The 72,089-nt window shown below is 36.0% G+C and overlaps 1 protein-coding gene, 1 long non-coding RNA gene and 1 other non-coding gene across 15 annotated transcripts; 1 reads left to right on the top strand and 2 right to left on the bottom strand.

Annotated features, from left to right (window-relative positions):
• Positions 1–17,452: 17,452 nt before the first annotated feature.
• Positions 17,453–24,341, bottom strand: LOC109806883 (uncharacterized). Of its 13 annotated transcripts, none has more exons than XR_014427725.1 (7): positions 23,897–24,341; positions 22,929–23,054; positions 21,123–21,217; positions 20,115–20,179; positions 19,020–19,075; positions 18,819–18,944; positions 17,453–17,826 (listed from the first exon to the last, which is right to left on the bottom strand). It is a non-coding gene; the product is annotated as an uncharacterized LOC109806883 (long non-coding RNA). The 13 variants fall into 13 exon arrangements; XR_014427729.1 differs by having other exon boundaries at positions 18,819–18,927; positions 23,897–24,273; XR_014427733.1 differs by lacking the exon at positions 17,453–17,826 and having other exon boundaries at positions 18,510–18,927; positions 22,929–23,044; positions 23,897–23,915; positions 24,014–24,275.
• Positions 24,342–42,492: 18,151 nt separating this feature from the next.
• On the bottom strand, positions 42,493–42,599 carry LOC145950202 (small nucleolar RNA R71). The gene has a single exon (XR_014428309.1). It is a non-coding gene; the product is annotated as a small nucleolar RNA R71 (small nucleolar RNA).
• A 21,104-nt stretch (positions 42,600–63,703) lies between these two features.
• On the top strand, positions 63,704–65,622 carry LOC114915164 (TORTIFOLIA1-like protein 3). Its single transcript, XM_083059472.1, has 4 exons — positions 63,704–64,458; positions 64,648–64,743; positions 65,042–65,195; positions 65,313–65,622. Exons 1-3 carry the CDS (start codon positions 64,048–64,050, stop codon positions 65,066–65,068), a joined length of 534 nt encoding a protein of 177 aa, XP_082915598.1. The 5' UTR covers positions 63,704–64,047; the 3' UTR covers positions 65,069–65,195; positions 65,313–65,622.
• Positions 65,623–72,089: the final 6,467 nt, after the last annotated feature.

The raw sequence follows: 72,089 nt of genomic DNA, 5'->3' as shown, positions 1-72,089 counted from the left end.
TAGGAAATCCAAAATGATTAACACTAGTATTTTCATTAGTATTTGTTGTTTTAAAGCTATTTAATAATTTTGATAAGATAATTCACAATAACCAAAGAGGAAAGACATTGGCATATTCAAGACCCTAGGTTAGTAGTGGTGGCAATTTTTTTAAAAGTAAAAATTCTTAATCATCATCATATATAAAAAAAATGAAATATAAATAACTAAAAGAATTATCAATGAGTTCAATATATAAAAGTAGAGCGTGCAAAATAGAAAATTTGTAAGCATATACTAATAATTTAGTTAAAGTGAGGGGATGCATCAGTTCACCCTTACTATAATTTAAGTTTGTCACTAAAAGAAAGATCCAGAATAGTTATAACTAAAACCTTAAATCTATAACTAAATAAGAAGAAATTTAAAAATAGTTATCTTTTATTTTCATTGCAAACAAATATTTTATAAAATCTTAAATACAATATTATATCATCAAGTTAGTTTATTGATTAATATAAAAGAGAAAAAAAAGTCGTGCTAAAACGTAACATAGTATATAGAAATTTATTATATTCAATTTATATAAACCTTTTTATAAAGCTATTTATTTATACTTATTAATATTAAATAATAAAATAACATTTTCATCTCCAAGAAACCCAATGTGTGTGCAACACATAATTATTATAAGAAATGTTACATACAGTGATAAACAAAATGATAAAAATCTTAGGAGAGACTAGATTACATACTTCTCCTTCAAGCTTCTATGTGTAAAAACCTAATTTTGTTCGGGATACCCAAACCAAGAATAAAAGTCTACTAGAGCGAGACAAACGGCCCTTGAGGGATCCAATGCATTGGGTAGCATTTTTGTTAGGATAATATCTCTTGTTATAGACCTAATTTTGAGGATCCGATTTGAAATTAAAGATCCATTTATTGAGAAGCTATCATCAAATTTTCAACATGATCCAACGGTTAACGAATTCTCTAGAAGCCTCGCACTACAGTTAGAAAAAGTAGCATGTATAGCCCCTAAGGGCCCAATAAAGCTCCTAAACGGGCCAAGATGGCTTCGGATGGCCCATAAAACTCAAAAACATTGATCCAGGGTGCAGAATGGTCGTTCCCAATATTGGAACGACCACTACAAGAAAAATGCTGATTTCCGACGGAAATTTCTGACGGATTTTGCTTTTTCCGACGGATTTCTGACGGATTTCAATCCGTCGGAAAAAGTGGCGTCGAAAAAAAAAATCCGTCAGAAATAATTTTTTCGACAGAATTTTCTGACAGAAAATTCTGTCGAAAATTTCTGACAGAAAAATCTGTCGAAAATTTCTGACAGAAAAATCCGTCGGAAATTGCTGTCAAATTTTCCGACGAAAAAATCCGTCGGAAATTATAATTTTTTTTTAATTTTAATAAATTTATTAATGTAACAACTCTCATATTTGGCCTCTCAAGAGTTCTATTTCACAATATTTCACTGTTTAGCGTGTTTTATTCTTACTTGTGCAATTTCTGGGAGACTTCCCAGAAGGTCACCCATCCCAATACTACTCCAAGTCAAGCACGCTTAACTGTGAAGTTCTGACGAGGAAGCTACCGAAATGTCTATGTATGTTGTCAGTATAACTTGTACAAATTAATTCATTTAAGTCATCCTCAAATATACAATCTCATATTTATACTATAATAATAATATATAATAGTTTTATATTACGAATAATAATAATAATAATAATAATATATTTAATTATTCTTTATTTATATGTACTTACATTTATAATTAACATCTACTTATTTTTATTTAAAATTATAATTTAAATTATTTAATTTTATAATTTATAATGATAATATAATTTATAAAATTATAAATATTTATTTATTACATACTTATAAATTAAATTTTAATATTTTAAATAAATTATTAATTAATTTAATATATTTATTTACCTTAAATCAAACATATAAAATTTAAAAAATGTATTTATCCTTATTTTTTTTTTCTAATTATCAACTATTAATAAAATACTAACTTAAAATCTTATCTAATTATATATAATATTTTCATATCAAATTTAAAACCAGATATTAGTTATACAAAAATATTAAGATCATATAAAAAATTGTCAATAAGATTTTAGTTAAATAATTTAAAATAATTAATATTTCAATTATATTGTTAAGTAGCAAATAATTTATTCCGAAAGTAATTAATTTTTATATTAATTATTAGTAAAATTTAATAACTTTTAATTTAACAATTAATTGGATCGATGAAATTCAACACACCATGAGTTATTGAGCGGAATAACTTTACCAAGAGTTATTTTGTAAGTTATCTTAAATCAAACATATAAAATTCAAATAATGTATTTATCCATGTTTTATTTTTTAATTATCAACCATTAATAAAATACTAACTTAAAATCTTATCTAATTATATCATAATATTTTCATATCAAATTTAAAACCAGTTCTTACATTTTCGACAAATATAAATTTGTCTGAAATATTCTATCAATAATATAACTTTTCTTACAAAAATTTTCTCATCAAAAATATAAATTTTTCGACAGATTTAATTTTGTTTTATAAAAAATCATCTTCGATTAATATAACATTTTGTATATATGATTTAAGAGTAAAAGATTTTCAATTTAACGGTTGAATTTACAAAATTCACATTTAATATAAAGTTATTGAGCGGTGTAACACTTAGTAAAATTTATACCATTGTAATTATATGATAGCAAACTTAGGAGAAGTGATGGATGATCTTCTCCACGGATTTGCTTAGGCCGGATCTTCTTCAATGGAGGCTTGATTCTTCAACTCAAGAACACTTAGAAGCTTAAGAACTCACGGATGAACTCAACCTAGAATTAGGAGGGAAGCATCCAAGCTCAAGCATCAATGGAGAGCACACTTCAAAGAGGAGGATTCTAAGGTGAAATCCTAAGGTTTTGAAGATGAACTCTAAGGAGACTTTGAGAGGGAAACTCGGCACTATGGCTCACAAATTTCATTAATCATTCAAAGTGAGTACAAAAGATGAGAGGAGGGAAACATATAGCATCCGAATTTGAGGAGAACACTTGGCGCCACATGATTGGTCACATGTTGGCGCCAAGATTTGAATTCAAATTCAAATTTGAATTCAAACCTTGTGTCACATGCTCATGACCGGTCATGTAGAGCTAAATGATAGATTAGGTTGAATTTAGAGTGAATTTAGGGTTGCATTTCGGTGTCACACTTGTGCAACCAAGGTGGTGCCAAAAGTGTGACCTAAATGCAACTTAAATTCATCCTAAATTTGACCTAATTTGTCCTAATTCAAATGAACTATTAAACCTCCTTAAACCCTATACTAATGACCAAAATACAATGGTCTAATGAATACAATCAATAGGAAATATTACAAGGAAAATAATGAGCCCAATATTGGGTACCAAAAGCCCAAAGGCCCATGAAACCCAAAACTAGGCCCAACTAGCCTAAACCCTAATCTATGGTCAAAATACAAGACCAACATGAAAATAGATTCCTAAACTAAGAAAGTACAATTAAACATGGTGTATAATCAATTAAGCCCAAGTAAGAAGCACCCTAGGCCCACCAAGCCCATTGGGCCCACTAAGCTCTAAAGCAGTCAAATCTTCAAGTAACCTCCTGGCCATAGCTCTAGTGGTTGGGCCTTTAGCCCATGCTCTTCCATCATTCCCTCCCTCTTGAGAAGGATTCGTCCTCGAATCTGAAGACTCTTCCTCATCATCACTAGCACCTACAAAAGGTTTAAGATCACTGACATTAAAAGTGGTGCTGACTCCATAGTCAGAGGGTAAATCAAGTCTATAGGCGTTATCATTGATACGCTGTAAGACCTGAAAGGGACCATCTCCTCTAGGACTGAGTTTAGACTTCCTTTGATTTGGAAAACGTTCTTTTCTTAAATGAAGCCAAACCCAATCACCTTCCTCGAAGATCATAGACTTTTTGCCTTTACTTCCTTGTTTTGCATATTTCTCATTTTGATTTTGAATATGAATTTTAATCCTTTCATGAAGTTTCTTAACAAAATCAGCCCTTGAAGCCCCTTCCTTATGAATGAAATGTTCAACATTAGGAAGAGGTATCAAGTCCAAAGGAGTTAAAGGATTAAACCCATAAACAGCCTCAAAGGAGAAATATTGGTAGTTTTATGAACTACCCTATTGTAGGCAAATTCAATATGAGGTAAAAACTCATCCCAAGATTTGTGATTACCCTTTAGGACTGCCCTAAGCATAGTAGATAGAGATCTTTTCACTACCTCAGTTTGGCCATCTGTTTGAGGATGACAAGTAGTTGAAAAGAGGAGTTTAGTTCCTAGTCTTGACCATAAGACACGCCAAAAATGGCTTAGAAACTTTGTATCTCTATCTGAAACTATAGTTTTAGGAAGCCCATGAAGTTTAACCACATCTCTAAAGAAGAGTTTTGCAATGTTGCTTGCATCATCTACTTTGTGGCATGGAATAAAATGAGCCATTTTACTAAAACGGTCCACTACCACAAAAATAGAATCCATTCCCCTTTGGGTTCTAGGTAAACCTAGCACAAAATCCATGCTAATATCCACCCAAGGAGAAGAAGCAACAGGCAAAGGTGTGTAGGTTCCATGAGGCATTACTTTAGACTTAGCTTGTAAACAAGCTAAACATCTAAAACAATGCCTTTGGACATCTTTTCGCATATGGGGCCAATAAAATTTTTCTTTTAGCAAACTAAGGGTTTTATCAACACCAAAGTGCCCCATAAGCCCACCTTCATGACTCTCTTTAATTAATAGTTTCCTAATGGATCCTTGGGGTATACACAATCTTCCTTCTTTGTATAAATACCCCTCAGCCATATAGAAACCATCAAAAGCTTTTTGTTGACATTTTTTATAATTAACACCAAATTCAAGATCTTCTTCATACAATTCCCTAATATTATCAAATCCAAGAATTTGAGTCCCTAGGGACACAAGCAAGGTATGTCTCCTAGATAAAGCATCAGCTACAACATTGGATTTTCCTTTCTTGAATTTAATAATATATGGAAATTGTTCAAGAAACTCTAACCATTTGGCATGTCTCTTATTTAATTTACCTTGACCTCTTAAATATTTAAGTGACTCATGGTCACTATGGATGACAAACTCTTTGGACACAAGATAGTGCTCCCAAGTTTGTAAAGCTCTAACCAATGCATACAACTCCTTATCATAGGTAGGGTAATTGAGGGAGGCACCTTTTAGTTTTTCACTAAAATATGCAATGGGGTGTCCTCCTTGCAATAACACAGCTCCTATGCCAACTCCTGATGCATCACATTCTGGCTCAAAAGTCTTTTCAAAATTAGGTAGAGCTAAAATTGGTGCATTAGTAAGTTGATCTTTAAGTAATTGAAATGCTTGGTCATGTTTGGAAGTCCATTCAAATAAAATATCTTTTTTGACAAGCTCATTCAAGGGTGAAGCAATGCTAGAGAAGTTAGGTACAAATCTTCTATAAAAACTTGCTAAACCATGAAAACTCCTAACTTCACTAACATTTTTAGGCTTGGGCCACTCTTGAATGGCTTTAATTTTCTCGGGATCCACTTGAACCCCATTTTTGCTTACAATGAACCCTAGGAAAACCACATGATCCACACAAAAAGTACATTTTTCAAGATTTGCGAATAATTGGTTTTCCCTAAGGATCATCATAACTTCTCTAAGATGTCCTAAATGATCATCTTGAGGCCTACTATAGATTAATATATCATCAAAATAAACAACAACAAATTTGCCTATACATTCTCTCAAGACATGATTCATAAGCCTCATGAAGGTACTTGGTGCATTAGTTAAACCAAAAGGCATAACTAACCACTCATACAATCCAAATTTGGTTTTAAAAGCAGTTTTCCACTCATCACCCTTTTTAATTCTTATTTGGTGATAACCACTTTTAAGATCAATTTTAGAAAATATGGAAGCACCATGTAACTCATCAAGCATATCATCAAGTCTAGGGATTGGGTGCCTGTACTTGATTGTGATATTGTTAATGGCCCTACAATCACAACACATTCTCCATTTTCCATCTTTCTTGGGCACTAACAATACAGGCACAACACAGGGACTCAAACTCTTTTGTACCCAACCCTTATTCAATAATTCATGGACTTGATTCTCGATCTCCTTAGTTTCTTGAGGATTTGTCCTATAGGCTGGTCTATTGGGTAGACTAGCCCCAGGCACAAAATCAATTTGATGTTCTATACCCCTAAAAGGAGGAAGGCCTTGTGGACCTTCACTAGGGAATATATCATCAAATTCTTTTAATAAATGAGAAACTTGAGGAGATAAAGAACTAAGTTCAATGCTTAAATTATGACACTGAAGCATACCTTTACAAAGAAGAATGTAAGAAGGTTTTTCAACAATCAAAGTTTCTTTTAAAAGTTCTTGTTGAATTCCTTCTTTTGGAAAAGATTTCTCTTCATCCTTCTTTGAAAACTTATCCTTCTTTTCCTTCTTTTCTTTTTTTTTATTCAAGTTTTTTTTTTCTTCTTCTCTTTTCTTTTTCATTTGTACTTGATCCTCTATCACTTGTGAAGGAGACAAAGGATGAAGTACAAATTTCTTTTCTTTATGAGTGAAAGTAATTTCATTGGTAAGGCCATTGTGCATGGTTTTCTTGTCAAATTGCCATGGCCTTCCCAACAAAATATGGCAAGCTTCCATTGGAACTATGTCACAAACCACTTGGTCTTCATAGTTACCAATAGAGAACTTGACTTTCACTTGTTGATTAACATTAATATCCCCATCTTCATTAATCCAATGAAGTTGATATGGTTTCGGATGAGGAATAATAGTAAGACCAAGCTTCTCCACCAACCTTGTGCTACAACAGTTGCAACAAGACCCACTATCTACAATGAGAGAACAAGCATTGTTTAAAACTTTACACCTTGTGTGAAAAATGTTCTCCCTTTGTGAAAGATGGGACTCTTGAGGTTGGCTTCCTAGAAGCCTTCTAATCATGAGAAGTTGACCATCACAAGGATATGCACTTTCAATGGAATGGTCTTCCTCACTTGATTCACTATCACTTGAAGTAGTGGAACTAGATTCATCAACACTACTATAAATGTCTTGCCCCTTCAAAATCATCACCTTTTTAGTTGGGCATTGAGAGGCTATGTGTCCTCTCCCAAGACACTTAAAGCATTTGATATCACTAGTTTTGCTACTAGAAGTGACAATATTTTTATTTTTCTCATTTTCTTTTTCTTTTTCTTTTTCTTTGCCAAATTTCTTAGAGGAATCAAAGTGACCCTCCCTCTTGTAGTCTTTCTTAACATAAGAGCTAGATTGAGTTTTACCTTTAAAAGAGGATTTTCTCAAATTTTGTTGTTCCACCCTTATACAAAGTTGGACCAAATCATCAAGGTCCCTATAAGGGAGTAACTCAACTCTATCTCTTATGTCAAAATTAAGACCACTTAGAAATCTAGCAATGGTCAATCTTTCTTCTTCCCTTATCCCAGCCCTCATGAGATATAACTCCATCTTTTGCCTATACTCCTCAACACTCATACCCTTTTGTTGGAGTCTTTGGAGCTTATCCATAAGCTCCCTACTATAATAGGAAGGTATATGCCTTCTTCTCATAGCACTCCTTAACTCATTCCAATAAGTGATGGGAGGATCATTATGAAGTCTTCTCTCTCTTTCCAAGGATGTCCACCAATACATGGCTTGTCCTTGAAAAGCTAGAGTGGCTAAGGGAACTTTTCTTTCCTCACCTACTTTATGACAAGTGAAGATTTGCTCCACTTTCATCTCCCAATCTAAGTAGGTGTCCACATTATCTTTTCCATGAAAGTAAGGGAGATCAACCCTTGATTCCCTCACTTTGTGTTCTTTAATGACTCTCCTAGGTGTTGGTTGATAGTAAGCATCCATATGCATACTACCATCATTATCTTGGCTTTGAGAATCATTGGAGCTCTTGGTTGAGCTCCTAGAAGAACCTTTTGGACTTTTATTTTTATTTAATCTTTTTAAAAGTTTTTCTTCCCTTTGCTTAATCTTTTGGATTTCTTGTTCCAAAGCCATGATTTGTACTTCTTTTTCAAGTTTCTCTTTTTGTTTTTGAAGCATCTCATCATTTTTCCAAAGTTTTAGTGCTTCAACCTCCTTGACAATTCTTTCAAAACTTTTAGGAGTATCAAAGTCACTACTACCTTGAGAATGATGACTCATGGTTAAGCAAAAAGAAATTTATATGCTATGCAAAAAGTTATAAAATGTTTTTGGTATTTCTAGGAATGAAAATAGCACTTGGAAGTCTAAGTGTACAAGTTGCACTATCAAGGGAGGTGAGCTACAAAGAGCCACTTAATAACCAAGCCTTTTCAAGTGAAAATCACTAAACTCCTTTGTGGTATTTCCAATTCCCCAAAACTTTTCACAAAAATTTTTGTATGCTTTTTTTTTACAACTTTGTTTGTTGTTGACACTTAACTAAGCGTAAGCAAATAAGACTACACAATTCTAGACGTTTATAGGCAACAAAGTAAAGCAATTAAGTACAAGAAAACTTAAAAGAAGCAAGTTAAGCAACTAGTCGGATATCCTAAGTGGAAGCTTGAAACATATGAAATTTCCAAGCCACTTCCACTAGTACTACACGTGAGAGTCTATCAAGGATGTAGATATACCTGACCAGCTTCTTAATACTCCCTCCAAGCTTTACAAATTGGTTTAAAAATACAAGAGAATTGACAAAAATTAAACTAGCCTAAAAAGCAATAAAGTGGCGGCTTTGGTGACCAATTAGTGGCGGTTTTGTGTTCAACTTTTCTAACACTTAACCAAGTGTTTAATCCGCCACTAATCCTTCAATATGCTGCTCCTGAACCTGCAAAAGAAACACAACAAAGAGGTTAAGGTGGCTGCCTCACAAGGTTGAAGGAATTGGTCACTCAAGTGAAGGAGATTTAGGAGGATTTTGGTCACTAAATTAGGTCAAATTTGGTGATTATAGTGTCCAAAATTTTTCCTACTCTTTGTTGAGCAATGCTTGATCCTTGAGCAAGGATTTAAGGCCACTTCCAGCACAGGAAATTATTGAAAGAAAACTAGACAAGCAATAAAAGCACAATTTGAAAAGCTTATACCAAAATTAAGAGTAATAGATGTATATGACAAGACTCAAAGAGGTTCAACAAGTAAAACTGAAAAATTAAGACTCCAAAATGAAGCTAGCACTCAGTTAGAATGAATCCTAGATAGGTACTAGAGTAGATGAAGAAAACAAAAAAAATTTGAAAGCAATTGGACAAGTATAGCAAAAGTAGTAGCCAAAACAATAACAAGGAACCAAATAAATTTTCACCAATGTACACCTCTCGGCTTTTGTATTTTAAATTGTATTATATATATATTTTTTTAATTCTTTCTTTTTCCAGTATCAAATTAAGATTCCAGAGAGTGTTTTTGCCTTTTATTTCAAATTTTTCTAAGGTTCCAACCTATAGAAACCGAGAATACAAATCAGCCAAAAATTAGGTCAAATTTCAAGTGAGAATGATAAACTAGTGCACTAGTTTTAGGTTTTGGTTTGGATTCTTTTTGAACTATTTTTTTTTTGATCTTTTGAACACTTTAGGCTCTGTTTTATCTCTGTTTTCAGCCTCTAATTTTTTTAAATTTGAATCCACAAGAAGAGTGCACTAGAAGTAGGTTTACACTTGAAATTTTTGAGTCACAAAATTTTTATAAGATTTTCAATGGAATGTGATTTGAAAACTTAAGAACATAATAGAAACCTAACTCTAAAGAAACTTGCTAGGACTAATAGAAAATTATGAACACAATAAGGTAAAGAAAAAGCACATATAGGTAGGCACAAAATGAGCAATGACCGAGACCAATATGTAGACACAAAAATCAAAATAAAACTAGGTTAAACATGCTATTCAAGGAATTGGCAACATGTAAGGATTAAACACAAACTTCTAAGACAAAACATAGATTCAAAACCAAAATCTAAATGCAATGCATGAGGTCCAATCACGGACACATACAAGAATGGAGAGACTCAAAATAAACTCAAAATTAGCACAAAGCAAATAGTTCCTAAACAAGTTGATTGAGGAAGAAAATCAAGAACAATCAACCATGGATCTATGAACACAAAATATGAATTAAAACATATAGATCCGAAGAGAAACTCAAACAAGACAAGGAGAAATACAAGAACACAAGCACGGACACAAAAACAAGATGAAGAACTTATCTCCTTGAAGACCTTGCTCTTGATACCAAAAATGATAGCAAACTTAGGAGAAGTGATGGATGATCTTCTCCACGGATTTGCTTAGGCCGGATCTTCTTCAATGGAGGCTTGATTCTTCAACTCAAGAACACTTAGAAGCTTAAGAACTCACGGATGAACTCAACCTAGAATTAGGAGGGAAGCATCCAAGCTCAAGCATCAATGGAGAGCACACTTCAAAGAGGAGGATTCTAAGGTGAAATCCTAAGGTTTTGAAGATGAACTCTAAGGAGACTTTGAGAGGGAAACTCGGCACTATGGCTCACAAATTTCATTAATCATTCAAAGTGAGTACAAAAGATGAGAGGAGGGAAACATATAGCATCCGAATTTGAGGAGAACACTTGGCGCCACATGATTGGTCACATGTTGGCGCCAAGATTTGAATTCAAATTCAAATTTGAATTCAAACCTTGTGTCACATGCTCATGACCGGTCATGTAGAGCTAAATGATAGATTAGGTTGAATTTAGAGTGAATTTAGGGTTGCATTTCGGTGTCACACTTGTGCAACCAAGGTGGTGCCAAAAGTGTGACCTAAATGCAACTTAAATTCATCCTAAATTTGACCTAATTTGTCCTAATTCAAATGAACTATTAAACCTCCTTAAACCCTATACTAATGACCAAAATACAATGGTCTAATGAATACAATCAATAGGAAATATTACAAGGAAAATAATGAGCCCAATATTGGGTACCAAAAGCCCAAAGGCCCATGAAACCCAAAACTAGGCCCAACTAGCCTAAACCCTAATCTATGGTCAAAATACAAGACCAACATGAAAATAGATTCCTAAACTAAGAAAGTACAATTAAACATGGTGTATAATCAATTAAGCCCAAGTAAGAAGCACCCTAGGCCCACCAAGCCCATTGGGCCCACTAAGCTCTGAAGCAGTCAAATCTTCAAGTAACCTCCTGGCCATAGCTCTAGTGGTTGGGCCTTTAGCCCATGCTCTTCCATCATTATAGCTCCCCTCATGTATATATATATATATATATATATATATATATATATATATATATATATATATGTGTGTGTGTGTGTGTGTGTGTGTGTGTGTCTATATATATATATATATGATTTAAGAGTAAAAATTTTTCAATTTAACGGTTGAATTTACAAAATTCACATTTAATATAAAGTTATTGAGCGGTGTAACACTTAGTAAAATTTATACCATTGTAATTATAACCCCCCTCATATATATATATATATATATATATATTAAATGCGACTTTTACAATGTATTACACCGCTCAATAACTTTATATTAAATGTGAATTTGGTAAATCCAACTGTTAGATTGAAAGTTCATATCTCTTATAGATTATATATACAAAACTTTATATTAATCCAAGATGATTTGATACTTCATTTTTATAAAACAAAATTGATGTAATATATTCATTTCAAAATACACTAAAATATGAACACTTGGATTATCTTCCAGTTGTTGTTCAATTTTAACAAAATTTGATATACACGTATAAAGTGATATGAACTTTCAATTTAACGGTTGGATTTACAAAATTCACATTTAATATAAAGTTATAGAGCGGCATAATACTTAGTAAAAGTTACACCGGTATAATTATAACCCCTTATATTATATATATATATATATATATATATATATATATATACACACACATACATATATATACAGCGACAACTGCACGTTTGGAATAGTGAGGCACTTGCCCTCACTACTATTTGACATATACATAATTTTTTATCTAAAAAAATAATATATTTTAAAAAATAAAAATTATATTCTAATAAAATGAATATATAGATTCAGAAAAAATGTTTATTTATTTGATATCTATCAAATTTTTGAAGGAAATTAATTCTCATGTGATAAAAAAAATTTCTTAATAATGAATTAATTTTTAAAAAAAGTTTAATTATAATATATATATGTATATATATATATGTCTTAATATTCACATATATAATGTAATATATTAAAACAAATAATTTTTTGATAAAATAAAATTTGTAGCATGCATGTTTTTCTTTTGTGTTTTTTATTTATTGTATACGTTGATTGAAAAAATCAAAATAGTAAAATTGTATACAGTGATTAAAAAAATCAAAATAAGAAAAATCATAAGATTCTCTTATAAACAGCTTGCTTTGAAAGTTCTAAATTCTTCTCTCTTATTTTTATTTATTTATTTTATTTATTATTTTATTTATAATTCTTATATGCCAATAAATAATCATGTAGATAATAGGTATTTTTTGTTATTTAAATAATATTAAATAAAAGGGGATAAGATATTTAAAATATTATTTATTATTATGTTATTTTCATTATAAGGTACCAATTTAAGGTGTTGTAGGGGTATCTATTACATTCCTTACATGTAACCGACTCCTGAATCCAATTTTGGCTACGAAGACCTTTATTTTAATTTCAAAATCTTTTCTTTTTCCAATATTTTGAGTAAAATACCGGTGGTGACTCCTTCAAACTTTTTCAAAAATCGTTGGTTAGGAATTAGTCTAGTGTCCGGGCATTCCTTAACCAATGAGATTTTCAAAACGGAAGTCCAAACCATTTGTTCGCAAGATCAGAATTTTTTGGGTTCTGACACTATGAATGGATCTTCATTTCTTGGACTGCTTCAAGCTTCTTTAATGGGTTCCATGCATGGTAGAAGCCATTTTCACCATCGAAGATGATGTAAAGAGTCTTATTGATGGCGTCACACTTTTGAATAATGATAAGCCTCTTCATTTTCTTACCACACTCAAGAGAGGATAAGAGAAAAAAAAAATTCAAAGAGATAAATAAGATTTGACATAGAGAATTTGGAGAGGAATTTTTTCCAAATCATGCATAATAGTCAAAGTTAGTATAAAAAGGGTACAAGGGTACAAAGATACAATATATACAGTTTAGTTGGCTTATGGTGAAAGCTAGATTAACCATGATTAGTTATCTTGTACATAAGCTAACTGACTCTAGTTAAATATCTAAAAGTCCAGTTAATTGTCTAGAAGCCTATAAAGCAAGCTAGGTTACTCCTATTTTAAGAATAATCTAGATTAGCTTAAGTTAACTCCAACTACCCAGCCTAATCATTACCACTACCTAGGTAACGATTACATTTAACAAGTTTGTTGAGATGTCACTATTAAAGTCATGTGACTTAATTTGTAACTTGGATGACAATCTTGGCTTCGTTTGGACATCCAAACCACTTGCATAAGCAAATGAACATCCAATACCAATGGGCTAAAAGGAGTTTGGGTCATCCAAGCCTAAATAAGTGTAACAAGACTTAGCTAGTTACACCTCTTCTAATCTATTAATTACACCCTTAAGTGAAAACAATACAAGGACAAAATTACCTACACTACATGACCTAAAATGTAAGGTCAAAATAAAGGAAAATATTTATAAGGAAAAAATACTCAAAAATAAGAATAAACTATAGCTTAACAGAAGCTTAGGCCTTTTATCTTCACCTTGAGCTCACTCCTCTTGCATTCTTTTTAACATTGTTGTTATCAAAGGTCTTATGGCCTTCAAGAATGATTTTCCATCATCCTCTCCTTCTTGAGAAGGATTTGTCCATAAATCACAAGTTACTTCTTCTCCTACAAGAGAAAATAGATTTCAAGCATTAGAAATGTTATTTACTTAATGTTCTAAGGAACTTAGCCTATTGCGCCTCTCTAAATTTGTGATAGACCTATCCTTAAGGATTTTTTTTCTTTCTTTTCTTAGGGTGGGGTCCTCTTGAACCTTGTTTTTTCTATCTACATGCTCTATATCTAAGCTTTATTTTCTTAAAAAGAGGTATACTACTAAATTTTGTACAAAAGAAGAAAATAGGTTGATGGAAATCTAATCCCCAAGGATCCCTTTGGAAGAGGTAAGACCAAGAAGGGTGAAGGTTGATCCAAGGTGGCTCACACTTGAAGACCATTGGGCCTTTAACTAGGTCCATGGTTAGGAGGCTAGATGAGGCTTCTATAGAGGAGGTGTTTCTTAGACCTATGCTCAATATGAGTATTTAGTATGATTCCTCTTTTTAGTCTCATAGTTTCTATTGTACATACATTGTATAGTTTGATTTCTTGTACCTTGTATATAGTAGATACTTGTATAGGTGTATTTTTGCCTTTGTATTTGTGAGACACTTTCTTTCTTTTATTTTAGGTTATCCTTTTAGAATTTAGGGTATGTTACTTGGAGACTTTTGCTCCATTTGACCTTGTATTAAAGGTCATTAATTTTTGTATTTTTTAGTAGTAGAAGTGGGGTGACAAATAGCAAAGAGTGTAGGTGCAACTAGTAATTGGGTCAGAATTGGGCATAGGCCAAATTTTACATATTGGGCTTGTTTTGCTCCATATTTTCCAAGGAATTGATTTAACTAGGTCTCATCATCATATGGTGAACCTAACTAAACCAACTCCAAGTTTTTGGATTGGATTAAATATGGAAAAACAAATGGACCGCCTAGCTTGCCTTCCTTTGGCCGAAATTGCTTAGTTGCTTGTACACTTGGGAAGCTTGTGCTACAAGCTTCTAAGTTAGCTTGATTCCCAAGCTTCTAAGTTAGAAGCTTGCTCCACAAGCCTCCTAAACTGTCTAGGATGGTCAAGCTAAGCTAACCATGGTTCTCTTGAACCATAGTTAGCCTAGCTTGCACCATAAGTTTCTCCCACCATATATAAACCTTTTTCTTACCTTTGTAATCACTTTTGATGATATTTTTGAGTGAGATCAGAATTTGCAAGAAAATTCTCTCTTCCAAAAGTCTTTAACCTCTTTGATATTCATCCAATTCTCTTATCCCTTTCATAGAAGAGTGTGGTGATAATTGAATAGACTTATCTCTTCCCCCAAGGAGTGGCGTCTTTTGAGAGGGTTCTACATCAAACCATGGTGCTTCCAAGGTCTTTTCCTCTATTGGAGACCTTGGAGAAGCTTAAGAAGAATCAAGGAGCCAAAGGTCTAGGGAGGAACTTGAAGAGGAATCAACATCAAGCCGGTTTCTCAACAAGTTTTCCATCATAGGTTTTATTAGCTTCCTAACCCATTCCCTTAGAATCCTAAATAAACTTATCCCCTTCAAAGGGCTCCACAAGAGGTAGGATTTCATCATCCATTTCCCCTTTGAGAGAATTTACTCTCAAATCTCTAGGTTCCTCCACAATTTCCTCAACAACTTCAAAAGAAGTTATAGCATATGCATTAGAGATGTTTTGCACAACATGAAGGAGGTGTAGCTTATAAGGGATCCTTTCCAAAAAAACTAAAAGGATTATCTATTCTAAAGAGAAAGATAGACTCCCTATTAGTAAGGAAAGTATTCTCACTAAAGTGAAATCTATAATGGAAACTAAAACCTAAAATGGCTAAAACAAAACAAGTTTTTATTCCTAAAAACTAAGATATGTTGCCTAAGGTATCATATATGTTTACCTAGGCCCCTAAAACTAAGCAAGCTAAAAACTACTAAAAAACTTCCTAAACAACTCTTAAGCATGTGATTTATTAGATGTATGTAAGCATTAGGTGAAATGATAAGTCTAAAAGACTTGACCAAACTATCATATAATTCAATATTAGTCTTAAGATTAGTACTCAATGTGGTCTCAATGTGATTTGAACCACTTTTAAGATTAATATTAGAGAATAATAATGCACCACAAAAAGGGTATAAAAAATCATATACTTTAAGAGTTTGGTACTCACGCTTAATAACTATAGAGGAAAGTGTTATACTTATAAACATGTTTTCTTTGTTGGGAACCACCAAGTTAAAAGATGCATAAGGATTAAAACTCTTTGGAGTCCAATCTTTTTTCATCAAACTTTGGTCTTGAGATTCTTTTATGACTTAGGGGTTTTAAATATTTTCTTCCCTACTTGTTAGAATCTCAACACCAAAATTTGTGGTAGTGTGAGAGATAAAGTTAAGATTTTGGTGAAGATAGATAATCCTTTTGATATATCACCTTTAATAGTAAAGCTACCATCTTCTTTCACAAACCTTTTGGAGGAGACACTTTTTTCCTCACTCTTCTTCAAAATTTGTGCCTCTTTTTGTTTTTGTTTTTCTTTTTCTATGGATGGTTCTCTTTTAGTGTGACTCTTGGAAGAGTACTCTTCTTCCTCTTGGTTCTTAGGGTGTAAAAAGGTAGAGGATTCCTTCTTGTTAGAAGCTTTCCTTTTGATTTGTTACTCTACCTAATGTAAAGTTGGACTAGTTCATTTAAATCTCTATAGGGTAAAAGTTAAACCCTATCTCTAATCTCAAGATTAAGTCCACTTTGGAACCTAGCAATGGTGGTTCTCTCTTTCTCCCTAATTCCTTCCCTCATCATATAGAGCTTCATGGTTTGTTTATACTTTTCTACATTAAGGCTTATTTGTTGGAGTCTTTGGAGCTTGTCATTAACTCCGTACCATAATATGAAGGTATATGCCTTATCTTTAAGACAATCCTAAGCTCATTCCAATATTAAATTGGAGGGTTATCTCTAAACATTTTCTCTCTTTCTAAGGAGGTCCACCAATACATCACATTCCCTTGAAAGCCTAAGGTAGCCACGGGAAACTTTTTCTTTTTACTCACTTTATGAAAAGTAAAGATTTGTTCTACCTTCATCTCCAAATCTATATATTCTTCTACATTGTCTATACCATAGAAGTGGAGAAGGTCAACTTTAGGTTCTCCATGTTCATGCCTAGGCCTTTTTTGCCTAAGGAGTTTTTGATAATAATCATCATAGTAATGACTACCATAGGACCCTTCACTCTAAGTGATGTGGGTAGAAGTAGGTTGACTCTTGGGTTTTTCTTCCTCATATTTACTCTTAGGTTTTTCAACCCTTTACCTTTAGTTAACAAAGAAGGCCCCTCACCACTTTTATTTTTGGGTTTGCTAGTGTCTCCTACCATAATTTTAGCCAATAATTCTATTATGGTTTCATTATTTCTTTCATTTTCCTTATTCTTCTTTTTCATTTTCCTCATCTTTTATCCTAATATACTTTTTTAACTCCCTAAGTTCTTTCTTAGTACTTTTCAAGAAAGTTTTTCACAAAGATTTGAAAGTAATTCATAAAAATGGAGTGATAAAAGATTTTCACAAAGGAAAGTTATGTTGAGTTAGACGAATCAATCCCTAGTAGGGTTTTGAGTGAAACAAATATAATACATGTTGTTATTACTAACAAGTGTGTTAGTGTTTCAGAAAAACATAAAAACAGGTAAATTGAAGAATAGAGCATGTGCAACTTCCCACACCAGAACCAAGACAAAGGGTAAAGAACTATAAGGCATCAGATGAAGAGATCAAACGAAGCCAAGCCTAGTACAAGAAGGAAAACAATGAAGCCTCAGACGATACAAGACCAAAGAAAATGGATGAGGACAAGACGAAGAATATGGAAAAGCTTCTAAAGTCCACAAAGATCACAGAGGAAGACCTGTCAAGCACACCAAGACGAAAGCTGGTTAAGCAAACGATTAAAGCTCAAGCCATGCAAGAAGAATTTGTTCCAATACCAAGGAATAAAATAATCACTAGTACGAAATGGATGTACTGAAGCAGATTGGATGAGTCAGGAAATGTCACAAGGGATAAAGCAAGTGGTTCAGATAAAGTTTGAACAAACAGACAAAGATCAACCAAAGCACCAGACGATGAGAAGAAACATTCCAATACAAAATTAAAGATCTTCCATCGTTACAAAGATCAGACTAAAACAAATGATAGATGGAATACGACGTGTGCATCATCAAATAATAAATCTAGAATCAAAAGAAGAGAAGTCAAGATAAGCAAAGCGAGTATAAGGATCACTACAAGAAATTCGTCATTTTGCGGCGGTTTTTTTTTTCATATTGCGGCGGTTTTCGCCCCCCTCAAAATAAGTAATGGCGTTTTATAAAAACGCCGCAGTTACGTTCGCCACTAGCATTATACGGCGATTTTTACCAACCTCCGCTACCTTTTCCATTCTGCGGCGTTTTGTTTAGCGGGAGTTTTTGACCTCCTCAATTTGAATGATGTTTTTTTTTATTTCACAATATATTTTATTTTTTTAATCTACCTTTTCCATTCTGCGGCGTTTTGTTTAGCGGGGGTTTTTGACCTCCTCAATTTGAATGATGTTTTTTTTATTTCATAATATATTTTATTTTTTTAATCTACCTTTTCCATTCTGCGGCGTTTTGTTTAGCGGGGGTTTTTGACTTCCTCAATTTGAATGATATTTTTTTTATTTCACAATATATTTTATTTTTTTAATCTAAATTACATATCAGATCACAATCACTACTTAAATTGACAATGATATTTTGCAGCAGTCATCTGCTGTTTTGAAGTTTCTCAAGGAAAGATAAAAGGCCTAAAACAACATATATCAACACTTCATTCATCTGATGATAATTTTGACCTTTTGAGAATAGAACTCACAGTTGATCCACAGTACGTCACCATCACCAACTTTGCTATCCCATTCATTTAAACTGTCCTTGAGATTTATAATTGCATTTGCAGGAGCTTCAATGGCTTCTTGAAGAACCTGACATAATTTATTGGCTAAAATTATGAATCTATAAAAATTACAAAAAGATAAATTTGGTTATTGAGCAAAGATAAAATTTATGAACCTACCCATTGACCATGAGAACCACTCTACAACCTCGTGTAATAGGAACATAGTTTGTTTCCTGCAAACATTACCAAAAGAAAAATGACTGTAGCTAGTTCAAAAGAATGATCATCTAAAACTAATTGCTTCATTGTGAAATCATATGCAAAGAGCGACACAAAAACTTAAACAATACCACTCACATAGCAGCAATAAAATAAAACTGATAATTGTCAATATTAACTAATGTTGTCAATATCTGTCTCCTCTTCATAAAGAAAATTATTAAAAGAGAGTTCACGGTGAATAATATTTATGAGAATTTAGTTTTTAATTGAGTCCAACGGGCACCAAATGATCCACGTAGCCAACCTCACCTAGTGATAAGGTTATTGTTGTTGTCGTTTCTCTTCTTTATACTAACTAATATTGCTATAATATGGCAAGATCAAAATATAAATATTAACCTTAATAAATAGGATATGAAGTTAGAAGGCAAGTATTTGAAATGTAAAAGACAAGTTCATTTATACTCTGTATTCTCTTTTTGAGGAGTGTTAGCAATACACTCCTTCCAATCAACACTTTTATTGGCTAAAATTTATTGAAAACTACAAAATCTTGAATGAGATTCATTAAATAAGAATGGGACCAACATAATTTTGTGATTTTCAAAAACATTTAGCCAATAGTTTCATAGAATATGTTACTAGCATTTTTCCTCTATAAATAAAGATAAAACAAAAACCTGGTTGACATGCAGTCATGCACGTTAGACACTAGTATATTAATGCCTAAGTGATTGACAAATATAATGAGTATGCATAGACAGACAAGATGAAAATAAATATTCAAAGAATGTCCCAGACTTTTAAAGGATATACATATACAGACAAGAAACCATATCAAGAAAAAATTGAATAGCATAGAGTAGAAATACTTTAATTCAAATGCAGAGAAAAGAATGTAAGATGGAAAACTCAGTACACAAAATTTCCATTCTCCCTGAATATCAGATATAGAAACATTAAAAAAACAGTCATAGGCTGACACCATTTCATTATAAGACTTGTATGAAACATGTTTAAAGGAAAAACAAAATCTAAGTTGTGGCATACCGGAGACAATATTTGCATAAGAACATGAAAAACCACTCCATCTACAGGCTGAAGATCTGCCACAGCTGCACCAGGGGAAAAATTAGTATGAATTGTCAATTTAATTTCTGTTACTAAAAGGGAAAAATTAGTATTTGACTTGATAATCAATCTAATTTTTAAAATTAGTATCATTGACCAATTTGATCCGTAACAATACACAAATCCCTAAACTTAACACACGTAAATTCACGCTAAATTGCAACGTCAACTTACATAAAAAAATATAATATTGTTGGGATTTAATGCAATCGTTTCTCTTCCGTGAGAGGGACAATTCATGATAAAATTATGAATGATGATTAATTGTCTCACATGGTTGCGTGTGAATAACTTAAGCCATTTGAAAGTATAGGACAGACTAGTTTTATTTGTTTTAGTTCATTATTAAGGAGTATTCTCCATCAAACACAAAGATAATCTCTCTCAATAGTTTGACAGACACCAAATAGATGGACATCCTCCCTCAGCTTGAATTTTTTGCATTTGTAAGAGTCGGGATTCGATCCCTCACTACTTAATTAAACAACATGAGTCTTTTGTTACTCATGTCAACCCATGTTGATTAGACAGTCTAGTTACATATACACTGCCTTATAGGGAAATAGTAAGATGCATGTGCAAATAATATTACTCTAAAATTCACTGTGAACAGCATAAAAGATACTAAATATGTAGCAAATAAACGGTTATCATTGTTGAAATCAATAAAAAAAATTCATATCATAGGCCTTTAGAAAACAATAGCATAAGAAAATTTCCTCAACTCAAGATTACATTCTTTTCAAGACACAGTGAACAATTCCAAGAGATTGACCCCTTAATCCAGAATGAACTACCAAAATCAATGAAATGCAAAGGAGGATACGTGTTGAGTATTCCTCACAACTTACACAACTACTTCATCAGTCTGACACAAGAAACTACACCAAAAATGAATAAAAAATGACCTAGAATATGTTATGTTACCCAGGCATCATCTTTTAAAGAACTTCCTGATATATGATCATCCCTCAGTTTAAAATGAGCAGGAGGTGCAGGGATACAGCTTTGCAAAGATTGAACTGCAGGAGTTAAGAAAACATTATCAATTAAATTTGAGTGTTGTTTTATTTTATCCTTTAGAAGGAAAATAAAAAGTTATAAAGAGCAGACATGAACAAGCCATGATCAAAAAACACTAACTTAAAATAATATAAATCATGACTATAAATTAGTCCCACATTATTGGCTAGCAGAAAGAACATTATTATGACATGGATAATACTCTAGGTTTTATAGGATAAAAACTGATCTAACCACTAAAATATCCATTGAAAAGAAGGGATCAAAAGTTTATGAAATTACATCCAATTTTAAGATTAGTTGATACTTCATCAAATTGCTTTATTTTAAAATACAAGTAAATGTCAACTATAAGATAACAAACCTATGAAGGTTTAACTTATCTAAAATTTAGTATGTAATAATCATCAAGATAATCTCACACAATCCATCGGCTAGATTTGTTACATTCATAATCTATAGAGAAAAGTTATCAAGTAACGCTTCAAGATTTGCTCTTCCAATAAATAGATCCTTCCTATGCATGAACGTATGGGTAAATATAAACACATACTGAGAGCATTAATAAGATCTGGATGAGCCCACAAAAAGTAATGTCTATACAATGCATCTACTCAAACCATATCCACAATGATAAGATAAACCCTCAGTCTACATGAATAATACAATATCATCAAGGAAATGGTCAGGTATGAAAACAAGAGTGTAAAAGAAGTCAGAGTGTGATCCCTTCAAATTCCCATCCAAAAAGATAAAGTGAGAGTTTCTTTGTTCATTCACATCAATATCTATAGAAGAATAAAATAAATAAGCATGATAAGGCATTGATGAAAGAAGAATATCACAAACTTAAAAAGAATTATATGAATTGCTCTGGCTAGCGATGTGCAATTTATCCATTATTATGGTACATTTTTCTATGCTAATTAAAGGCAATCACTAAAATACCAAAATATTACATGTTATTGTGACAGGATAGTCCATTAAAGGGTATTCAGATGGTGTAGGCAATTCTTTCAACATCAACATAACATCCCAAGTGAGGTAGGCCACCACATACGGCTCATTTTTTTCTTGGCATCTTAAGAAAAGTATGAAAAACAAATGATAAACAAACACATTAAATTGTTATGAGTTTCCTAGCAAGAAAAGTGCTAGCTTCTCTGCTCCTAACGTCAGATTCAGGCCACCCGGGGTAACTCTTTCTTTTGGGGTGAGAAAGGGTTAAACTAAAATTAACTCTAACATCACACAAAATATTCAAATGCCATGACCTAATCATGTTCTCATTAAAGTGTGCAACAAATCATCTCAACCACCTTCTAAGGTCACCGGTTGAAGAAGGAGAAACCTCACCACCACCAATACTTTCAGTGACTTTACGAAGAGATCAAAATATACCATTGCAAAACCATAAATCTTAGTTATGAAGCCAAATATTTTAGACAATGAAGTTTGTTCAATATGTTCTAGCAATGTACTCAAACACATGACAGTAGTGTCAAAAAATGAATGGAATTAGCTTTTTAATCAATGAATACTCTCCACACAGCAATCATACAAATCATAAAACAACATTCAACCCATTTCAAAACCAGAAGCCCAATCACAAATCAAATCTTGCAAATTAATCATCCAAAAATGGTAGATGTGCATTTAAAGAAAATGAACTGAGAGAAATTTCCAGCAGCACAAAGCCTAGAGACTCACTCTCAACAGAGGGAATCCTAATGCAGAACAGCTCATCCTTCAATTCCCCATCTGCAAAATTAGAAGCATGCCACACACACAATTTCTCATTCCCAGAATGCTCCTGTACCGTCAAACTGCGATGAACTAAAATTCACGTTACATCCATCAGAAAAATAACAACAATAATAATCACAATTTTAATCAAGTCAAAATTACAAACTCAATATTAAAAATCCAATTAGTTTCCAAATCATGAGAGACTAATTTAACGGGCAAAATTTATTCCAAGTACCTGAAATCATGCTGAATAATCTCTCAAATATTAAAAAAAAAAACTTTCAAAACTAAGGGGTTAAACTAATAGATACATAATATAATATTTGAGAGATTAGTTATCCAATTATTTAAGAGCGAAGGTATCAAGTTAACTAACTAATAATTGAGAAGTGGTTTATTAGATATTCACAAAAGAATCAACGGCAAGTGTTGCTGGCCACTCTATTACCACTCTTATTTAATTACAATTTCTCTAAAAGACAACAACCAAATAACCAATCCCTTCATTTAAGGGACCCAACTAAAGTGGTAGTTCGCGACCAAAAAAAAGAAAGAATCACAACGATTTCTCTAAAATAATCAGTTCGCATATAATATAACCAAATGAGTAAACATTTTAGTCTTGAAATTAGAAAGCATCGTCATATATATATATTAGTACCTCAATAAAATAAAAAAAAAACAGTTCTCCAAGATACTAATCGACAATTGTTTCAAAATTAAAATATATATATATATATATATATATATATATATATATATATATTAAAAATGGTTCCTTAAGTGAGTCGTCCCTTTAGTTTGTAACTTTGGAAACTAATATGAGAACAGTAGCTACGATAATGAGTATTGAGTCTAATAGTATCACCAAGAGTATAACATGGAATCCAAAAGAAGAGGAAAAGCAATGCATAGTGATAGTGTAGTACCGAGATGATTTGCGCAGATCTTGAGGGTTTTGGATTGACGCAAGATGAGTAGTTGGTGGAATTCAAAACGAGATGCGAAAGAGAAAACCTAATGGAAAAGACAAAGAGAAATGGTACCTGAGGAAGAAGGAAGGGGATTTTGAGGGCGAGAGAGAAGAGAACGTCGAAGCACAAAATGGTTGATGGATGCGAAACTCAGTGAGCGGAAGAGTGGAAGAGTGATTGAAGGAGGGATTGGGTGAAAAAAATTAGGGAAAAGTAAAAGAGGGAAAAGGGTAAAAAATTTTCCGCGAAAAATTGCATATGAATTTAGGAGGGTATAAACCTCCTCAAAAAAAATATAAAAACCGCCACTATATTCAGCATTTCAAGCGTTTCATAAAAACGCCACAAGTCATGTTAATTTGAGGAGGTTTTTAAAACCCCCGTAAAATAACCCCCACTAAATAACATTTTTTTTGTAGTGGATGAAGTATAATCCAAGCTGTCGAAGATACGAAAATAAGGCGTCTACAAGTTGAAGATTAAAGTATCAAGAAAAAGGCCAAAACAAGGTTAAATCTAGAACAAGGCATAAATGGGCTAAGCATATATGAAGTCTGCACGAGCATCAAATGAAGCCAAATGGTCAATCATAAGGGGATGAGTCAAAGCAAGGCACACCATGAGGATCAAACAAACCAAATCTTATGAATAGATAAAGTATGACATGTGTGCCAGACAACTGTGAACCAAATGTCAGATGAGGATGTGTCAAGGACAACCTTAATTGCAATCTAATTAATTAGACGAAGCATTGGTCAAAGAATAGAAGGAAGTTAACTATGCGTCAGACGAAGGACAGTGCAGATTGAAAGGAACTCCAGACGGAAACAAAATCTATCCACCTACAAGTTGACCAGACCTAGAGAAGAGTCAAAGCATCAAGTCAAAAGCTCAGACGAAGGTCAAGTTTTGAGATGCATAGGACTAACAGATGAAGACGAAAACTATCATGAAAGCATTTAAGGAATTATGTCTCTAAGGACAACTCAGGCATCGTCTACGACCATAAAATCTCTCAAAGTGATTGCATGAGCAAAAGTTGAAAAGAAGAAAGAGAAAATCAAGCACAGAACTAAAAGCATGCATGTGTCAGAAAAAGTACATTACTTTTTTAGAGAAAGATAGTTCAACAACTACGAGACCAGAAAAAAGGAAAAAAAGTTCCTTGGTCTCTGCTAAATCAGACACTGCTGCTAACAAGGAAAAGAAGACTTCACGAAATGTCTATGAACAGGAAGTAACATTTAATGCAAAATCTTTAGCATTAAATGAAAGATCAAACTAGTCATGAACGACTATATCTGCTTCAACGGACACTTGCAACGGGCAGATTCTACGAGCCTATAAATATATCACTACTTCAAACTTGAAGAAGGCTTTTGGCCCTGGGCTTTTGGTTTTAGGCAAATATCAAGCCCAAGAAACAGAGAGATCAGAGATGAGCATTTGTAGTCAAATGTACAATGTAGCATTGTATTTATCTCTATAGACTAAGGTGTTCTAAATGTAACGTAGGAACATGAACCTTAGTGAGTGTTGAAAACCTCTGTATCCTCTCTATGAGAGTAACCCAAACACTCAACCTTAAATCTCTATAAAAATAAGGTCGCATACCTTAGTGAGTGTAGAAACTTTTATATCCTCTCTGAGAGAGTTATGCATACACTCAAACCAAGACCATCATTTGTAATCTGAAAAGCTTGAAGAGGCTAGGAAAAGAATACTTGTAAAGCCCGGAGGGGCTTGTCAAAGAATACTCACTACTAGCCAGAAGTGGCTGAGAAGAATATACTAGCGTTGGTGAGTGAAGCCAACGGGCCAGGAGTGGTCGAGAATACTTGGGGAACTAGAAGTGGTTTAAGAATACTAGCGTTGGTAAGTGAAGTTGGCGGGCCAGGAGTGGTCGAGAATACTCATGTCTAGGAGTGGACGATAATACTCATTGTACTCCATTGCTTATCTAGTGGAACCTTTCAGTTGAAGGAGACTGGACGTAGCTCAATTGAGCGAACTAGTATAAAAGTACTTGCACTACTTTATTTATATTTCAGACGCAAATCTTTCTTAATTGTTAAATCATACTGAAAACTTCGTCCACCATTTATTCTTCATCAAAATCATTTCTTAGACGAAGATGAAACTTCTCTTAGCTTACATATTACACTGAAAGTTTCTTCTACTGCTTGTTCTTCAATACGATTATCTTTAGACAGAAAATGCAAGGATTTAAATTATTATTATAAGAAACATTTTCCTTGAAGCAGACGATAAAACTTTGAGACGGAAAACCTTGAGCTGAGAAAATCTTGCATAATCATCAAATGTTTTAAAATCATATTTTATCAGACGAATCAAATCATCTTTGCAAAAAAGGTTTTAGATTTCCTTAAATTACACACACACACATTCAACCCCCCCCCCTTCTGTGTTTTTTTCCACTAACTTCAAGTTCAAGTGTATGTGTGCAAGAAATCCCTAGTAGGCAAGAATATAGCCTTATATATGAATTGGATAGGGAATAAATGTCCCTAAACAAGTGTACTAATGAAAAAGAAATTAAAGGAAAGAAATTAAAATATATACTAGTCTTTTTCCCTAGGGCGAAAGTCTAAGTGACACTTGGAGCCCCTTAGAAAACTTCCACAAGCACAATGTTTAAGCTATTTCACTAAGAAAACCAAATAACTCTAAAGGCTTCCCAAGACCCTCCTAAAGGTCAAATACAAGTTTAATAGAACAAAGAAATGAAAAATAGTTTAATAAAAAATAAAACTAAATGAAACACAAATAAAATACAAATGAAGTGCAAATCAAACAATTAGAAACAAACTTAGAGACAGATTTAGTGATGGGTTTGCTTCCAAGGAAACATTTAACCTCTAATTATGTTGCTAGTTTCCTTCCTTCAAATTGTTCCTACAAAATGATCACACAAGTTAGCCTCACAAAAATGTTTCTCTCAAGTTTGGAGGTGCCTCAATCCATCCAAGTTTCTTCCCCCTTTGAAGTGGTTCCAATATGCGTCAAATTATCCAAATCAAGTGGCGAGTCCTTGAAAGTGCACTTACATCACAAGAATGGATAACGCACCAAGAGAGACAAGAAGCGCCAATAACCAAAACTGAAAATGTACAATTAAGAAAGGCTAAACTCAAGTGGAAAGATATGTGACAAACTCAAATAATATTAAAAGACACAAAGCAAGAAAATAAAGGACAATTTCAACACTAGCTTTCAAAGGAAAAGTCTTAAATATGGTTCTAAAGTTGATTACAAAATGAAACAAAAATTTGTGCAATTAAGTAACACTTAGAATGTATTATTTTTATACATTTTTTACTTATAATTCATTTTAGTAGTGATTGTATTAGGATCTTTTTGGCCTTGTATTTTGGGTCAAGTAGTGTAGGTAATTTTTCCTTGTATTACTTGAGGGTGTAATTAGTAGATTAGAGGAAGTGTAACTAACAAAGTCTTGTTAGACTTATTTGGACTTGGATGACTCAGATATTTTAATGGCCCATAGGTTTGGATGTCCACTTGCTCATGCAATTGGTTTGGACATCCAAAACATACCAAGTTTTCCATCCATGCTACAAATTAAGTCACATGCCTTTGATAGTCACATTTCAACAAACTTGTTAAAAGTAATCATTAGTCTAGTAGTTGTAATGATTATGTTGTGTAGTTGATGTTAACTTAAGCTAACCTGGACTATTCTTAAACTAGGATTAGCTTATCTTAATCCATAAGTTTTTAGATAACTAATTAGACTTATAGACATTTAACTAGAGTTAGTTAACTTAAGTACAAGATAACTAACTATCACTTAACCATGCTTAGTCTAGCTTGTACCATAAGCTAACTAAACTCTATATACTATAGTTTTGACCTATTTTGTACTACTTTTGAGCATACTATTGAGATTATTGAGTTTTCTCCCTAGTATTCTCTCTCTCAAAAGCTTAATTCTCTATTTGATTATTGCTTTGAATTCTCTTATCTTCTTCCTAAGAGTGTGGTAAGATTTGAAGTGGTTTATCTTCTTCCTTGAAGTGGCACCACTTGAAGAATGTTCTTCACCTTTGAAGGCGAGTCACAAGTTCTTCATCTCCATTGGAGAGCTCATTGAAGCTTAAGAAGTGTCAAGAAGGAAAAGATCCAGGAAGAAGCTTGAAGGAGAAGTTTCATCAATCAAGTCTCTCCTTGAGATTTTCATCACTAATATAGGATAGTGGGACTAATAAAAAAAATAGTTCCCTAGTAGGGGAACACATCACCTATAAATAAAATTCAAAATAAAAGGTGACATTGGAGCTGGATGTGTCACAAGTGATCCCATAGCTAGCTCCAACACCCCCAAATTGGTGTCACGTGTCAATTTTTTTTAGCACTTTTTTTTATAAAAAAAAATAAAATAATATATGACATGGGTGTCGTTAGATTGACTAGTGACACTTATGGTTGACTATTCCAAAGTGGTAAATAGTTCCAAAACAATCCTGATTATATAAATTGATTTCATAATGACTTTACACGGGTCAAAAAGTCTTTATTTTTTTTAACCTTTTGGAAGGTATTTTTTGAAATATTAACAAAAATCATTCATACTTTTGGGAAGGTTAAAAAAAACAAATCAAAGTTTCTTTTTTTGAAAGAATGATTATATTGTGCCACAAAAAATACTTTTTTGAAATTGAAAAAAAATAAGGTTCACGACCTATCTTATTGTGCAATGTGGATGTTGAAGAATTAAATTCAATATAACACACAATCTTGACGTTGATGAATACAATGAAATTAAGTATATATAACATACAATATTGAGATTAAAGTATTTTCATTGTATAAATTGAATATAACAGTGTATTGTGATAAAATTAAGGTGAATTTTTTAATAATCGATAATAGTGAGAAAAAAAAAGATAAGGGTTTAGAGATCAATGAAGTTGTGGGGAAAAAAAACTAGATTTGTATTTTTTATATAAAAATAATTTTTGTATAAAGAATATTTATAATAATAGAGAGGAAAATGGGAGTGCATTTAGCAAATCGAGTAATGTAAATAGCAAAATGCGTAAAAGATGGAATACAAAAAATCAATTCAAGGACCCTAACAAAATCATTTGTTCTATAGAAGGCCAATCATATATACACATCTTTTTTATATATATAATTACACCTCCTTTCCTTTTTTAAAAAATAATAAATTTCTAAAATATTATTAATTTTTTTATTTTCTAATGTTTTAATTTTACACCTCCAACGTTCAATTTAACAGTTTCTCCCAGTGTTTTAAAACTCGGACCGACCCGGCCGGTCGGACCGGTTGGACCGGGAACCAGTGGTCTAGCTGGTTTGAATCTGAAGTTGGATCGGTTATGCAGTCGACCCGTTTCAAACCGGATTGAACCGGTCAATTTTCCGGTTCAACAGTGAACCGGTGGGTCAAACCGGTTCAACCACTTTTTTTTCTTATTTTTTTTTAAATTTTTTTAAGGGACCATAAATCACAAAAATAATAATGAAAATTGAATCTCTTAATGAAAAAACAAGGAGTCTTATTAAATATAACAATGACTACTTGTTCTAATATATTTGTTTGCGATATATACAACTTAAATAACTTTTACAGTATATTATTAATTTTAAATTATATATTTAATAATGCAATATCTATGTAAATATTACATATATTATTTTGTGATATTAATTGCAAGCATATTATATATGTACATATTATTTATATTTTTAATTTGTATTAATATACCGTTTAACATATAATTTTTTTATGTATTTTTTTACAAAATAAAAATAAAAATAATTTTAAATAAGATAGAAAAATTGAAATTTAAAATAAGATATGAATTTATTAAAATTTATAAGTATAAAATATATTTAATATAAATATTTTTTAATAAAAATCGAGTCATGCAGTTCAACTAGTGACCCACCGGTTCAACCTTTGACCCACTGACCCAGTACCTTAACCGGTTTGATGACCGGTCCGGTTTTTAAAACTATGGTTTCTCCTTCTTTTCCATACACACCTCCTTCTTTCCACCCTTAAGTTTTCACATGCTCTTGCCTTCTCCTTACCCCATACTTATTTCACTAGGTAGTTTTAATTCTTTCATTTATCACATTACTCTTTTTCCTTCTTTCCTTCTATTTTTCACATTGTTATCTTCTCTTTCCCTTCTTCCATTTTTTACATGCACTCGGGACTAGTGCGCAATTGTGACTTCTTTGACTATGTTAAAGGTGTCAAGTTAAATGCATATTTTTTCTTTGACTACTTACTCTCCTTTCACGCTTCTAATAAATATTTAGTGTTCCCATAAATACTTTTCAGAACATTAATTTTAGCATTTTGGAAAGTACTTTTAGGAATAGCAAAATTAGTATTTCGAAAAATATTTTCCAAAATTGTGTTTTTTACATACTTTTCAGAACACTAAATTTATTGAAAGAATTTTCCAGAATTATGTAAAATACCACACTTCCAGTAAGTATTTTACGAAGTACTGATTTTACTATTTAGTTTTCTAGAAAGTATTTAGTGAAGGTGTGTTATTTTATATAATTTCATAAAGTTTTTTCTAGAACAATAACTTTAGCACTCCGAAAAATACTTAGAACTCTAATTTTACTATTTCGAAAAATATTTTCTCAAATACTAAAATTAATGTTTCATAAAAGTATTTTTTTAAATACTAAATTTAATGTTGCAATTTCTAGAAATTTAAAAGGGGAGGAAGTGTTCGAAGAAAAAACACGAGTCTATCACAACACCTCCAACATTGTCGAGGAAGTTACACATGCTTACAACATTGACATGCCACTGGATACGTGTGAAAACTAAAAGAGGAGAGAGGAGAAGAGAGTAATGTAAAAATCGAAAAAAAATTAAAACTACCTAATAAAATAGGTGAAGAAAACATGGAGGTTTGTGTGAAAATTGAAACGGAGACAAAAGAATGTGTACAAAAGAAGAAGAAAGTGTTAAATTAAGCGTTAGAGATATAAAATTAATATATTAGAGATAAAAATATGATTAAAAGTATTTAAGAATTTTTTAAAAAACAATGGAGATGTACTTATTGAAAAGAGTATATATATATATATATCATGAACAATATGGATTCATGGAATGTATATACCAAAACTGTCCAGGCCCTCAAGAAAATACATAAAGTGGTCAACTTAAGCCCATTAGCCATTGGATTGTAACCCATATGGGTTAACCAGAGCCCACTATTCGTATTTCGACTTTCAAAGGCCGAACGAGAAGCGGCTGAAAAAAAAGTTGCATAATTCGTTGGCATGAAATATATATATATATATATATATATATATATATATATATATATATATATATATATATATATATATATATATATATATATATATGAAATATCCTCTTTAAAATTTTTCCCCATATTTTATTAGATTATTATATTCTTTAATTGTTTAGAAAAATAAAATAAAAATCAAATTTTTTTTAATTACGTACATCATAATGTAATGAGAAACATCTCTACCTTTTTAAATAATCACTCACTTCATTATTTATCTTTTTATTTTATTTTATTTTCATTAAGTGGGACGAAGTTTTCCTACTAATTATGGATTTTTATGTACATTTTTTCATATGACTTCCAAAGTAATCTTTGTCTCTCATTTTCTTTTTTTATTTCTTTTTACTCTTATAAATTATATATTCAAAATCACTCAAATTTTCTAATATAACCTTACTCATATTCAATTTTTATTATTTTTTTTATACTAATAAGAAAATATGCGGGTTTACGAGGAGGATGTATTAAATAAATAATTGTTTATAATAATTTTGAGTTTATATCATTTCTTTAATGAGTAAATGATATGTTTTTTAATTAGAAATGAGTAAATGATATATCAATATTCAGATATAACCTATATTATTTATTTGTGTAACTAATTAAGAAAGGTTGTGGAAATTTTTTTTTTTATACCAAATGAGTAAATAATTTTGTTTTAGTAAATGAATGAAGATTTTTTTTTTCATAAATTCTTTTCTTAAAATATCCTTTATCCACATTCGTTTATTGTAGTGAAAATTAATCATCCCATTACAAACTAAATGACTATAATTTGGTTAATCTAATGGGATAAAAGTCTAAATAAATAAAGATTTAGGATTAAAATTATTTTAGGGAGTTGTCACTCCTTTTAGGCAATAGTGATACCTAAGGTTTTTCCTTTCCAGCATATAATTTTATGTCACTAAAAAAAAATTGTCATATACTAAAAACACATTCTATAGTGACATATAAAAAATGATATTATATGTATAATATATGTAGGTATATATTTATTAAATATATAGCTAAACGTAATTTTAATATTAATTTTGAATGAGATTTAACAATATATTTTATTTGTCACTACATCCACACTTTCAAAATTTCAAATTCTATGTACAAGAGAAAATCATAAGGAGATACTAGAATGATAAAGGATAAGTATCGCTTCACTTTCAATAATTTATATTAAGAGCTAATAAGGTTTTGTTTGATTAAGATCTATTAAGAGAAAATAAATAAGCATATCTAGATTATAACAACAACAACAACAACAATAATAATAATAATAATAATAATAATTATACAGAGAATAATTTAGGTCATTCTTGTAGACCCCTAAAATTGTCCGGGTCGGAAATAAGACTCGAAGACTCTCGAAGATCAAAGGAAAGTCAGCCAAAGGGACTCTTAGAAGACCGTGGGATGACAATCTGTAGGTTTAGAGGTCTTAGAGTAGCAAAAAATAAGAAAGTGGAGGGAATGAAGCCCAATACGGCCTCCCAAAAGTTCAGTACGGCCGTATTGAACATTTTAAACTACAATACGGCCGCACTGAACTCAATACGGCCGTATTGAAGTTTCTGAACTTCAATACGGCTGCACTGAACTCAATACGGCTGCACTGAACTTCAATACGGCTGCACTGAACTCAATACGGCCGTATTGAGGTTTTTTGAACTTCAATACGGCCGTACTGAATTCAATACGGCCGTATTGTAGTTCAAAACTTCAATACGGACCGTATTGACCCCCAGAGGCCGTATTGCGCCTCATCCCTATAAATATGACGTCAATTGGACGTCATTCTACACTTTGACACTGAGTTTTAACCCTCTTCTTGAGTATTCTGGGTTTTTTTTTAGCAGTGCTCTGCCTAGAAATCACTCGGAGAGTTGATCCGACAAAGTTCTCGAGTTCTGAGCTTTTTGCTTGAGTCTCGAACTGAGTCGAAGGGAAATCCTCCGGATTTCCATAGTTAAAATTTTCTAGGAGGGAGCGAGCGGGCTTGTAGAGCGAGGGAACGCCAAAAAGCTTCCTAGTTTTACTTGAATATAAAAGCACGCTTCAAAGGTTTCTTCTTAAAACCTTCCTTTTACTGCTTTCTGTGTGTATATTTAACTGTCATCATGTAGATAGTTAAGTTATAATTGTTTAGAATAAATAGGGGTAATTTAGTAATTTTGCACTATTATTTTTAGAAATAATCTGTCATAGGGAACCCGAAAGGGGCGCTGTGGGGTGCTAACACCTTCCCCACGCGTAACCGACTCCCTTACCCGACTCTGGTTGTCATGGCCGAAGTCGATTTTTGAATCGATTGCCTTAAACTTCTTTTTCCAATGTTTTGAGTAAAACATTGGTGGCGACTCCATGAACCCTTCCTTTTTATGAAAACCACTAATCCATGGAGGGTCCCGCTTGGGATTAACATGGATTGGTGAGCCTTTTAATAAAATTGCTCGTTTGACAAGGTCTCAGTTTGAGAATAAGTCATTCTAGCAATCCATATTTTTAAACAAATAAAAGAGTCCAACCATCCTTCGCGAATGCCGAAAGCCCGTTTCGGGCTGGTGGCGACAGATGGCGACTCCACTGGGGAAGCCTCGAGAGTCAGTCCCATTTAGTGACAGATTATTTTTAACAAATAATAGTTAAAATTACTTTATTACCCCTTGTTTGTATGATAACATGCTTTATTTATATGGCTTTAATAACTGTTGTTTGTTTAATTTTCCGCAATTGTTTGAAATATAAATTGCACACAAACCTTTGCACACAACAGTTCCCTCTATACCCGGGGGCATGAGTGGTAAGCCATAGGGAGTGGATGTTAGTACGGCCGGTTGTCGAATGGGTCTATAGGTGCCCGTAGACCGTTGTCGGAAAGCATCACTCAAGGTGATAACCATGAACTCGAGTCCGACAGTGCGTTGGAGCTTTCCATCGACTTACGACGAGAGGAATTGGGTCCCTATAATGGGGGCACCTTGGGGGCCTCAGACCGGTGAGAACAGTTAGAACCACCTTGAATATGCACTTTTCTGCAGGATACCCCTACCTCGTGATTCGCTCGTGACTGTTCGTGGATGAGTGAATTGTTTGTGCATTGATTATGTGAAATTGTTTGAGCATACATTGCATTTCTTTAAACATACAACATTCCTATTCTTTTAAAAAAAAAAAAAGAATAAATAGGAATAAGAATCTTCCATTATACGGTGTTAACATCTACCTTCATCACATTCATATAGGTAGTTTCCCTTTTCACCCAAAAATACAAAAAAATATAATAAATAAAAATACCCAAAAAAAGAAAAATATTATTTATCCAAACCAAGCAATATCATGCATCATCTTAGGGACATCCTAAAAACATGATAATGCTTAGTTGAATAAACACAATGCATGCATATTCAACGTCATCATCTCATATCATGCATTCTTATCAAAGATCATGGAGGGATCTAGGTTTACATTTCATACATCCCTCCTAGTAAATCATTAATAAACATTAATAAAAAGAAAGAATTAATCGATGCGTATGTTCAAAGAATGGATCGCACGCCGTTCGTTATCAAGTGTAAGCCAACAACCGTGCCAAGCGAACACACGTCAACTCCGTTGTTGGTAATCAAGACAAACAAAGGGGAAGGTCCAACACCATTAAGGATCACCGCTCCAAGGCCTTTCCCTTACGAATCAAATAAGGCTGTGCCGTGGATATACGACATCCACTCTTCTGCCAACAGCAATATCTCCAACATCGCTGGACTTGGGGGCATGACTAGGAGTGGCAGGATCTACACTCCCGAAGATCTTCACGATAAAGCTCCTAAGAATAAAAGAAAAGAAAAGGAGAAAACCGAGGAAAATAAAGAATCCGAGGAGGAGACTGACGAGCTGTTAAAGTATATCCGACAGAGCGAGTACTCCATCGTGGATCAACTTCATAGGACGCCCGCAAAGATTACCCTATTGTCGTTGATCCTAAGCTCCGAACCGCATCGACAAGCTCTGTTGAAAGTCTTGAACGAAGCATACGTGTCGCACACTATCTCCCAAGACAAGTTTGAGGGGATTGTTAGTCACATCACGGCTAATGATCACCTCACTTTCACCGATGAAGAGATCCCCGCCGAGGGACCTAATCACAACAAGCCCTTGCACATCTCCGTAAAGTGCAAGGAGTATCACATCGCTAAAGTCTTGGTAGACAATGGATCTTCCTTGAATGTGATGCCAAAAAGAACGCTCGAGCAAGTGGCAATCAAGGGAATCCAAATGCGCCCGAGCAACATGATCGTTCGAGCTTTCGACGGTTCTAAAAGAGAAGTGGTGGGAGAAGTCAATCTTCCAATCCAAATTGGACCCACCATCTTCAACGTCGAATTTCAAGTGATGGACATTTCTCCCGCATATAGCTATCTCCTCGGCCGACCTTGGATTCATGATGCGAAAGCTGTACCCTCTACGCTCCACCAGAAAGTCAAGTTCATAGTGGGTGACAAACTGGTGACTGTACAAGCTGAAGATGACATACTCATCAGCAAGCCATCCAACATACCTTATGTGGATGCAGCAGAGGAAGCTTTAGAAACCGCCTTCCAAGCATTGGAGATCGCCAATGTTGAGACATTTCCCCGAGAAATGAAGAAGGTAGCCCATATGCTCACCAAGAATGGATACTTGCCGGGACAAGGACTTGGCAAGGACTCCCAAGGAATTCCGGAGCTACCCATCATCAAGGATAATCCGGGGAAACAAGGGTTAGGATACAACCCTGTTAAAGATCAAAGAACGAAGAGGAATCAAGATCCTTCTCGACGTTCTTTAAGCCAGATCTTTAGGAAGGCCGGTTCACAAGCATCAAGGCCGGTCGTCGTCATCAAGTGCTCTCCTCCTTCCGATAGGGATGTGTAAACCTGATGACTATTAGAGATTACTCCTCGGGGACAGCCCGACCCCCGAGCCTCGATAGGGCACATGTCTCCATTATGATTATAATAAAATCATTCTTTATTATTTCTTACTGCTTCTCTTCTTGCTTACAATAAATTTCTAAACCACATTATTTTTAACCCTGTTTGAATAAGCATGAATGAGGTTAAGATTGTCTTAATAAAAATAAACCCGCATCATTTTTATGTGGAAGTGTGTGACAACTTGGAGCACCTTTCCTTGGCCTCAATAAGTGGCGTCATGGATAAAAAGAAATCCATTCAGGACAAAAATCCTAAAAAACAAAAAGCTCGGCAGGAAACCCAAAAAGGGGGCTGCGCAAAAATAAGAGCAAAAGACCCGCTAGGAATCCTACGAAAGGGTGACCTAGGCAAAAGTTAGGGTTGCAAAAATGAACAAAAACAAAGGTCCGCTAAAACGCCACAAAAGGGTGTTTTAGGCAAAAATAAGGACAATCAAAAAACGAAAGAAATCCATGATGGTACCATGAACCGAATTCAAAAAGAAAGGTTCAAGGGAAGTTATCTAAGTTGTCAAATCACAACGTCAATAACAAGATTTAATTAACTTCATGAATGTTTAAACAAACAAGCCTAAACACAATAAGCCTACCATGGCCAGCCATTCTTACAAAAACCATTTTCAAAATAAAAATAATCCCCTCTAAAACACAAACTTTCAAAAAATATATACCTTTCCTTTCTTTTCTCTCTTGTCCCAAGCGATTTTAGGATAATCTAGTGGAAACATGGAGATATAGTGGTCAATAGGAGGGTTGACACGTCTTCTAAAAGAAGGGAAGAATCACTTGGTTGATAACACCAAATCTCAATATAACACGCATCATTCCTCGGCTACAGAAATCGGCATCGCACAGCCCGTCTGGAGGAATGGCAAAATTCAAACAGAGAAACGCATCGGTTAATTCTTTTGAAAAATGAATCAAATAGAATTAGGTGCATCATACTGCATACATGCATACAGATGATAGGTGTAATGGAAGATCACTTATTCTCTGTTTATTGAAAAAAACAAAAAAATATAAACTTCAGAAAAAACAATGCGCCCGTATCATGTTCAGTACACCCGTACTAAAAACAGGGTTATGAACAAATTTTCAACTCAGTACGGGCGTACTGAAATAGATATGGCCGTATTGGCCACAAAGAAATATTCAAAGACCTCATCATGAGGCAGTCGCATAAAATAGAAAAAATAGAAAAATTGCTTGTGTATGACAGCAGCAAACAAAATGCAGAAATTCAGAAAATCAATAAAACGTACAGAATAATTGAGCCTGGAGAGGCTTGCCGAAATAATACTCTCTCAGAATAACTGAGCCTGGAGAGGCTTGCCAAAATAATACTCTCTCAAGATAACTGAGCCTGGAGAGGCTTGCCGAAATAATACTCTCTCAGAATAACTGAGCCTGGAGAGGCTCGCCGAAATAATACTCTCTCAGAATAACTGAGCCTGGAGAGGCTCGCCGAAATAATACTCTCTCAGAATAATTGAGCCTGGAGAGGCTCGCCGAAATAATACTCTCTCAGAATAACTGAGCCTGAAGAGGCTTGCCAAAATAATACCCCTCAGAGACATTTCTGTACAGAAAAAGCCAAAACCAACAAAAAAGGCAAAAATACAGAAAAAGCCAAAAACAACAAAAAATACAGAAAAAGCCGAAATCAACAAAAAAGGCAAAAACACAGAAAAAGCCAAAATCAACAAAAAAGGCAAAAACACAGAAAAAGCCAAAATCAACAAAAAGGCAAAATACAGAAAATCCAACAAATTATACAGAATAACTGAGCCTGGAGAGGCTTGCCAAAATAATACTCTCCAAAAGACGTCTCAGCTCGCATTCTCGGGCTGAACAAAAAACCAATTCATCATACAGAATAATTGAGCCTGGAGAGGCTTGCCGAAATAATACTCTCTCAGAATAATTGAGCCTGGAGAGGCTCGCCGAAATAATACTCCCTCATCAGAATAATTGAGCCTGGAGAGGCGTGCCGAAATAATACTCCTTCAGAATAACTGAGCCTGGAGAGGCTTGCCGAAATAATACTCTCTCAGAATAATTGAGCCTGGAGAGGCTCGCCGAAATAATACTCCCTCATCAGAATAATTGAGCCTGGAGAGGCTTGCTGAAATAATACTCTCTCAGAATAATTGAGCCTGGAGAGGCTTGCCGAAACAATACTCCCTCTTAAAATAATTGAGCTTGGAGAGGCTTGCTGAAATAATACTCCCCAACTGTACAGAATAAATGAGCCTGGAGAGGCTCGCCGAAATAATACTCCCCAGAGATATCTCAGCTTCCACTCACGGGCCAAATTCCCCAGTGAAAGCTATCAAACCAAGATCAGCAAAATTCCCCAAGAGAGGCTTGATCATCTAAACAGAATATCCAAGTCGAAAGGACTTAAACCTCCTCAGTGGAAAGTAGCTTTCCAACTCAAGCGATGAGTGAAGCTAAGCCTGAAGAGGCTTTCTAAATAATACTCTGGGATATATAAACTTTAAATCCCCACTCGCCTACTCAGAGGCACCCCTTCAAAAAAGAAATTATAAAGATCAATAAATCATTCCCCAAGCGGAATCTGGCACTCAGCCGAACACCGAACATCAAGATAATTCGCCTACTCAGAGGCACTTCTTCAAAAAGAGAAAATCCAAAAAAGATCAATAATCATTCCCCAAGCGGAATTCGGAATTCAGCCAATCATTAAACGTTAAGATGATCCGCCTAACAGAAGAGGCCAATCAAAATTAACGATAAAATCCCTCAGCGGATAACAGCCTACGCAGAGGCAATAAAACCAAGAAAATCAAAAAGAGTCACCCGAATAAGGATAACCGGGATACTCCACCAACGTCGAAAGGACGACAGCCAATCATAAGGCATCGCTCACCTCAGAAAGAGCATCTTTGTGTCTACACCCCCAAGGAATCAGAAATTCCCCAGTGGGCACCAACTACGCAATGGAAAGTTGGGACACAAGAACCTATGAGTAACTGCACATCCCCTAGACGGATCCCTGCGTTATCCAGCCCTCAGTGGCACAAAAATCAAAAACAATCGTCGAAGCAGCATCGTGGACTGTGGAGACAAAATCATCACAATAGAATCCCCCAGCGGATAATAGCCTACACAGAGGCAACAAAAATCAGAAAATCAAAAGAGTCACCCGAATAAGGATAACCGGGATACTCCACCAACGTCGAAAGGACGTCAGCCAATCATAAGGCACCGCTCATCTCAGAAAGAGAATCTTCGTGTCTACACCCCAAGGAAACAGAAATTCCTCAATGGGTACCAACTACACAATGGAAAGTTGGGACACAAGAACCTATGAGTAACTGCACATCCCCTAGACGGATCCCTGCGTTATCCAGCCCTCAGCGGCACCAAAATCAAAATCAAACCGTCGAAGCAGCATCGTGGACTGTGGAGACAAAATCATCTCAAAGCCTAAGAGGCAATACTCAGCTACCCAGTTGTCGAGAGCACCGAGGTATGCACAAGCCTGGAGAGGCGGTACTCAGCTACCCAGTTGTCGAGAGCACCGAGGTATGCACAAGCCTGGAGAGGCAATACTCAGCTACCCAGTTGTCGAGAGCACCGAGGTATGCACAAGCCTGGAGAGGCGGTACTCAGCTACCCAGTTGTCGAGAGCACCGAGGTATGCACAAGCCTGGAGAGGCAGTACTCAGCTACCCAGTTGTCGAGAGCACCGAGGTATGCACAAGCCTGGACAGGCAATACTCAGCTACCCAGTTGTCGAGAGCACCGAGGTATGCACAAAGTCTGGAGAGACGGTACTCAAAGTCTGGAGAGACGGTACTCAGAGTCTGGAGAGACGATACTCAAAGTCTGGAGAGACGGTACTCAAAGTCTGGAGAGACGGTACTCAAAGTCTGGAGAGACGGTACTCAAAGTCTGGAGAGACGGTACTCAAAGCCTGGAGAGGCGGGTACTCACAGCTTCCAGCTTGGGCGGCAAGCGAAGCTAACCCTGGAGAGGGCAAACTCAACTGTCTAGGATGTCAGAAGCACCGAAGCAGAGCCTGGAGAGGCGGTAGTCACAGCTTCCAGCTTGGGCGGCAAGCGAAGCTAAGCCTGGAGAGGCGGTACTCACAACTTCCAGCTCGGGCGTCGAGTGAAGTTGAGCCTGGAGAGGCGGTACTCACGCTACCAGAGTGTTCAGAAGCACGGAGGTATGCAGCTTCCGGCTCGGGCGACGAGTGATGTTGTGTATTTTACTCGTATTTTAGCACTTTAATTCACAAGAATTCATAGCATAATCATGCATATCTTTCATGTTTTTAATAAATTTTTATATCATTTTCCTATTTTATGCTTTTCTTGGTATGTGTTGTGTTTTCTCTGAGCAGGATCAAGATTTAAGAATTAAAGAGGAAATGCTGAGCTACAGGGAAAATCACGGCCGTGATTCTAAATCACGCCCGTGATTCACCAGAGAAAATCACGGCCGTGACTCCCAATCACACCCGTGAACGCCACTGACCCTTCATAGATGTGCTCCAGAGAAGATCACGGTCGTGATTCTCAGTCACGGCCGTGATTCACTTCGCGTCCCAGCTTTTTAAGTTTTATGTTTTATTTTTATTTTATCTTTGTAATTTTTATCTTGGTAGTTTTACCTTTTTACCCTTTTAGGTTATAAATTAGATGAGGTTAGCCTAGAACGGGGATTTTTGTTTCGGAGACAGTTTTTTTTAGTTTTTGACACTTGGAGAAGGTTGGGCGCCTGTGCCATCGACTCTAAGGTTTGCTTTTCTTTTATTCTTCTTTTCTTGGAGAACTACTATGAACTCCTGTGAGTAGTTTCCCTTTTTCTGGGATCAGGGCTTAGCCTCTGAGAACCTCTTTATTAATGCATTATTCAGTTTCTTAATTTTATTCCAATTCTTGATCTGTTCTTTTATATTTTATATATGAACTTTAATATTATTGTTTTCATAATAACATTAATTAAGGATGAACTGAGAGGAGAACTTGATTATAATTATGATAAACAATTAATCTTAATTTTCATAATCATAGATAATTAGGGATGAACTGAGAGGAGAACCTAATTATCGGAACCTAAAGGAACAGACTTGAGTGTTAAATCACGAGAGTTGATTTAAGCTTTCGAGGAGCAATAGATTAACAAAGATCTTAATGGGTTTAATTGAACGTAATTACCACGAGAGTAGAGATTAATTTTAATTAAACACGTCCTCGTAGCCTGAGAAGGTGCAAGGATTAAATTAGGTTAAGACTACCTTCAAGATGGAATAGAATTAATTAATGAAAATAATAATTCAATATTGTTGGAACTCTTTGTGCGAACCCTAGATTCCCGGAAATCTCCTTATCTTATCTTAAAGTTTTATCTTATTCATTAATTGCATTACTATCTCTTTTACCATCAAATCTGATCTTATCATCTCAAAACAAAAATTCAATCTGTTTTAAAATTCAAATTAAAATACTAGTAATTCTAGGTCAAACACGTAGTCCCTGTGATTCGATATTTATTACTTGACGACAACCGTACACTTGCGGTTTTCCATACATCAAGTTTTTGGCGCCGTTGCCGGGGACTACGTCTCTTGATTTAAATTACAATTATTTTAATTCGAATTTTTAAAAAAAAAAAAAAAATTAAATAAATAAATAATTTTTTTTTTAGTGTTTACTTCTCCAATTCAGATTTCACGGGTCACTTTCTTTTTTTTTTTTTGCAGTGCCTTAGGGTTAATGCAAAAGAGATCTCTACGTCTTGGGAAACCAACACCACTTGATCCTGAGATTGAAAGAACTCTCCTGAGAAGGAAAAGAAACCTTTCTAGAGAATTTGACATGGCTGCACAACGAGATAATTTACCGCTTCGGGATTACTCTGCACCCGTAGCTCGTGGGATACCTGGAGGGGAGATGCAAACTGGAGCTACTGTACCAGCTTCTCTGGTGAATATGCTCAAACAGAACACCTTTGGAGGACTACCATCAGAAGATCCTAATGACCACTTAGAGGGGTTCTTGGAAATCTGTGAGACCCAGCAATTTGATGGTGAAGTTTCTGATGGAATGCGACTCCGCTTATTCTCACTCACCTTGAGAGATAAGGCAAAGGTGTGGCTAAGAACAGTGCCTAGAGAAAAGATAGCAACTTGGGAATTATGTGAAAGAGCTTTTCTAGAGAAATTCTTTCCTCCTTCTAAAACTAAAGAATTGAGGAAGAAAATCACTAATTTCCAACAAGGCACTGGAGAGACTATTTATGAAGCATGGGAGCGGTTCAAAGGATATCTTCAAGCATGCCCACAACATGGCTTCAACCGTTGGCTTACCATCCAATTTTTCTTTGAAGGATTGGACCAACAAAGCACCATGATATTAGACTCAGCAGCTGGAGGATCTTTCATGGGGAAACCTATTAATGACTGCATGATTATTTTGGAAAATGTAGCCTCAAATCACAGCCAATACAGTGAAAGAGAAGTCACAGCAAGGAAAGGAACTCCGGGGCGATATGAAGTGAACAATATTGAGTTACTCTTAGCAAAATTTGATACTCTTAATCAAAGATTAGACAAGATGGAAAAAGCTAAGGTTAATTCAGTGGCTACAAATCAAGTATGTGACCTTTGTAGGGAACAAGGGCACACTGCAGTAGATTGTACCTCAATTTTTACTGGAGAAAAAGAAGATACTACTGAACAGGTGGCAGCTTCTCATAATTTCTATGACACTCCTCGAAGAGAGAAGAGTAATCCATATTCCAACACATACAACCCTGGTTGGAAGAATCATCCTAACTTTTCTTGGAAGAATAACCCAGTTCAAGGAACTAGCAATCAGCAACCTAATTTCCGTCCGTCCAATCACTTCATTAATGGGGAAGGAAATCCAGTACAGACACCCTCAATTCAACAAAGTGTTTCAAGATTAGAAAACCTTATGGAGAATTTTGTCACTAATCAAAAACAGACCAATGATTCAATGGCAAATTCTATTCAAAACCTTGCTGTCAAGGTTGAGAATATTACTCTCCACAACAAGATGCTGGAAAATCAAATTGCACAGTTGATGCCTAGTTCAAACAATTCTCCAGGTAAGTTCCCAGGTAAAACAGTTGCAAACCCAGCTGAAAATGTTAATGCTGTTACTTTAAGGAGTGGGAAGAAATTAGACAGACCTGTGTCTAATCAAAATGATAATATTGAGATTGATGAAGACGCTTCTCCTATGGTTGAAAAACCTGAAAAAGAGAGATTAGAAAAAGAAAAAGTATCTTCATCAAAGCCTCAAACTGTTTATCACCCTCCAATTCCTTTTCCTCAAAGGTTAGCAAGGACTAAACTTGATAGACAATTTGAAAAATTTTTAAATATGATCAAACAAGTGTATGTAAACATTCCATTTGTAGAAGCTCTACAACAGATGCCTACATATGCTAAATTTCTTAAGGATCTTTTAGCTAACCGAAGGAAATTGGATGATAGAGAGACTGTTACATTGATCCATCATAATTTGCCCAAAAAACTTAAGGATCCTGGTAGTTTCTCTATACCTTGTCTCATTGGAAATCTAAGGTTTGAAAAAGCCTTATGTGACCTTGGGGCAAGTATCAGTTTAATGCCTTTATCAATTTGCAAGAAATTAGATATGGGAGAATTAAAGCCTACAGCAATGTCAATCCAGTTAGCAGATAGATCTATAAAATATCCCATAGGAATTTTAGAAGATGTTCCAGTTAAGATAGGTAAATTTTTAATTCCGGGAGATTTTGTTGTTTTAGAAATGGAAGAGGACAAACAAATACCAATCATACTAGGTAGACCATTTTTGGCTACAGCAGGCGTGATAGTAGATGTCAAACATGGAAAATTGTCCTTATCCATTAATGATGAAACAATGGAATTTAATATTGCTAAATCTGTTAGACAACCTTCTCTTGAAAATATTTGCTGCAGGGTTGATATATTGCCTAAAGACATGGAGGAAGAAGTCATGAGATCTATTTTGAGGGATCCCTTGGAGAATTTTCTAGTTGGAGGAAAGCACATAGATCTTGAGGGGATTCAACCTAATTATGCTTGCTTGATCGATTCAAGTCCCCCGTGTAAAGAAAAAGATCCTCTAGTAGAAAGTCTTCTTGAGTCTTCAACAGATTGGCAAGAAGAAAACTCTCCAAAGTTAGAACTTAAACCACTTCCTTCATCTTTAAGGTATGAGTTTTTGGGGGCTAATTCCACTTATCCAGTCATAGTAAATTCAGCTTTAAATGAAAAAGAAACTGAAAAACTTCTCAATGAGTTGAGAAAATTTAGAAAAGTTATTGGATATACTATGGCTGATATAAAGGGAATTAGTTCTTCATTTTGTATGCATCGCATCTTCTTGGAGGAAGGATCCAAACCTTCTGTTGAAGCTCAAAGAAGACTAAATCCCAAGATGAAAGAAGAGGTAAAGAAAGAAATTTTGAAATTATTGGATGCTAAGGTAATTTATGCTATATCTGATAGTCCTTGGGTAAGTCCAGTTCATGTGGTTCCTAAGAAAGGTGGGATGACAGTAGTTAAAAATGATAATAATGAATTAATTCCCACAAGAACTGTGACTGGGTGGCGTATGTGTGTTGATTATAGAAAATTAAATAATGCCACTAGAAAGGATCACTTTCCCTTACCTTTTATTGATCAAATGCTTGAAAGGTTAGCAATGCATTCATACTTTTGTTATTTGGACGGATACTCCGGTTTTCATCAAATCCCTATTCATCCATTAGACCAAGAGAAAACTACTTTTACATGTCCCTATGGTACTTTTGCTTATAGGAGAATGCCTTTTGGCCTATGTAATGCACCTGCTACCTTTCAAAGATGTATGACTGCAATCTTTAGTGATTTATTAGAAAAAGAGATGGAAGTTTTCATGGATGACTTTTCAGTTTATGGTATTTCCTTTGATGACTGTCTATTAAATCTAACTAAAGTATTGCAGCGTTGCTCTGAAGTGAATTTAGTCTTAAATTGGGAAAAATGTCATTTTATGATACAAGAAGGAATTGTCTTAGGACACCTAATATCTGGGAGAGGAATTGAGGTAGATAGAGCAAAAATAGAAGTAATTGATAAATTGCCTCTTCCAATTGATGTTAAAGGTGTTAGAAGTTTCTTAGGGCATGCCGGTTTCTACCGAAGGTTTATTAAAGATTTTTCAAAAATCTCTAAACCATTATCTAATCTACTTGTGAAAGAGGTACCTTTTAACTTTGATGTTTCTTGTAAGAATGCATTCTACAGGTTGAAAGAAGCTCTCACTACAGCTCCTATTCTGCAAACTCCTGACTGGAGCCTTCCTTTTGAAATCATGTGTGATGCAAGTGACTATGCTATAGGAGCTGTATTGGGACAAAGAAAGGACAAGAAGGTTCATGCTATATACTATGCCAGCAAGACTCTTGATGAAGCCCAAGCCAATTATGCAACAACAGAAAAAGAATTGTTAGCAGTCGTCTATGCTTTTGAAAAGTTCAGATCTTATCTTGTGGGGTCTAAGGTTATTGTTTACACAGATCACTCTGCCCTAAAGTATCTTTTTAATAAAAAGGATGCTAAACCTAGGCTCCTCAGATGGATTCTCCTTTTACAAGAATTTGATTTAGAGATTGTGGACAGAAAGGGAGTAGAAAATGTAGTAGCTGATCATCTCTCTCGACTTCCACAAGACCAAGCAACAAAGGAGGAACTCCCTATTAATGACAGCTTCCCAGACGAAAAGCTTTTAGCAGTTGTTGTGAAAAACAGTCCCTGGTATGCAGATTATGCGAATTACTTAGCATGTGGAGTCCTTCCTGAAGACTTTAATTATCAACAAAAGAAGAAATTCTTTAGTGACCTTAACAGCTTTATTTGGGATGAACCTTACCTATATAAGAGGTGTAGAGATGGTATCTACAGAAGGTGTATCTCAGAAGAAGCAGCTCCTCACATCATTCACTCATGTCATTCTTCCGCATATGGAGTGCATGCTAGTACGTCAAAAACTGCAGCTAAAATTCTACAATCTGGTTTTTACTGGCCAAACTTATTTAAGGATACCTGGAAGATGGTAAATTCTTGTGACCAATGCCAAAGATCAGGGAATATATCCAGGAAACATGAAATGCCATTAAATGGGATTTTAGAAGTAGAAATTTTTGATGTATGGGGAGTGGATTACATGGGACCATTCCCAAGTTCTAAAGGTTACAAGTTCATATTAGTTGCAGTTGATTATGTGTCCAAGTGGGTAGAAGCGATTCCCGCTCAAACGAGTGATTCAAATACTGTCATTAAACTCTTCAAAAGAATTATATTTCCAAGATTTGGGGTCCCAAGAGCTGTGATCAGTGATGGAGGCTCACATTTTATTGAAAGAAAGTTTGAATCTCTCTTAAAAAAGTATGGAGTCACTCACAAGGTTGGTACACCTTATCACCCTCAAACAAGTGGACAGGTAGAAATATCCAACAGAGAAATCAAAAAGATCCTTGAGAAGACTGTATCTACAACAAGAAAGGACTGGTCTTTAAGATTAGATGAAGCTCTTTGGGCCTACAGGACTGCTTACAAAACACCTATTGGCATGTCTCCATTTAGGCTGATTTATGGCAAATCTTGCCATCTTCCTGTAGAGCTAGAACACAAGGCTTTGTGGGCAATAAAATACTTCAACTATGACCTAAAGGATGCTGGAGAAAAAAGAAAATTGGAACTCAATGAGCTTGATGAAATCAGATTAGACTCATATGAAAATGCTAAGATTTACAAAGAAAGAACAAAGAGGTGGCATGACAAGCATATACATAGAAGAGAATTCAAGCAAGGGGACTCGGTGCTATTATTTAATTCCAGACTCAGATTGTTTCCTGGAAAATTGAAGTCAAGATGGTCAGGGCCTTTTACAGTTCAAAAAGTATATCCCTATGGAGCTGTAGAAATCAGAAACGATAAAGGCGACATATTCAAGGTCAATGCACAGAGATTGAAGTTATATTTCCATGGGGAACACTTAGAAAAATTATACTCTATGGTTCTTCAGGAACCTACTCAAGTTTCTTAAAAAAAAAAAAATATATATATATATATATATAATAAAATAAAATTTCAGAGTTCCAGAGAGAATCACGACCGTGATTCTAAATCACGGGCGTGATCTTCTCTGGAAAATTTTTGGAAAACCCCAGAGAGAATCACGACCGTGATTATAAATCACGGGCGTGATCTTCTCTGGAAAATTTTTGGAAAACCCCAGAGAGAATCACGACCGTGATTATAAATCACGGGCGTGATCTCCTCTGTTTGAATTTTTGAAAACTCACAAAGAGAATCACGGCCGTGATTTCCAATCACGCCCGTGATTCCCTGCTGACGCTCAACAGATACAACCCGTGATTTTTGAAATTCCCCTTTCCCTTATATATTTTTCCCCCTCCTTTTACATTCTCACTTCTCTCAAACTTACGAACTCTGCCCATTCTCTCTTTTCTTCTCTCCCAAACCCTAGCTTCTCACTTCTTCTTCCTCTTCTTCCCTCTTCCTCCCACATTCACTCCTTCCGTTCATCCATGGCTCCTAAGCGCACCCGTACCGTTGGTTCGTCCTCCACCGCTTCCGATACCCACAGTTACGAGGAAGAAGCAAGTGAAATTTCGCACCTTCCTCCGAGGTTCTATCGGAACGATGAACAGCGTGAGCGGAACGAGGTATTACGCTTCCGCACTATCCATCCTACCAGGTATCTCGACTTCCCATTTATTCGTAAGTTGGGTTTACGTGCTGATATCAATTTCATGTTAACTAACATTGGGTGGACAACCTTTGCTACCATGCATAATGATGTTGTTTATCCTCGACTAGTTCTTGAGTTCTTGAGCTCTCTCCACACGGAAATATTATCTGGGCCAAATTGTTCTGAAGGTTTGATTTCTTTCCGTATGTTTAACCAAGAACACGAATTAACCCTGGCTCAGTTCAATAATATTTTTGGATTTCCCACTGGAGGGAGCACGAGAACCCCAAGTTCTTTCAACCCTGGTTCTTTTTGGTATAGTTTGACAGGTACAAGTAATTGGGTCGCTGGAAAATGTAATTCCTCTGCTTTCCGCCATCCCGCCATCCGTATTATGCACCGCTTTATTGCCTCTACTGTTTTGGCCCGAGGTGATTCTGAAGGAAAGGTTCGTTTGAGCGACCTTTTACTTTTATGGGCTATGATGGAAAACAGAGAGGAGCCTATTGATTCTGGCAGTCATTTGGCACGACAGTTCCAGAGTATTTCCAATACCAGCCACGGTGCAATTGTGAATGGCGGCCTCATTACCACTATAGCCAAACACCTTGGCTATCACGCTTGGCTGGACCAGTTAGAACCACTCCCTGGAAGCCGTACTATTAATTTTGCTTCCTGCTCTTCTATGAACTGCATTGCGAAAGATGAAGATGATAAATACTACTTTGTAGTAACCCAGTCGGGAGTGCACCACCAGTTACCAAATCCAACATACACCGTGAAGAACCGGGCTACACGGCAGTTTCCACTGGAGCCATTAGAGGACCTACCTCCAGCAGCTGAGGAAGCGGCTCCTGCAGATGAGGAAGCAGCTCCTGAACAACCCCCTCTACATCCTGGACCTGAGGTGGACAATGCTGCTATTCTGGCAGCTATTCAATCAATGGATAACCGGCTGAAACAAATGGATGAACGCCAGCAGCATTATAATTACATGGTTGATCAAATGTATCAATGGCACATTCAACGATATCCAGATGATTTTCCACCACAGTGAGATCTTTCTTATTCCTTATTTTACTCTGATGCTTAGGGACAAGCATTCCTTTCTGTTGTGGGTTGGTTGCATATTCATGCATTTTATAATTTTGTCAAAATAATCTATCATGCATTCATTAGCTCTTTGCTTCGGGACAAGCAAATCTTTAAGTTTGGGGTTAGGAGGATGTACGCATTTCATTCATTCATGCAAAGTAAAAAAAAAAAAAATAATAAAAAAAAAAAAAAAATCATGCATATATACATATTCAGTTAATCCCAGCTTGAATTTGTGTTTGAAAAGTAAATATTTTTAATGAAATTGTTCGTCTTTGAAAACACTGAATGTGATGAATTGAATCTTGAAGTCTCAGAACAAAAGGTTGAAAAATTAGCTGGTTTTGTGGCTAGCACTTGGTTCTTAGTATTGAGGCTTGAAATGATCGAGAATTATAAAAATAGTCTCTTGAAGATAAATTCTTTTTAATTCGTGCTTAAAAGCTTTTGGGGGGTAAAAAAAAAAAAAAAAAAAAAAAAAATCACCTAGCACCCCTTTGAGGTCATAGGTTAGAGGGAGAATATTCTTAACCTTAGAAAACTAAGGGAACTAATTAGCTACTGGGGAATTGTTTAGTAAAATAGCTAGACCCCCTTTGAGGCTACGTGTTCTTGAAATTATCATCCTCTCTACACTGATTGGCTACTGGGGAAATGTTTTAGGTGAGACAAAAACAAAAATAAAAATATTACCCCTATTTGTGTCACAAGCATTGAAAAATTATTTCTGTTAAATTATCTTCGTTTGACTAATGAGCTTTACAAGATTTGACATCATGAAACTCTTAGAAACTAAGAGTTGGCGCTAGTAATGAAAGATTAAGATTCTAATTGGACCTTGTGAGACTAAGAGTGAAGATTTTAAATGCTCAGTTAATTCTTGATGATTTTTTTTTCTTTTTTCAAAGTGTTAATTATTGTTTGAGGACAAACAAAAGTTCAAGTTTGGGGTTATTTGATGTTGTGTATTTTACTCGTATTTTAGCACTTTAATTCACAAGAATTCATAGCATAATCATGCATATCTTTCATGTTTTTAATAAATTTTTATATCATTTTCCTATTTTATGCTTTTCTTGGTATGTGTTGTGTTTTCTCTGAGCAGGATCAAGATTTAAGAATTAAAGAGGAAATGCTGAGCTACAGGGAAAATCACGGCCGTGATTCTAAATCACGCCCGTGATTCACCAGAGAAAATCACGGCCGTGACTCCCAATCACACCCGTGAACGCCACTGACCCTTCATAGATGTGCTCCAGAGAAGATCACGGTCGTGATTCTCAGTCACGGCCGTGATTCACTTCGCGTCCCAGCTTTTTAAGTTTTATGTTTTATTTTTATTTTATCTTTGTAATTTTTATCTTGGTAGTTTTACCTTTTTACCCTTTTAGGTTATAAATTAGATGAGGTTAGCCTAGAACGGGGATTTTTGTTTCGGAGACAGTTTTTTTTAGTTTTTGACACTTGGAGAAGGTTGGGCGCCTGTGCCATCGACTCTAAGGTTTGCTTTTCTTTTATTCTTCTTTTCTTGGAGAACTACTATGAACTCCTGTGAGTAGTTTCCCTTTTTCTGGGATCAGGGCTTAGCCTCTGAGAACCTCTTTATTAATGCATTATTCAGTTTCTTAATTTTATTCCAATTCTTGATCTGTTCTTTTATATTTTATATATGAACTTTAATATTATTGTTTTCATAATAACATTAATTAAGGATGAACTGAGAGGAGAACTTGATTATAATTATGATAAACAATTAATCTTAATTTTCATAATCATAGATAATTAGGGATGAACTGAGAGGAGAACCTAATTAACGGAACCTAAAGGAACAGACTTGAGTGTTAAATCACGAGAGTTGATTTAAGCTTTCGAGGAGCAATAGATTAACAAAGATCTTAATGGGTTTAATTGAACGTAATTACCACGAGAGTAGAGATTAATTTTAATTAAACACGTCCTCGTAGCCTGAGAAGGTGCAAGGATTAAATTAGGTTAAGACTACCTTCAAGATGGAATAGAATTAATTAATGAAAATAATAATTCAATATTGTTGGAACTCTTTGTGCGAACCCTAGATTCCCGGAAATCTCCTTATCTTATCTTAAAGTTTTGTCTTATTCATTAATTGCATTACTATCTCTTTTACCATCAAATCTGATCTTATCATCTCAAAACAAAAATTCAATCTGTTTTAAAATTCAAATTAAAATACTAGTAATTCTAGGTCAAACACGTAGTCCCTGTGATTCGATATTTATTACTTGACGACAACCGTACACTTGCGGTTTTCCATACATCAACGAGCGAAGCAAAACCTGGAGAGGCTACTCAGCAATTTTCCACCGGAAGACACTACAAGTCGGAAAGATGGCCTTATTCCCCGGACAATTGGGTCAACTCCTTTACTTATCAACCGGTACACTAAAAGGCCGTTTGACTAAGTAAAGGGGGGCAGCTGTAGACCCCTAAAATTGTCCGGGTCGGAAATAAGACTCGAAGACTCTCGAAGATCAAAGGAAAGTCAGCAAAAGGGACTCTTAGAAGACCGTGGGATGACAATCTGTAGGTTTAGAGGTCTTAGAGTAGCAAAAAATAAGAAAGTGGAGGGAATGAAGCCCAATACGGCCTCCCAAAAGTTCAGTACGGCCGTATTGAACATTTTAAACTACAATACGGCCGCACTGAACTCAATACGGCCGTATTGAAGTTTCTGAACTTCAATACGGCTGCACTGAACTCAATACGGCTGCACTGAACTTCAATACGGCTGCACTGAACTCAATACGGCCGTATTGAGGTTTTTTGAACTTCAATACGGCCGTACTGAATTCAATACGGCCGTATTGTAGTTCAAAACTTCAATACGGACCGTATTGACCCCCAGAGGCCGTATTGCGCCTCATCCCTATAAATATGACGTCAATTGGACGTCATTCTACACTTTGACACTGAGTTTTAACCCTCTTCTTGAGTATTCTGGTTTTTTTTTTAGCAGTGCTCTGCCTAGAAATCACTCGGAGAGTTGATCCGACAAAGTTCTCGAGTTCTGAGCTTTTTGCTTGAGTCTCGAACTGAGTCGAAGGGAAATCCTCCGGATTTCCATAGTTAAAATTTTCTAGGAGGGAGCGAGCGGGCTTGTAGAGCAAGGGAACGCCAAAAAGCTTCCTAGTTTTACTTGAATATAAAAGCACGCTTCAAAGGTTTCTTCTTAAAACCTTCCTTTTACTGCTTTCTGTGTGTATATTTAACTGTCATCATGTAGATAGTTAAGTTATAATTGTTTAGAATAAATAGGGGTAATTTAGTAATTTTGCACTATTATTCTTAGAAATAATCTGTCATAGGGAACCCGAAAGGGGCGCTGTGGGGTGCTAACACCTTCCCCACGCGTAACCGACTCCCTTACCCGACTCTGGTTGTCATGGTCGAAGTCGATTTTTGAATCGATTGCCTTAAACTTCTTTTTCCAATGTTTTGAGTAAAACATTGGTGGCGACTCCATGAACCCATCCTTTTTATGAAAACCACTAATCCATGGAGGGTCCTGCTTGGGATTAACATGGATTGGTGAGCCTTTTAATAAAATTGCTCGTTTGACAAGGTCTCAGTTTGAGAATAAGTCATTCTAGCAATCCATATTTTTAAACAAATAAAAGAGTCCAACCATCCTTCGCGAATGCCGAAAGCCCGTTTCGGGCCGGTGGCGACAATTCTTCGTGAGTGTAGAAATCATTTTATCCTCTCTGTGAGAGTTACATACACACTCTAAACACATTCTTGTAAAACTAGGGTTGAAAACCTTAGTGAGTGTTGAAACCATTTCATTCTCTCTGTGAGAGTTACAAACACACTCAAAACAACTATCGTCTGTAAAGACTGAAGAGGCTAGCAAAAGAATACTTGGGTAACAAGAAGTGGTTTAAGAATACTAGCGTCAGCAAGTGAAGTTGACAAACTAGGAGTGGTTGAGAATACTTGGGTAACTAGAAGTGGTTTAAGAATACTAGCGTCAGCGAGTGAAGGAGACTGGACGTAGCTCAGAACGAGTGAACCATTATAAAAACTCTATGCATTGTTATCTGTGTTAAAAACATAGTTTTTACTTATATTGATCTATCACACAAAATTTGTTTACTACTACTTAATTTTTAAATCATATATAAATGAAGTTATATTTGTTGAATTCAAGAAACCATTTTTGAACAAACGATAGATCTTTAGACGCAAGGCTTCTATTGCATTTTCGTCAAAGCATTTATAACCTTACTTTTAGACGGAAAGAAGCACGTTTGCGAAAACGGTTTTAAAATCCTTCGTTCACACATTCAACCCTCTCTTCTGTGTGTTTTCATTAAATTTCAATTGGTATCAGAGCTTGACCCCTAGGGTTGAACATCTAACACTGTAGGGGAACGGTCATGGAAAATGAAAGACATGCAGTAAATCGTTCACCTCTCTTTAGAGGAACCAACTACGACTAATGGAGACAAAGAATGATTGCATTCTTTGATGCTTGTCATATAGACATGTGGGAGGTAGTAGAACAGGGAGACTACATTCCACATGATGATGCTGGCAGGGAGATACCCAAGGGACGTTGAAATGAAAATCAAAAACAAAGATTTATGCTAAACTCCAAAGCCAGAAACGCTCTCATGTGTGCTCTAACCAAAGAAGAATATACCAAAGTACACAACTTCAGGAGCGCCAAACAAATGTGGGATACACTAGCCATAACCTATGAGGGATCTCTAGAGCTAAAACGCAACAAGTTAAGCTTGTTGGTATGTAAGTATGAACTCTTCGAGATGGAAGAAAACAAATCTATCCAAACTATGTTTGGAAGATTTCAAACTATTGTTAATGAGCTCTCTTTTCTAGGTAAGACTTATAATTTTGATCATATTGACAAATTACTTCGTAGTCTACCTAGGAAATGGAGACCTCAAGTCACAACTCTGAGAGCATCCAAGGATCTTGAAAAGCTCTCACTGGAAGAACTGGTTGGACTACTCAAAGTCCATGAGATGGAGCTACAATAAGATGAAGCAGGACAAAAATAGAAGTCCATTGCATTGAGTGTGCAAAAGAAGAAACCTACTTCATCATCATCAAAAGCATTAAAAGCAGAAAAAGCATTTGACGAAAGCTATGATGAGGAGACGTGGGACTTAGACGATGAGATATCCCTCTTGATGGAAGTGAGTAGAAGAAGGGATGAACAAGCTCCTCCTAGGCACGGATCATCTTCAAGGAAATATCACCGAATGGATTAGCTCTTGAATGAAGAAGAAACACGGAAGGAAATAGGCCTAGCCTTGGATGGAAGCATCCAAGCTCAAGCATCAATGGATTCTCACTTCAAAAGGTAGGAAAGAAGGAAACTATCCTAGGGTTTTGAGGTGAGAGGTTGGAGACTTTTGAGAGAAGAAACTTGGCCAAGGGCTCACAAATTTCATATATGATCAAAAGTAGTACAAATGGTTAAGGAGGTAGCATATATAGCATCCGGAAATGGCTCACACTTGGCGCCAATGTGCTAGCCTAATGTGGCGCCAAGTTTTTGAATTCAAATTTGAATTTGAATTCAAAAACTTAACTCACATGCAAGGTCCGGTCACATGGGTGCTTAGTGTCCATTTAGGTTGAATTTGATTAGCATTTAGGGTTGAATTTGTGTCACACTTGTTCAGCCAAGGTGGCGCAAACAATGTGACTCCAAATTCAACTTAAATGCAAGTCAAATTTAACCTAATGTTGCCTAATCCTTGTCGCCACCCGCCGAAACGGACATTGGCATTCGCGACGATGGTCGGACTCTTTTTAAGTTTTGAAAAATGATGGATTGTTAGAACGACTTATTTTCAAACTGAGACCTCATCGAACTAACAATTTTATTAAATGATTCACCAATCCATGTTAATCCCAAGCGGGACCCTCCATGGACTAGTGGTTTTCGCAAAAAGAAGGGTTCTTGGAGTCGCCACCAATGTTTTACTCAAAACATTGGAAAAAGGGATAAGGCAATTGATTTTCGCAAATCAACCTTGGCCATTACAACCAGAGTTGGGTAAGGGAGTCGGTTACGTGCGGGGAAGGTGTTAGCACCCCACAACGCCCCTTTCGGGTTCCCTATGACGGATTTTTTTATGAATAACAGTGTAAAATTACTAAATTACCCCTATTTATTAGAAACGACTATGAACAAGATATCTACATGATGAATAATTTAAACATGCGATGCAACAATCAGAAAGCAGTAAAAGGAAGGATTTTGAAGAAGAAACCTTTGAAGCGTGCTTTTATATATTCAAATAATAGGAGGCTTTTTGGCACTCCTTCCCACTACACGCTTGCTCGCCCCTTCCCTAAAAATTAATTTTTACTATGGAAATCAGAAAGATTTCCCTTCGACTAGTTTGAATCCTCAAGCAAAATGCTCAGAACTCAAGAACTTCGTCGGATCGGCTCTCGGAGAGACTTCTAGGGCAGAACACTGCTCAAAAACCCCAGAATTACTCAACAAGAGAGTCCAAAAGGTATCCCAATGTGTGGAAATCTGTGGAATGACGTCCAAATGATGTCCTATATATAGGAGTGAGGTGCAGTACGGCCTCTGACATCAATACGACCCGTACTGAAGATTTGAACTACAGTACGGCCGTATTGAATTCAGTACGGCCGTATTGGTTTCAGTACGGCCGTACTGAAGTTCAAAAACTTCAGTATGGCCGTATTGGTTTCAGTACGGCCGTATTGTAGTTCAAATTGTTCAGTACGGCCGTACTGAACTTCTAGGAGGCCGTATTGAGCTTCAATCCTCCCACATCCTTATTTTAAGCTACTCTAAGACTTCTAAACCTACGAATAATCATCCTAGGGTCTTCCAGGGTCTTCCAGGAGTCCTTCCGGCTGACTTTCCTTCGGTCTTTGAGAGTCTTCGAGTCTTATTTCCGACCCGGACAATTTTAGGGGTCTACAGCTGCCCCCCCTTTACTTAGTCAAACGGCTTTTTGGTGTACCGATTGACAAGTAAAGGAGTTGACCCAATTGTTCGGGGAATAAGCCATCCTTCCGACTTGTAGTGTCTTCCGGTGGAAAATTGTTGAGTAGCCTCTCCAGGTTGAGTATTAGTCGTCGCCTCTCCAGGCTCGTGCATACCTCGGTGTTTCTGACAACCTCGGTAGCTGAGTACCGCCTCTCCAGGCTCTGCCTCTGTGTTTCTGACGACGTTAGCAGTTGCACACCTCCGTGTTTCTGACGACATTGGTGGCTGAGTACCGCCTCTCCAGGCTCTGCCTCTGTGTTTCTGACGACATTGACAGTTGCATACCTCCGTTGTTTCTGACGACGGGGTAGCTGAGTACCGCCTCTCCAGGCTCTGTCTTGGTGTTTCTGACAACCTTGACAGTTGCATACCTCCGTTGTTTCTAACGACGGGGTAGCTGAGTATTAGTCGTCGCCTCTCCAGGCTCGTGCATACCTCGGTGTTTCTGACAACCTCGGTAGCTGAGTACCGCCTCTCCAGGCTCTGTCTCGGTGTTTCTGACAACCTTGACAGTTGCATACCTCCGTTGTTTTTGACGACGGGGTAGCTGAGTATTAGTCGTCGCCTCTCCAGGCTTGTGCATACCTCGGTGTTTCTGACAACCTCGGTAGCGTGAGTTTGCCCTCTCCAGGGTCTGCGGTTTGCCCTCCCCAGGGTTGCATACCTCCGTGTTTCTAGTCACTTTGGTAGCGTGAGTTTGCCCTCTCCAGGGTCTGCGGTTTGCCCTCCCCAGGGTCTGCCTCCGTGTTTCTGACGACGTTGGCAGTGTGAGTTTGCCCTCTCCAGGGATTTGTGATGATTTTGTCTCCACAGTCCACGATGCTGCTTCGACGATTGTTTTTGATTTTTGTGCCACTGAGGGCTGGATAACGCAGGGATTCGTCTAGGGGATGTGCAGTTACTCATAGGTTCTTGTGTCCCAACTTTCCATTGCGTAGTTAGTGCCCACTGGGGAATCTCTGATTCCTTGGGGGTGTAGACACAAAGATGCTCCTTTTGAGGTGAGCGATGCCTTATGATTGGCTGAAGTCCTTTCGACGTTGGTGGAGTATCCCGGTTATCCTTATTCGGGTGACTCTTTTTGATTTTCTGGTTTTATTGCCTCTACGTAGGCTGTTATCCGCTGGGGGATTCTATTGTGATGATTTTGTCTCCACAGTCCACGATGCTGCTTCGACGGTTGTTTTTGATTTTGATGCCGCTGAGGGCTGGATAACGCAGGGACCCGTCTAGGGGATGTGCAGTTACTCATAGGTTCTTGTGTCCCAACTTTCCATTGCGTAGTTGGTGCCCACTGGGGAATTTCTGATTCTTTGGGGGTGCAGACACAAAGATGCTCTTTCTGATGTGAGCGATGCCTTATGATTGGCTGACGTCCTTTCGACGTTGGTGGAGTATCCCGGTTATCCTTATTCGGGTGACTCTTTTTGATTTTCTTGGTTTTGTTGCCTCTGTGTAGGCTGTTATCCGCTGGGGGATTCTGTCGTTAATTTTGATTAGCCTCTTCTGTTAGGCGGATCATCTTGACGTTCAATGATTGGCTGAATGCCGAATTCTGTTTGGGGAATGATTATTGATCTTTTTTGGATTTTCTCTTTTTGAAGGAGTGCCTCTGAGTAGGCGAATTATCTTGATGTTTGGTGTTCGGCTGAGTGCCGGATTCCGCTTGGGGAATGGTTATTGATCTTTTCGGATTTTCTTTTTTTTGAAGGAGTGCCTCTGAGTAGGCGAATTATCTTGATGTTTGGTGTTCGGCTGAGTGCCGGATTCCGCTTGGGGAATGGTTGTTGATGTTTTTGATGTTTTTGATTTTTTTTTTTTTTGAAGGGGTGCCTCTGAGTAGGCGAATGGGGATTGAGGATCTTATGTATCCCAGAGTATTATTTAGAAAGCCTCTTCAGGCTTAGCTTCACTCGTCGCTCGAGTTGGAAAGCTATCTTCCACTGAGGAAGTCTGAGTCCTTTGACTCGGATATTTCGTTTGGATGATCATTGCTTCCATTGGGGGATCTTACTGATCTTGCTTTGATAGATCTTACTGGGGATTTGGTCCAAGAGTGTGAACTGAGAAGTCTCTGGGGAGTATTATTTCGGCAAGCCTCTCCAGGCTCAGTTATTCTGTACAATTGGGGAGTATTATTTCGGCAAGCCTCTCCAGGCTCAGTTATTCTATACGATTGGGGAGTATTATTTCGGCAAGCCTCTCCAGGCTCAGTTATTCTGTATGATGAGGGAGTATTATTTCGGCAAGCCTCTCCAGGCTCAGTTATTCTGTACGATGGGGGAGTATTATTTCGGCAAGCCTCTCCAGGCTCAGTTATTCTGTATGATGAGGGAGTATTATTTCGGCAAGCCTCTCCAGGCTCAGTTATTCTGTACGATGGGGGAGTATTATTTCGGCAAGCCTCTCCAGGCTCAGTTATTCTGTATGATGAGGGAGTATTATTTCGGCAAGCCTCTCCAGGCTCAGTTATTCTGTACGATGGGGGAGTATTATTTTGGCAAGCCTCTCCAGGCTCAGTTATTCTGTATGATGAGGGAGTATTATTTCGGCAAGCCTCTCCAGGCTCAGTTATTCTGTATGATGCGGTTGATTTTATGAATTTTTTGCCTTTTTTGTCGTTTTTTGGCTTTTTCTGTTGACTGCTGTCATACACAAGCAATTTTTTCTATTTTTCTATTTTATGCGATTGCCTCATGATAAGGTCTTTAAATGTGCAATTAAAGGCCAATACGGCTGTATCCATTTCAGTACGCCTGTATTGAGTTAAAAATTTGTTCATAACCCTAATTTTAGTACGGGCGTACTGAACATGGTACGGGCGCATTATTTTTTCTGAAGTTTGATTTTTTTTGATTTTTGGTTTTTTTCAATAAACAGAGAATAAGTGATCTTCCAGTACACCTATCATCTGTATGCATGTATGCGGTATGATGCATCTAATTCTATTTGATTTTATTTTTTCAAAAGAATTAACCGATGCGTTTCTTTGCTTGGATTTTGCCATTCCTCTAGACGGGCTGTGCGCTGCCGATTTCTGTAACCGAGGAATGATGCGTGTTATATCGAGATTGGTGTCATCAACCAAGTGATCCTTTCCTTCCTTTAGAAAACGTGTCAACCCTCCTATTGACCACTATATCTCCATGTTTCCACTAGATTATTCTAAAATCGTTTGGGACAAGAGAGAAAAGAAAGGAAAGATATTTTTGTTCAAAAGTTTGTGTTTTAGAGGGGATTATTTATTGTTTTGAAAGCGGTTTTTGTAAGAATGGCTAGCCAAGGTAGGCTCGTGTGTTTAGGCTTTGTTTGATTAAACACTTATGAAGTTAAGAAAGTCCTGTTATTGACGTTGTGATTTGACAACTTAGATAGCTTCCCTTGAACCTTTCTTTTTGAATTCGGCTCATGGTACCATCATGGATTTCTTTTGCTTTTTGATAGTCCTTATTTTTGCCTAAAATACCCCTTTGTGGCGTCTTAGCGGACCTTTGTTTTTGTTTATTTTTGCAACCCTAATTTTTGCCTAGGTCACCCTTTTGTGGGATTCCTAGCGGGTTCTTTGCTCTTATTTTTGCGCAGCCCCCTTTTTGGGTTTCCTGCCGAGCTTTTTGTTTTTAGGATTTTCTTTTTTTATCCATGATGGCACTTGTCGAGGCCAAGGAAAGGTGCTCCAAGTTGTCACGCACACTTCCACATAAAAATGATGCGGGTTTATTGTTATTAAGACAATTTTAACCTCATTCATGCTTATTCAAACAGGGTTTAAAAATAATGTGGTTTAGAATTTTATTATAAGCAAGAAGAGAAGCAATGAGAAAGAATAAAGAACGATTTTATTATAATCATAATGGAAACATGTGCCCTATCGAGGCTCGGGGGTCGGGCTGTCCCCGAGGAGTAATCTCTAATAGTCATCAGGTCTATACATCCCTATCGGAAGGAGAAAAACACTTGACGACGACGACCGGCCTTGACGCTTGTGAACCGGCCTTCCTAAAGATCTGGCTTAAAGAACGTCGAGAAGGATCTTGATTCCTCTTCGTCCTTTGATCTTTATTAGGGTTGTATCCTAACCCTTGTTTCCCCGGATTATCCTTGATGATGGGTAGCTCGGGAATCCCTTGGGAATCCTTGCCAAGTCCTTGTCCGGGCAAGTATCCATTCTTGGTGAGCATATGGGCTACCTTCTTCATTTCTCGGGGAAACGTTTCAACATTGGCAATCTCCAATGCTTGGAAGGCGGTTTCTAGAGCTTCCTCTGCTGCATCCACATAAGGTATGGCAGACGGCTTGCTGATGAGTATGTCATCTTCAGCTTGTACAGTCACCAGCTTGTCACCCACTATGAATTTGACTTTCTGGTGGAGCGTAGAGGGAACAGCTTTCGCATCATGAATCCAAGGTCGGCCGAGGAGACAGCTGTATGCGGGAGTAATGTCCATCACTTGGAATTCGACATTAAAGATGGTGGGTCCAATTTGGATTGGAAGATTGATCTCTCCCACCACTTCTCTTTTAGAACCGTCGAAAGCTCGAACGATCATGTTGCTCGGGCGCATTTGGACTCCCTTGATTGCCAATTGCTCGAGCGTTCTTTTTGGCATCACATTCAAGGAAGATCCATTATCTACCAAGACTTTAGCGATGTGATATTCCTTGCACTTGACAGAGATGTGCAAGGGCTTGTTGTGGTTCGGTCCCTCAGCGGGGATTTCTTCATCGGTGAAAGTGAGGTGATCACTAGCCGTGATGTGACTAACAATCCCCTCAAACTTGTCTTGGGAGATAGTGTGCGACACATATGCCTCGTTCAAGACTTTCAACAGAGCTTGCCGATGCGGTTCGGAGCATAGGATCAACGACAACAGAGTAATCTTTGCTGGCGTCTTATGAAGTTGATCCATGATGGAGTACTCGCTCTGTCGGATATATTTTAACAGCTCATCAGTCTCCTCCTCGGATTCTTTATTTTCCTCGGTTTTCTCTTTTTCTTTTTCCTTTTCTTTATTCTTGGGAGCTTTATCGTGAAGATCTTCGGGAGTGTAGATCCTGCCACTCCTAGTCATGCCCCCAAGTCCAGCGATGTTAGAGATATCGCTGTCGGCAGAAGAATGGATGTCGTATATCCACGGCACAGCCTTATTTGATTCGTAGGGGAAAGGTCTTGGAGTAGTGATCCTTAACGGTGTTGGGCCTTCCCCCTTGTTTGTCTTGATTACCGCTTGGCGCGGTTGTTGGCTTGCATTTAATAACAAATGGCGTGCGATCCATTCTGAACATACGCATCGCTTAATCCTTTCTTTTTATTACTGTTATTAATGAATTACTAGGAGGGATGTATGAAATGCAAACCTAGATCCCTCCATGATCTTTGATAAGAATGCATGATATGAGATGATGACGTTGAATATGCATGCATTGTGTTTATTCAACTAAGCATTATCATGTTTTCGGGATGTCCCTAAGATGATGCATGATATTGCTTGGTTTCGGATAAATATCATTTTTCTTTTTTCTTTGGGTATTTTGTTTTTTTTTTTGCATTTTTTGGGTGAAAAGGGAAACTACCTATATGAATGTGATGAAGGTAGATGTTAACACCATGTAATGGAAGATTTTTATTCCTATTTATTCTTATTTTTAAAAGGAGAATGTTGTATGTTTAAAGAATGCAATGTATGCTCAAACAATGTCACATAAACAATGCACAGACAATTCACTCATCCACGAACAGTCACGAGCGAATCACGAGGTAGGGGTATCCTGCAGAAAAGTGCATATTCAAGGTGGTTCTAACTGTTCTCACTGGTCTGAGGCCCCCAAGGTGCCCCCATTATAGGGACCCAATTCCTCTCGTCGTAAGTCGATGGAAAGCTCCAACGCACTGTCGGACTCGAGTTCATGGTTATCACCTTGAGTGATGTTTTCCGACAACGGTCTACGGGCACCTAGACCCATTCGACAACCGGCCGTACTAACATCCACTCCCTATGGCTTTCCACTCATGCCCCCGGGTATAGAGGGAACTGTTGTGTGCAAAGGTTCGTGTGCAGTTTGTATTTCAAACAATTGCGAGAATTTAAACATACAACAGTTATTAAAGCCAAATAGATAAAGCATGTTATCATACAAGTGAGGGGTAATGAAGTAATTTTAAACTATTATTTTTTAAAAAATCCATCACTAAATGGGACTGACTCTCGAGGCTTCCCCAGTGGAGTCGCCATCTGTCGCCACCCGCCGAAACGGACATTGGCATTCGCGACGATGGTCGGACTCTTTTTAAGTTTTGAAAAATGATGGATTGTTAGAACGACTTATTCTCAAACTGAGACCTCATCGAACTAACAATTTTATTAAATGATTCACCAATCCATGTTAATCCCAAGCGGGACCCTCCATGGACTAGTGGTTTTCGCAAAAAGAAGGGTTCTTGGAGTCGCCACCAATGTTTTACTCAAAACATTGGAAAAAGGGATAAGGCAATTGATTTTCGCAAATCAACCTTGGCCATTACAACCAGAGTTGGGTAAGGGAATCGGTTACGTGCGGGGAAGGTGTTAGCACCCCACAACGCCCCTTTCGAGTTCCCTATGATGGATTATTTTATGAATAACAGTGTAAAATTACTAAATTACCCCTATTTATTAGAAACGACTATGAACAAGATATCTACATGATGAATAATTTAAACATGCGATGCAACAATCAGAAAGCAGTAAAAGGAAGGATTTTGAAGAAGAAACCTTGGAAGCGTGCTTTTATATATTCAAATAATAGGAGGCTTTTTGGCACTCCTTCCCACTACACACTTGCTCGCTCCTTCCCTAAAAATTAATTTTTACTATGGAAATCAGAAAGATTTCCCTTCGACTAGTTCGAATCCTCAAACAAATGCTCAGAACTCAAGAACTTCGTCGGATCGGCTCTCGGAGAGACTTCTAGGGCAGAACACTGCTCAAAAACCCCAGAATTACTCAACAAGAGAGTCCAAAAGGTGTCCCAATGTGTGGAAATCTGTGGAATGACGTCCAAATGACGTCCTATATATAGGAGTGAGGCGCAGTACGGCCTCTGACATCAATACGGCCCGTACTGAAGATTTGAACTACAGTACGGCCGTATTGAATTCAGTACGGCCGTACTGAAGTTCAAAAACTTCAGTACGGCCGTACTGGTTTCAGTACGGCCGTACTGAAGTTCAAAAACTTCAGTATGGCCGTATTGGTTTCAGTACGGCCGTATTGTAGTTCAAATTGTTCAGTACGGCCGTACTGAACTTCTAGGAGGCCGTATTGAGCTTCAATCCTCTCACATCCTTATTTTAAGCTACTCTAAGACTTCTAAACCTACGAATAATCATCCTAGGGTCTTCCAGGGTCTTCCAGGAGTCCTTCCAGCTGACTTTCCTTCGGTCTTTGAGAGTCTTCGAGTCTTATTTCCGACCCGGACAATTTTAGGGGTCTACAATCCTCAATTTTAATAATTCCTCCTTAAAACCTAATCTAATGACCTAAATACAATGGTCAAGAAAATACAATGACACTACTACAAAAATACTATTTAACATCGCCATATTTACATCGGTTCTAAAATAACCGATGTAAATGCTCAACGCGGTGGCAAACTTGTAAATAGATAGAAAATACAAACATATTTACATCGGTTTTTCCTGTAACCGATGTAGAAATGAAATCCAGGGAGTTATTCTACATCGGTTTTGCTTATGACCGATGTAGATATGGGACCCTAATTTTAGTGCTCACTACCCCTTAAACTCCAGACGTAAACCTAGCCGCCTCCTCCCACTCCCACTCCCAATCCCTCTCCTCTCCCCCATCCACCAAACCCTAAACCTCATGCTCTCCTCCGGCCTCGCCCCCGACGCTGCCACCGCCGACATCTCCATCCTCCACCTCGAGGGCTTCAAGCCCGATTGCGTCGTGCGGCGGCTCCGAGACGCGAACTCGTCGGTGCGATCCGCGTGCGTGAGTTTCGTCGCGGCATTGTTGCACCACGTCAGCAAGCAGCCGTTAGGTTCGTTCGTGAAGCTGTTGGCGGAGGTGCTGTTCACGGAGCAGGACCAGAACGCGCAGGCTGGCGCGGCGCTGTGTCTCGTCACCGCAATCGACGGAGCTCCGGATCCCTGCTTGGTGGTGTCGCTGAGCAGCGACGATTGGTCAATGCGGAAGGCCGCGACGGAGGCTCTCGTGGTTGTTGCCAATGTGGAGAGGGAGTTCTTGCCGGAGTTCAAGGCTGAGTGTGTGATGGTTTTTGAATAAATCATATATTCTGGGAAGCATACAAGCATCCTTTTTGTTTTTAGTTATCATATTGTTTCATTCATCAGTCTAAAATATGTATGAATTATACATTTTGCATAAGAATATTGTAACTTTCTTGAGTATATTCTAATCCATGTGCTTTTTACCATAATATCTTCACGTGATACTGGAAAGACAATGGTAGATGCCTCTTTAAGTGAAATAATGACAACATGTGAGAAGATAAATTGGCTACTATCAGAGGGTGAGAAGTGGCTAAAGCCTGATCAGGTGCCTTACTCAATCTTCTTCTTCTTCTTATTTTTCCCTTTGAATTTAGATCTAAAATGCAGTAGATTTATACAGATATTTTTTCTGTCACAGTTTATTTTATTTTTTTAATGTGTTATTTTTTGGGTTCTAGCACCGAAATTGTAAAATTTTATAATTTTATCATACATTATGCTGATTATTTTAGAAAAGAGAGGCATTTCATTTTTTATACACTGACTTTTTATGGTAAAATTACAAATTTTCTAAATTCACTTTCGTGATTACTTTGTTTTTTTGATAAATAAAAAACTTACAGATCCTCTGGAAGAGCAATGCTTCATAAAAGAGCCAGAGTAGAATTTCACCCTCTGGGTGTTATCGGTGCCATTGTGTCATGGAACTATCCTTTCCACAATATTTTTAACCCTATGTTGGCAGCAGTTTTATCTGGAAATGACATTGTGATTAAGGTATAAAATGACATATATCTGCTATCTGCCTATCTAGAATTGTTCATTCCATGAATGCACCACATTTTTTAAAGAATAGACATTGTTGACTGATGCAAAATGGTGTTGTTCGGCTAGGTGAAGTTTCAACTAATGTGGTTGCACCTCATGGCCCGGATACGGATCAAGTGTCTCCCAATAATTCGCTGGAAGGAATGTCTCCTTTGGAGGATGATTTTGTTCATCATGATTTAGCCTTGTTGGCTGAAGCCATTACACCATATTTTCAGCCATTCTTGAGCAAGAATAATAAGAAAAAGACTGGTTCTAGTGTTTAAACCTACAGCTGCCAAGACCAAATCTAAAGCATCTAAATCAAAATAATTGTTGATGATACTTGATTATGTTTATGATGTTTTTAAATAAATTTTTCAGTACTAACGTGTCACTTATTTTCTAGAAGATTTCATATCTAGTTTTTAATATCCAGCTGGTTGCATTTTCATCTTTGAAGCATGCCTCTGAACCAACTTTTATTTTTCAACTGTTTGCTTTTGCTTGGTGGCAGCTTCTAGGTAGTTTGGCTAAAGAAATTACATGTGTCCTAATGACTCAACCAATCCGGTTTATTCTCTTCATATAACTTTCAGTTTTGTTAAAAAAAATTTTGCACCATTTTTATTAATCTTTAATATTAGTATATTGAATTGTTTCAAGCTTATCCAAACTTTTACTGTTGATATTGGCATGAATTTTTTCCAACCTTTTAAAATAGGATTTTGTGATGTAAATATTATTGTATTAATCAATTCAAAATTTTAAACATTAAATTTTTATTCTGGAACATTCGGGGCTTTGCCTCTAAAAAAGTTGCACTTAAATCCTTTTATTTTAAACATAAACCGGATTTTATTTTTATAGCTGAATTGTTAAATGGGAGAGAATTTCTATTGAACCAAGCTCCAAAGACCTATAGACATTCTGTCATAAGTTATCTAGGGAGCACGAGCTATGCATCTAGCTTCTTCAGAGGTAGTTCTAAATGAAACAGGTGATTAATGTATAACAGTGCCAGAATGCTCCATTTAGTTATTCAATTCTTTAATTGTTGTTCTCATACATTGTAGTTCCTTACTTCCTTTAGCATTGTTTGGCAACACTGTTCTAGCTTTCAAGTCTTACAAGGCTTTGACTCATCTTTGTCTTCATTATGTAGGCTCAATTCAACCTGCAATTCCAATGCCAGCTCATATTTTGCTTAATGCTTTAAAGGAGTCTGTGTTAAGGCGTAAATCATTGTATACTATTTATCAGGTATGCAACTTAATTGGAACTGGCTACAAGTTTTGTATTCATATGTCACTGGTAATATGTATATTCTATTATTTTTGGAATATTTTTGTATTGATAAGCTAGAAGCAAGGTTTTAAATTGCAGTCCTAATTTTGTGGCTCTTGATAATTGATATTGTGTGGGACATTGTGGATAAAAGCACTCTCAATTGCTGCTTCATGCAAAAATCTTATGTTTTGACTGAAATTTCAATTGTGGACTGGTTTACTGCTTTTAAAACCTTGGCTAGAAGTTAATGCTTTTATAGTGAAAAAGGATTGTAGGATAAACACAAGGTAGGCTAGAAGTTATACAAACTCTAATGGTTAAAGAGTTGTTGTTGTTCCAAACAGGAGCACTAGAATTGGTAGTCCAAAATTGATAGTTTGAACCTACTATAGTATGAGTTGTGTATATGAATATAAAAAGTGGTGTTTATAGTAACAAAGAGTTAGAGTAACTTATATAAGATTTTTATGTTTGAATATTATATAAATTATTTATATAATATTTATTTTTCTTTTTCATTGTTTAGTTGCAATGTTATATGTGTAAATTTATCTTTAACATATAATTATTAAATTACCATTATTTATCCTATTTTGCTGATCCATTACCTTTTTTCAATAATTATATATTTGCTTCCATTTAGGCATTGATCTCATCATCATTATTATTATATAGTAATAAGATTGACAACAAATAGTGTCTTGAAGCATTTGATTGTTCGTTAACTGTTGTAATGGTGTTTGAGAGTAGAGTTTCAGGAGCTGTTTGCCCTGTAACTAAGCATGATTTTTTTTTTTAAAAAAAAATCAATCTACATCGGTTCTCAAGAGAACCGATGTAGATTTAAGCTTAAATCTACATCGGTTCCCTGGAGAACCGATGTAGATTTATGCTTAAATCTACATCGGTTTTTCAGAACCGATGTAAAAAACTATACATTTTCTACATCGGTCTATTCTACATCGGTTTTAGAACCGATGTAGATGGCTTTAGAGAACCGATGTAGAATGTGCATATTGTAGTAGTGTGAAAAGGAAAAATTACAAGAAGAAGAATGAGCCCAATATTGGGTATCAAAAGCCTAAAACCCAAGAAGCCCAAAATTAAGCCCAAGACACCTAAAATGCTACTCTATGTGGTCCAAAATACAAGACCAAAATATATGATACCTATACTAACATGATGTATACAAAATATATGAAAATAGCTAGAACAAAATATGGCCCATGAAACGTTCAACTTGGGCCTTCCCAGGCCCATCAGGCCCATTGGGCCCTGACTGGCCCAAACCTTCATGTCTAGCCAACTCCTCTTGGATCTTTGAGTGTGTCACCTCTTGCATTTCCAAGTATGATTCCATCATCCCCTCCCTCTTGAAAAGGATTTGTCCTCAAATCTAGAGGATGCATGGAAGAAACATTAGCACCTACATGTAAAACATGTAAGGAATAAGAAGTGACATGGTAAGAAAAAAGATCATGGATCCTAATAGGAGTCCTACTTTCTAACCTAACAAAGAAAGATAAAATATTAGACTCTCTAGAAATAGGCTCCTATCCTAAGCATAACCTAGAAGTAAAACCGAAAAATGTGAGAACACTATGACTAAGACAATGGAAAGATTGATTTTTAAACACTACTATATCTTGCCTAAAGTACCCTAAATGGTAACCTAGGATTTTCCTAAAAAATAAAGAAAAAACGACTAGAAAACATCCTAAACAATTTTGGATTTGATTGTTTGCTAGATACTTATAATCATATAAACTATATTTGTCTTGTAGGGAAGGAATCATATTAAGTTCAAAAGAATAAGATCTTCCCATAGAAGCAAACATAGAATATATATTATTACAAGTTGTATCTACCAAACAATGTAAACAAAAAATTGGGTGCTTTATTAAGACCACAAAAATACTTTCTCCCTTGTGCACCTCCAAGGAAGTAGTATAAGGAGTAAAACTAAAAATAGTCCTCTCCTTCTTCACTATATCCTGAAGTTGAGAATTATTTGTTTGAAATTGATTTTGTTCCTCATTCTCAACTTTAAGATTAGTGGCAGCATTAGGATAAGAGTCAAAACTTTTATGAATAAAGAGAGTTCTTTGCAAGGCTTGTTTGGTAATAAAATAAATCTCCTTGTTCACAAATGTTTTAGTGGAGTCCCCTTCATCCATACTCTTTCCTTCTTTCCTTTCTTTATTTCTTTTTCTTTTCATTTGCTTTTGATCCTCAAACACTTGGGATGGTGTTAAAGGATTAAAAACAATTTCCTTATCTTTATGAGTGAAGGTTATTTTGTTAGTGAGGCCATCATGTATAGTGTGTTTATCAAATTGTCATGGCTTACCAAGCAAAATATGACAAGCTTCCATAGGGATCACATCACATAAAACTTTGTCTTTATAGTCCCCTATAGAAAACTTGACATTCACTTGTTGATTTACCTCCAATTCCTCACCTTCATTGAGCCAATGAAGTTTATAAGGATGAGGGTGAGGAATAGTGGTAAGGGCTAACTTGTTAACCAACCTTGTACTACAACAATTAGAGCATGATCCACTATCAACAATAAGAGAACACTTTCTTTTGGAAACTAAACATCTTGTGTGAAAGATGTTCTCTCTTTGTGATAGTGAAGTGGGACAAGGTTGACTTCCAAGAAGCCTTTTGATCATAAGAAGATCACCATCAACAGGATATAGCTTTTCACTTGGATGATCTTCCTTACTAGTCTCACTATCACTTGAAGTGGTAGAACTAGATTCATCATGACTGTTATAAATGTCTTGTCCTCTCAAAATCATAACCTTTTTAGTTGGACATTGAGAAGCTATATGCCCTCTCCCAAGACATTTAAAACATTTGATGTCACTAGTTTTACTACTAGAAGTGACAACATTTTTATTTTTATCTTTTTCATTTTCTTTTTCTTTTTCAAGACCTTTGCCAAATTTCTTAGAGGAATCATATTGACCCTCCCTCTTGTAGTCTTTCTTAACATAAGAGCTAGATTGAGTTTTGCCTTTAAAAGAGCTTTTTCTCAAGTTTTGTTGTTCCACCCTTATACAAAGTTGGACCAAATCATCAAGGTCCCTATAAGGGAGTAACTCAACCTTATCTCTTATGTCAAAATTGAGACCACTTAAAAATCTAGCAATGGTCAATCTTTCTTCCTCCCTTATCCCAACCCTCATAAGATACAACTCCATCTTTTGCCTATACTCCTCAACACTCATATTCTTTGGTTGGAGTCTTTGGAGCTTATCCATAAGCTCCCTACTATAATAAGAAGGAATGTGTCTTCTTCTCATAGCACTCCTCAATTCATTCCAATAAGTGATGGGAGGATCATTGTGAAGTCTTCTCTCTCTTTCCAAGGATGTCCACCAATACATGGCTTGTCCTTGAAAAGCTAGGGTGGCTAGAGGAACTCTTCTTTCCTCACCTACTTGATGACAAGTGAAGATTTGCTCCACTTTCATTTCCCAATCCAAGTAGGCGTCCACATTTTCTTTTCCATGAAAGTAAGGGAGATCAACCCTTGATTCCCTCACTTTTGTTTCTTTAATGACTCTCCTAGGTCTAGGTTGGTAGAAAGCATCCATATTTAAGCTACCATTATATTCTTGGCTTTGAGAGTCATTGGAACTCTTAGTGGAACCTTTTGAGGAACTTTTTTGACTTTTGTTTTTATGTAATTTTTTTAAAAGTTTTTCTTCTTGTTGCTTAATCTTTTGAATCTCTTCTTCTAAAGCAAGAAGTTGTACTTCTCTTTCAATCTTTTCTTTTTGTTTTTGAAGTACTTCTTCATGCTTCCAAAGTTTTAGTGCTTCAACCTCCTTGACAATTTTTCTAAAACTTTTAGGAGTATCAAAGTCACTACTACTTGGAGAATGATGACTCATGATTAAACAATAAGAATTTGTATGCTATGCAAAAAGGTATAAAATGTTTTTGGGATTTTCTAGGAATGAAAATAGCACTTGGAAGTCTAAGTGTACAAATTTCACTATCAAAGGAGGTGAGCTACAAAGAGCCACTTAATAACCAAGCCTTTTCAAGTGGAAATCACTAAACTCCTTTGTGGTACTTCCAATTCCCCAAAACTTTTCACAAAAATTTTGAATGCTTTTTCACAATTGGTTTGTTTTAAAAGCTAAGCTAAACGTAAACAATTAAGAACTACACAATTCTAGACGTTTCAAGGCAGCAAAATAAAGCAATTAAAAGACAAGGAACTTAAAGGAAGCAAGATAAGTAACTAGTCAGGTTCCCTAAGTGGAAGCTTAAACATATGAAATTTCCAAGCCACTTCCACTAGTACTACACGTGAGTAGGCTACCAAGGAGTTAGATATACCTGACCAGCTTCTTAATACTCCCTCCAAGCTTTACAAATTGGTTTAAAATACAAGAGATTTTGCAAAAATGTAGACTAGCCTAGAAAGCAAGTAAATGATGGCTTTAGTGACCAATTAGTGACGGATTTTGATGTACAAATTTTCAACACTTATTCAAGTGTTTAATCCGCCACTAATCCTTCAAATATGATGCTACTGGACCTGCAAAAGAAACACAAAAAAGAGGTTAATGGTGGCTGCCTCACAAGGTGAAAGGAATGGTCACTCAAGTGAAGGAAGTTTAGGAAAAGCTAGGTCACTAAATTAGGTCAAATTTTTGTAGTCTTAGTGTCCAAACTTTTCCTAATCTTTGTTGAGCAATGCTTGATCCTTGAGCAAGGATTTGAGGCCACTTCCAGCACAGGGAATTTAATGAAAGAAAACTAGACAAGCAATAAAGCACAATTTGGAAAGCTTATACCAAAAGTAAAGAGTAATAGGTGTATATAACAAGACACAAAGAGGTTCAACAAGTAAAACTGAAAATTAAGACTCCAAATAAAAGCTAGCAATCAGTTAGGAAGGTTCTTAGATAGGTACTAGAGTAGATGAACAAAACAAAAAAAAATTGAAAGCAATTGGATAAGTATAGAACAATTAGTAGTCAAAACAATAACAAGGAATCAAGTGGATTTTTAGCTTGTACACCTCTCGGCTTTTTCCTTTTAATTTGCTTTATATAATTTTTTTTTATTCTTTCTTTTTCTAAATTCAAATTAAGATTCCAGAGAAGGTATTTGCCTTTTGTTTCAAATTTTTCTTTGATTCCAAGCTATAGAAACCGAGACTACAAGTTAGGTCAAAATTCAAGTGAAAACAAGGAAACTAGTGCACTAGTTTTAGGTTTTTGTATTGAATTCTCTTTGCACATTTTTCTTTTGAACTTTAGAACTTTTCTTTTGTTTTAGGCTCTGTCTTATCTCTGTTTTCAGCCTCTAATTTTTTTTTTAAATTGAATCCACAAGAAAGAGTGCACTAGAAGTAGAATTACACTTGAAATTTTGAGTCAAAATTTTTTTTATAAGATTTTCAATGGAAAGTGATTTGAAAACTTAAGAACACAATGGAAACCTAACTCTAAAGAAACTTGCTAGGACTAATAGCAAATTATGAACACAATAAGGTAAAAGAAAAAGCACATATAGGTAGGCACAAATTAGAGCAAACCGAGA

This window comes from Cajanus cajan, chromosome 7 (assembly GCF_000230855.2).
Source record: "Cajanus cajan strain Asha chromosome 7, NIPB_CcT2T_4, whole genome shotgun sequence".
NCBI lineage: Eukaryota > Viridiplantae > Streptophyta > Magnoliopsida > Fabales > Fabaceae > Cajanus > Cajanus cajan.
This window is presented reverse-complemented; position numbering and strand designations above follow the sequence as displayed.

What these genes read in the sequence shown, in the direction of transcription:
- LOC114915164 (XM_083059472.1), top strand. Translation starts at nt 64,048, where the DNA reads ATGCTCTCCTCCGGCCTCGCCCCCGACGCTGCCACCGCCGACATCTCC. An exon ending in TCAAGGCTGAGTGTGTGATG is followed by an intron (nt 64,459 to 64,647) that starts GTTTTTGAATAA and finishes GATACTGGAAAG; the next exon opens with ACAATGGTAGATGCCTCTTT. An exon ending in AGTGGCTAAAGCCTGATCAG is followed by an intron (nt 64,744 to 65,041) that starts GTGCCTTACTCA and finishes AAAAACTTACAG; the next exon opens with ATCCTCTGGAAGAGCAATGC.